This window comes from Melitaea cinxia, chromosome 17 (assembly GCF_905220565.1).
Source record: "Melitaea cinxia chromosome 17, ilMelCinx1.1, whole genome shotgun sequence".
Taxonomy (NCBI): Eukaryota; Metazoa; Arthropoda; class Insecta; order Lepidoptera; family Nymphalidae; genus Melitaea; species Melitaea cinxia.
In genome coordinates, this window is record NC_059410.1 from 14,697,476 (window position 1) to 14,769,564 (window position 72,089).

The 72,089-nt window shown below is 33.6% G+C and overlaps 1 protein-coding gene across 1 annotated transcript; it reads left to right on the top strand.

Moving 5' to 3' along the window:
- The first annotated feature begins 16,852 nt into the window (after positions 1 to 16,852).
- On the top strand, positions 16,853 to 55,015 carry LOC123661884 (zwei Ig domain protein zig-8-like). Its single transcript, XM_045596820.1, has 7 exons — positions 16,853 to 16,904; positions 32,126 to 32,310; positions 35,536 to 35,652; positions 39,723 to 39,816; positions 43,335 to 43,462; positions 49,908 to 50,076; positions 54,780 to 55,015. Exons 1-7 carry the CDS (start codon positions 16,853 to 16,855, stop codon positions 54,878 to 54,880), a joined length of 846 nt encoding a protein of 281 aa, XP_045452776.1. The 3' UTR covers positions 54,881 to 55,015.
- The last annotated feature ends 17,074 nt before the right edge of the window (positions 55,016 to 72,089 follow it).

The window sequence follows — 72,089 nt, forward strand, 5'->3', positions numbered from 1 at the left end:
TTACCACATTAACAAAAACTACTGAAAATCACAAGCTTTACTGTCATCCTCATCACAGACATCCATTTTTACTCGAGAGCCGTGTTCTTTGAGTGCGATTTGTAAGATAGACGTTACGCGATTCGGCTGCTCTTGATTTTGAGCAAGATATTTCCTTAGCTCCTGGGGGGCGGGATGGGGACGGCAACGCGCTTGCTTACCATCAGGAGAGCCGTACGCTTGTTTGACGATCTAGTTATATATATAAAAAAAACCTTATTTGAAGTTGAGGGGACACTCAATGACCTTAATCTTGCAGAAGATTGCAGCTAAAAAGTAGACTCTCATTATTAATGCAGGATAATGGCTTAGAGTTGGTAACGCATTTCCAGTGCTCTTAGTGCTGCAGGCGTCTGTAGGCTACGGTGTCCGCTTACAATCTGGCGGACCCTATGCTTTTTCATCTCCTTCTTAGTGTAAAAAGGAAGTTCTGTATGGATGAAAAGCGTATCTACCTACTGAAGAGACGACTGATTATGTCATCCCTGTCATAATTGGAAGATATGTCTGTAGGAATAATTATGAGAATACGTTCAAGTTAATTGTTCCCATTATTTATGGAATTTGGCTCGAATGTTCGTCCATGCATTATTAAATTTTATGCATATTGTATACTTGAATTCCTCTAATATGTGGTTATTACGTGTTCCTAGCATTTGGAAGATTTTATCATAAATTATTTTGTGTGTTGTTTATGTAACTTTTTGCTATTTATTATTTTAAAACAAAAGGCGAAACGATTTGAAGTGTTCACTTGTTTTGAATTTTTATTTCGTCAAATAAATATTTGCGTGTTTGTGGCACTTCATCAAAATTTTAGTCATGCGTAGTACATAAATTAATAAATTTATAACCGTATGTTCAATTTAAAATCACAATAAAACTAATCTATTTGCTGATCACATTGAATGCTACAATGGAACCGGGATCGCAGTGGAAAAAAAACTAAACTAAATTCTTAACGCGACGGTCTGGATTTGCTTTCTATATATATTTTTTTTTTCTTTTACTCGTTGGATTGAATATAAGTTCCATTGAGGTCAAGTACTGATTAACTTAATTTCCATTTTCTTCTATTATTGGACGGCTATAAGAAATACCGGTACTTAGTTTAATAAAATTTTAAAATATTCTTAGTGGAATATTTTAAATAATATACTTTCGAAATCACTTAGTAAGTGCTTCAAAGCTACTCATCTCTGGAAAGACTTGTATTTTGTGAGAATATTTATTATTAATGTTCTGGTGGATTAAAGTTTCACAAAATCCACTACTTGAGTATATTTATAGCACTTTCGTCATAGCGACGTTCTTGTGAGTTGTGCTCTGTTGGTTTGTTTTTGTGCTTTCTTATTGATTGTGATTTGCGAGGCACGGATTGAGTACTACCTCAGTTACTGCATTTACGAAAAGGGTAATTATTTATTTAATTGTGCAATAACAAAATATTTTATAATAGATAACCATGCCCTGCTGCGGTTATTAACCCGTCTGACCAGCGTGGTGACTATGGGCAAAACACATGAGTTTACGTCATTTTTTCCGCGAACTTTGAGAGGCCTATGTCCAGCAGTGGACTGCGATGGGCTGAAGTAAACCGTTCCAATGTAGTGGTACTTAAAGTTATCTAAAAGGCCCTCACTCAGGATGGCTATTTGTGCGTGAAATTTTTTTTCTTCGTCTGAGTATATCCTTGTTAGTGTCAATATATACCCACAGAATACTTGTAAAATTGTCTGCCCTGATTTTTGTAACAGACACCTGATAGCAATCATTAGATATGATAAGGAAAATATCCACTAAACCGCCGTGAATATATTAAGTTCCGACACTGCTTCTTTAAACGAGAACAAAGAATCCTATGCTAAGTAGTGTAGCTGGTCCAGTCCAGACCACATAATATTGATTTTCTATAGGCGTGTAGAAATTCAAATGTTCTTTGTTCTTACTTGAACTTATAGTTTTCATATCTTTGTGTCGAATAAATAGTGTTAGTGTGAGTAAATAGTGTTAATTAAGACTCCTTTTTATACAGAAGCAAGAAATATCCGTTAAAGACTAAATGAGATAGTTTTTAAATCCTATAACACTATTTTTATAACGTTTTTCCTAACCGGTCGCTTCCCAGGCTTAGATATAAGCCAGTCTTTAAAATGCATCTTAAATATAGATTTATTTTTTTGCTCCACGACAAAATAATTCCAGAATGTTTATTTTTTAATCAAGAAAATATCTAAAGATCTTTTTTTCCAACTTTATACTGTGTAACTTGTTTAAGACTAATTTAACCTTACTTCAAACTTTGTTAAATTTTATACTCTCTTCGTTCGTCAGTGTGATGACAAACTTTGGAACGAACTTGTTTAATGATTCCCTACTAACTGACACCAACGACTTTCTCTACTTAGAAAAATTTTAAATTATAATAGATTTATTTGATTCAATAATTATGCCCTTGTGTCTTTTTAGGCACGAACATACTAATATTTTATCAACAACAATAGCAATAGCAAAATAATACATTCATACGTATAAATCAAGTATATGTGTGGGCGTAAACATTTCTTCTTTTTCATGCATATTATTGTTTATTTTTTAACCACTCGCCGTACCTAAAAGAAAATTTTTATTTTTATTTTTGTTGCAATTTTAAAATTTGTAACTTAACCTCACAACCAATTAACTTAGTAAGGAAAATTCCCTATTCATAGAACGATTGGAACTAAGAATTTTTGATGAGTTTATCGTAATTATATGCGGAGTTTCTTGCTGATTCTTTTCTGCAGAATCTACATTCCGAATCGGTGGTATCTTCACTTTTAAAAATAATAATCACTTTAAATTTTAATTTGTAAAATGACGATTTGAAAGTACTTTTGAAGCCTATTCGAATAAAGTTATATTGATTTTGATATGATTTTGATCAAAAAAAAAACTATACTATGGTTCACTTTAGCCTATCGCAGTCCACTGCTGGACATAAGTCTTCCAAGTGCGCGCCAAACATTTGCTGGCTTTCAACTACACAGTCCGAAGACGCTGCAGCCCGTCTTCGGTTCTATAGAGCCAGTCCTGCAGTCACCAACCCACCTGCTCCCCTGCTGTGGTGACTATGGGCAAAAACCCTTATGAGTACTTATGGTTATCACACAAAAATTTAAGTCATAAAATAACATAAGTACTTGTTAGGCGAACTTTACATAAAAACTTGATTCGAAATATAATTAACGCAAAAAAAACATACATCAATGCTAAAGTGATTATCCTAACAAATTCAATACAAATTAATGACCCGCATAAAAGAATATTGAAAAATAATACCTCAAGTTAAACTTCCTCCATTAAAACTTTAACCTCGAGAATTATTACAATTTAATAAAGCAGTTAATGTTAATTCTACATTTCTACAGGTTAGAACTTTGAACAAAAATCTAATAAGAGCAATACGTTGAGAATGAGAATATTTTTATTGAATCCTCATAAAGGTCAGCTCAAGAGTCCATTATGATGTGTTAACCGTTCAGAATGTCCTAGTATTACTGAAAAGTTCTTAACAGCGTCTATTGAAAGACGCTAAAGGATAAACTAGTTTAAAACTCCATCTGTGCCCGTTATTGGAGCGCGAGTAATTCTATGATGCAATGCAGGATATTTGATCTAATCTCTTTCGATTATATCGGAAATATTCTGCATTTAGGTTATATAATCTAATATATAAAATTCTCGTGTCGCGGTGTTTATAGTTAAACTCCTCCGAAACGGCTTAACCGATTCTCATGAAATTTTGTGTGCATATCGGGTAAGTCTGAGAATCGAACAACATCTATTTTTCATCCCCCTAAGTTATAAGGGGGGGGGGGGGGGGAGAGGGTTAATAACATATATGGCAAAGCAACGTTTGCGGGCTCAGCTAGTCTTATTCTAAAAATGAGTTTTTCTTGCACACACATACTGTGTTTTTCTTTTTCTTTTCATTTAGTCTTTGAATATTTTTCTTTTATCAAAGAATTAAATTACAAGAGTAATGACGCCATAATAGTATGAGATTAAGTTGATGTTTCTATTTGATTATAACATATACTTACTAACTTTGATAATAGTATAGACTAATATTAATTATAAAGCTGAAGAGTTTGTTTGTTTGTTTATTTGAACTCGCTAATCTCAGCAACTAGCGGTCCGATTTGTAAAATTCTTTCAGCGTTATATAGCACATTTATCGAAGAAGGCTTATAGGCTATATATCATAACGCTAAGACCAATAAGAGTGGAGTACCAATGAAGAATGTTTCAAAATCGTTTTTTTTTTCTCCTTTTGAGAGCTTCCGCTGCGTGCCGTGCGTAAGCAGTAAAAGTTTTGCAAACATTATGTATAGCATTGTCCATCCACGCGGCCGAACTCGCAGGCAGAAGCTAGTATTTATTATATTTCGGAATAGTATTTATAGCGCAAGGTTTTCGCATAATGTGTGTCAATTAGACTACACTTTACGTAAACGTATTTTTATGTAACTGTACAATCTCTCTGACATTATTTATCCTTGTTGGTCTCCTTACCGTGCAAATACACTTTAATCTACCGGTCCTATTATTATCACACCTGATAGCGATCGTTACTCATAGTATAATATATCATATGGAGCAACATGGGTATTTAGCTCCAAATCCTTCTCCTACATAAAGAAAGAGGGCCTATGCTCAGCAGTGGGATGTTACAGGCTGAATCAATCGATCGTTTTTTATTTTTCAATTTTAAAGTTTTTATATATATCACTTGAATTTTAATATCGTAAAATTGGGAAAAGTGTCAATATGTAAAGTTTACTACTTGTTCGTTTGTTTTCAAAACTCGCTGTAAGCATACAATGAAACCTCCTTTGTCATGTTGTGATATCAGTAATCGAAAGCGTTCGAGTATTGGTTTGTACCGCGTAGGATTATGTGGCCAAATATTGGTCGAGCGTGTTTGAAGTTTGTTTATTGTGGTTTTTGTTCTATACTTATATATAAAATTCTCGTGTAACAATGTTAGTTACAATACTCTAACTAAGGCAGGGCACAGCAGGAATTTTCTGCTCAGAATATGGAGCAGCCCGACTGGGGTAGTACCTCGACCTTACAGAAGATCACAGCAAAATAATACTGTTTTCAAGCAGCATTGTGTTCCTGTTGGTGAGTAAGATGACCAAAGCTCCAGGGAAATATGTCCCAATCCCCACTGGTGATAGGGTCGGCAACGCGCTTGCGATGCTTCTGGTGTTGCAGGTGTCTATAAGCTGCGGTAATCGCTTACCATCAGGTGAGCCGTTCGCTTGTTTGCCGACCTAGTGACATAAAAAAAAAAAAATACTCCTCCGAAACGGTTGGACTGATTCTTATGAAATTTTGTGTGCATATCGGGTAGGTCTGAGAATCGGCCAATATCTATTTTTCATACCACTAAGTTAGAAGGAGGTTAATAACATATATGGCAAAACAACGTTTCCGGGGTTAGCTAGTACCATCTATATTAATACGCTAATGTTAAGATGTTTGCCACCCTGTTTAGAAAAAACTTCACAATTACTCTACATACATTATACATCATTTTATAGATAATTGCTTGCTTTATCGGCATCAACAAAAAAAAAAATTATACATTAATTAATTATCAAAATTATATATATGACGGCTTTAATATTGAAACAACGTCAACAAGATTGACGGTCAGTATGTTTTTTTTTAATTGTTTAGTGCGATTTATTCGCACGGGTCTCCGAGATACCCACAATTACAGACATCCCAAGCGGAAAGAAATATTTGAACAAATACTAATATCCATCCCGAGCGGGAGTCGAACCTGCAAACCGTCGGTGTTTGGGCGTCTACACGCACCAACATACCATAGTGGTTATTTTAAAAATCGTATTTTGAAATTTTACGATATTTACAAGAAATCGAAAATTTTCGACGACGCGTTGGCGCAGCGATCACATCCTTGGTTATTGCACTAGCGGTCGCGGGTTCGCTCCCCGCACATAACAACGATTTGTATTAGCCATACAGATGTTTCTCGTGGTCTAGGCGTTTGTACTTGTGTATTGTGTTTCTGGACCCCCGACACATGAAATAATCATACCGGGGCCGTTAAGTGTGAATCTTTTATTTATTTATTTAATTTTATAATAAATTAAAAAGATAGTATATACACGTGTGTAAACCCTAAAAAGTTGTTAGTTGTAAATTAATGCCGCTGTGATGTGTTAAATTACTACCACGCACACAAGAGAAATAGCTATGTAATTCAAGCTCAAAGCGCTTTGCTCCTTTAAAGCAGATCTCTTTTCAACGTTTCAATTAGCAAGTTAATCTAGAAAGCTGTTTAATCAATATGGAGATTAGTGTTTATAGTTGAAATTGTTTATGTAACAAGAATTTCTTCGTTAAGGTATCTACACAAAAAAAAATGTGAAATTAAATGGAGTGTCTATTTGTAATTTTAAAATATCCGCTTTTACTAAATGCATATAAATGTATACACGGTACATATACCAAAATAATATGTTTTACAATTTTCGTCTGTCTTTTGTTCCGGCTAATCTCTGAAATGGTTGAACCGATTTTGGTGGGACTTTTACTGGTAGATAGCTGATGTAATAAGGAGTAACTTAAGCTACTTTTATTTCAGAAATTTATTTATTTTTTAACCCTGCAAACTGAACAATAACTTTTTTCTTAAATTCACACCTAGTAATTTCTAGTATTTCTAGCCTACAAATTAATTTATTGTAAAGGAAAGTATTTGCAAATATCAACAATACCAACAAGAATTATAACCCATTTAAGTACAGTGACCCCTCACTTGGCAAATGCGACTTCAGCGAAGGTTCTCGTCCCACATCCTTTTTAATTATCCCAAAGTTTCGTCCCAAACTTCTGCATACCCGCACGAAATTCTTCCATTTATGTGCCATATTCTATAATTGTAGATTATTTTAGATGTTTGAGCTCAGCCCACTGTGTTCGTGTTTATGTAAGGGCATTGATTGAAAGATGCAGTTGTCTATATAAAATAAAAAGTACTTTATATATTTCAATTATTAACTATAGTTTTCTTTAATGTCGACGGCCGTGCTTTTTAAATTGCCTGCAAAATTTTATCAGGGTAAGGTCGTTTTTAAGGAGTAATGGCTGTCGCGTATACATTTTTATAATTGTCTGATTGAAATTCATACAGATCTAAAAGCTACAAGCTAAACAGTTCGTTTGTTTAAACTCTTCTTGTGTTAGATAGCCCACTTACGAAGGAAGGCTATATGGTATTTTTTCCGCGGGATAGCACAGCTAGTGCATTATTTAAGATAAGAACCACAGATTACTCATGTCTCTGTCTTATGCCACTAGTCTAGTCATTAAGTAGAAAGAGATAAAACATCAACGCGTTAGCTTTGATAAACTAGTCTAAGTATAAAATATATGGAACTTGAATTTAGCTTACATCAATCAAATGAATCTACATCTTTTAGAAGACAACACTGCTCTAACTACATCAACCATAAATCACTGGAGATGACAAGTTATTTGCGAAAACCATTTATATGTACCCAGAAGGAGTAATTCGTATTTGTAATCATGTCTAAAAGTACGTTTTGTTTGTGAGATAATATTCTCAAAATATACAGAAAATATCCTGAAATTATTTTGTTGATATTATCTTCTTTATGAATAAACGTGGAGGGAATTTAATTTAGCAGTGTCGTGATTTTTGTTAATACTATTGCAATCTACGATAAATATGTTTTCATTCACCCTATTGCAGTCCACTTCTGGACATAGGCCTCCACAAGTTCGAGCCAAAAATGGCGTGAACTTATGAGTGTTGCCCATAGTCACATCGCTGGGCAGGCGGGTTGTGACCGAAAGACTGGCTTTATCGCACCGAAGACGCTGCTGTCCGTCTTCGGCCTGTATATTTCAAAGCCAGCAGTTGGATGGTTATCCCGCCATCGGTCGGCTTTATAAGTTCCAAGGTTGTAGTAGAACTATGTTAACGTATGAATAATTATTATTTTACCATTTTTTTAAAATATTGTACGAATATAGTTATTCAATTTATTACCAGCGCGGTCTCGCTTTCTTGTAGACTGGAAACAACCAAGCATAGGTTTGTCTGGAAGGGATCGCTCTTTCAGCAATAAGACCGCCTTTCCATTATTATTCCATTTTATGTTATTATTTTGTTGTTTCTTTTATTGTTGTACAATAAAAAGTATTATTATTATTCTCAATATCACTTCACTCGTTTAATATCCCAGACGGGTGGGTATCCAATCCACAACTCTCAGGACAGAAAGTAGAGTCACAGCACGATGCGCTATCGGATCTGCCGAAAGTTATCATTATTTTATACTCCTAGCTACTTCAGATGAGACCAGAGAATATACCTGTAGCTAGTATATACATAAAGTATGGGTCGAACATTAAAGCTAAAGGTACTTACGCTTCTATTAAGAAGATATCGCGGTCCTACCGTTTTTATGTTACATAAGTTAAATTATCTGTGACGGCACCCGCATGATCGCCTTTGTATGTTATAAAACGGTTTAACCTTGTACGAAATACAAGAATTTTCTTCTTAAACGAATAGCAAGAAAATATGGATACATCGCTCTATTTTACCCTTTTTGATGCCAACTTTTTTAAGCGGCTCACATGATGGTAAGGGATTAACATAGCTTCCAGACGTCAGGAAACCCAAAAGTATCGCAAGGAAAAATATTCATCAATTGATTTATTGAGGTAGGGTATAGTTGGGAATATCCTGCCCAAAATCGAGAGCAGCCCGACTAGACAAGTACATCAACACACGATCGATTTTTTGGTATCGCAGGGGAACCCATTTACGTGTGATATCCAGATGCCCGGGTAGGCATTCCTAGACCATATGTCGGCTTCAGCACTTGGGGGTGCAATACCGACCAAAACCCCTGCGGGAGCATTCAGCCTCATAATTTGGGGGGTCCCAGATCTGCAGGTAACAGGATCCTTCCAGCGACAGGCTGGCCTCGGCGAAAAGACCAGACTTCTCCTCCATGAGGACTGTCCGGCTCACATCGACACACCCTACCCTTACAGAAGATAATAATACTGCTTTCAAGCATTGTTTTATTCCTCTGGTAAGTTGACCTCAACTCCTGGGGAGTATTCGGGGTAGGGTTGGTAAAGCGCTTGCGATTTTTGTAGTGTCACAATAAATTATGTATAAGTTAGATAATCGCTTACCACCAGGTAAGCCGCATGGTTGTTTGTTGACTTAGTTGTGATTAAAAAATTGTGTACCTTTTGCTTATAATTTCAACAAATCACATAGTGATGGCAGCCTGATTATCAGGGGCCAAGAAGGTGGTCCTCATCGGAGACATTAACCAGCTGCCGTACATCGACAGGGTAAACCTGTTCATGATGCGGTACAGCAGACCAACCCTGATAACAGGCATATCGTGGGAGTTGTCTTGCACGCACGGAAACCCAAAGGATATCGCCTTCGCCATCAGCGAGGTCTAAAATGACTATAGCTCAAGCCAAATAATCCGTTCCCTGCGCGTGGAAAGCTTCACGGACGCGTGAATCTCTGCAAGATAGAATTGGACCCTGTGCCTGGTCATCACGCAGAAAGAGAAGAAGTTGCTGGTGGACCAAGGATACGGGAAAGGGGAGGGGTCGCGTGTCTTGACCATCCATGAGGTGCAGGGCCAGACGAGTGAGAGTGTCATCGTCATCCAGACGAGGAATGGGAGGCTGCGAATACATGACAACGTTTCGCACGCGATAGTCGCGGTGACTAGACACACCAAGGCCTGTGTCTACTACACCGACGACAGAGATGACGCGATCTGTCATTTCGTCAGGAGGCGGAGGCTACAGAAAAAGACATTCTCGAGCACATCTCAAGATGGCGACTCATAATAGAGACACCGCCGTCGTTGAGAGTGTTCTCGCGATGTCAAAGTAAAATGCGAATAGGTTGCTTTGCTTTTGGGCAGTAAGTGGTGATATAATATTAAAATATATATTTTTAAGAAAACATTTACGCATATAAATAATGTAAGATTAAGTTAGATATAAGTATATTATTATTAGGAAAATGTGTTGTTCGTTAGATAATGGAAGATATCATTATATAAAATAACTTTACCAAAAAAGAAAAAAAAAACAAGAAAAAGAAAATTAACTATAACAAAAAAAAATCATAAATAAATTTATACATCTAGAATAAATAATTGAATAGTTAAAAAAAAAAAACATTTGTATCATACGTTAGAATAAGAACCGGTCGGTGGACTCACATCTCTGTTGGAGACATTAAGTTAGTCCAACTTACACAATGATGTTGCTGAGTAACGCCTACCTTGATTTAAAAAAAAATTGCATGTTTTAGAAATAAAATATACTATAATATTACTTATGTATAAAACATAATAATATTACTTATATATAAAAAAAAAATAATTAGATAAATAACATTAAACTAAAAAACCGTAAGTATATATATATATAATAATTAAAAAATATTATTATAAGTTGTCCCTTTAGGCAAGGTTCCGAAGATAGTGGCAGCGTTCCCCCTTTGAATAGCTAGACTAATTCTTTGTCCGAAGTAGCAGCCAGCTCTTCGGTCTCCTGTGACATCGAATAACCTTTTCGCTATTTCCTTAAAAAGTGTTTAGCACTAGGACCCCACGGACCAAGGGTCTCGACACCGAATGGGAAAATATCATATTCGGAGCCTAGACCCCTGTATTTGTCTGCTTTGGTTATTTCAGCCGCTTCACAAGCCGCACCAGATCTCTTGTTGGTTCCATATAGATGGGAAGGGGCCAGCGTGTCTGAACAGGTTGCATCCCACACCAGCACCCGGCCCATCTTCCATGGAATCAAACTCATACCGTCCGGTCTCTTGCCATCGTCTCTTGCAATACCAGTCGGCTCAAGTAGACTTGGCACGTTTACGGTGGCAAGGGACCGGCGTATGATATCGTTAAGTGCGGCATGTCTCGAGAAGCGGACTGCACTTTTTAGGCATGACAGACCGTGATGTCCTAGCTTGTCGACATCACTGCCACAGGGACATTTATGAGGAGCGCAGACCGGAACCCCAAGCTGTAGACAGATTGCGATTCAGAGCATGTCAGGCTCAATAAATGTTCCTGTATTTGTCGAAGGGTATGCGTGAAGCCAGTAGCCGGCCTCATGCGTACCCACGGCCAAAAGCCTAGCACGCGCCGAGCCTGTACTACAGCTTAAAAGATTGTCATAACTCAATTTGCAGTTTATGTCGTCCCAGCTCCTCTGTGAATTTGGAGAAACTGGAAAATTTTGACCTGGGCATGCAATTAAGAAAGCGTTTCTAGCTTCTTCCAAACTAGCAATCTCAAAGTTTGAAGGGGATGCCCTTAAAATTTTACTTATGAGATTTGCTGAACTATGGACAAAAGATAGGAAGGCTGGTAAAGCGACACTGGAAATTTTGCGAATCCCTAAACCACCATAACGGATAGGTAGGGATGCTTGGGTCCAAGATTGCTCGTTCAGTTGCATATTAAGAATCGATTCTAAGCTAATTTTGATTAAGTCGTCTACTTGTGTTAAAATATCTGGGTGATTCTAAAAGGAGCAGCAACGGAGCGCATACGTAAATTTAGGGACGAAAAGACAATATTTTAAGATGCAAAGTGCATAATGTGGACTAATTTCAAGGAGACGGTCAACTGAATTTTGAAATTTAGTGATTGAATTATTAATATATTCAGAGATACATTCATCAAAAGTTGGAGAGATTAAAAGGTAAAGGGAATTACTGTTAACTTTTTTAATATTTGGAGCCAAAATATTAAATTTTCGTTTTACGTCATTTAAATTTAAGTCGCAGTTATTTATGAAAAGTTCGCATTTGCTAAAATTAAGTTCCAAACCAATGGCTTCAAATTTATTTTTGATTAAAAAAAGGTCCGATAACACAGTATCCACATCACCTCCTAGGGTCCCGTCGTCCAAATACCAGACGTTGAATTTAGAATTTAGATTTTTAATTATCGGATTTATAGCTAAACTAAAAATTGCAGGCCCAAGGGGATCACCCTGTTGACAACCTACTTCCGAGGATAGTTCATTAGAACGATATAATAAGTTTGTTGGGTCAGCGTAACTGAGAAGAAGATAATTGTATAATTGCGTTATATGCCTTTTTTATTTGTGTCAGCAGGGTATCCCTATTTACCGAATTGAAAGCATTTTTGACGTCAATTTTGAGCAACACGTCAGGCTGGCCGTAAGTTAGGAAAGAGCGTAAGGCATGGACGGCTGCCTCACAGCCTCCTTTTACACCGAAGCCTAACTGTACGGGTTCAAATTCCGAATTTAATTTTGGTAAAATATGTCTAATAGCAATTTTGGAGGCAATTTTGGCCAGACGTCGAAGTGTTGATCCAACAACAATTGGTCTCACCCGTCCTTTATGGTGAGGGCGATGAGGTTCGCGCCGAAAAGAATGGGAAAAATTTCTGGATTGACATTACCGGAATAGATAAAATTGATTAATTTAGTGATCGAATTTACAAGTTGCTCACCTGCATCACCCACAGAATGCGATGTTAAGTCTTTCAAATGTTGGGGTGAGATTCCATCTAAACCTGCAGCCGAACCTGGTTTAAAAGATAAAATGGCACCCGTAACATCTTTGTTTTGAATTTGAAGGCATTCTTGCCCTGCTGTTGGTGGGTCTAGAAAAAATGGGTTTACTGGAGCTGGAGGGTGTTTTGTCCGTAAGGCCTGAAGGGTGTCAGGGGTATCTGGTGATAGCACGTCGGTGTAGAACAAGATGCGAGCGGCACCTTTGAGATCTCCGTCACAGATTTCGTTCATCATGCTTGATTGGAGGTGCGGGAGAAGGCGAGGAGCTTAAAAAAAATATATAAAAATATATAGATATATGCCAACAAAACTCCATTGCACCGGTATTGAAGTTAATAAACGCGTGATAACATCACAAAGGTATACTGACACAGAAATTCGTAGCTATTTCACAGTTGTAAATTCCCTTATCCTGACTAACTATATATTGAGTTTGAAACAAAATATCTAGTCAGAATTAACTCCCAATTAGAGAGGGATTATATTTCAGAAGCTGCTTGATATAATCCGAGATTATGGGTAATGAAGAAGAAAAATTATTTCGGCTGATATCTCGATTTCGTGTATGCTCACAAATGAAAAAATAACCGACTTCAAACACCGTGGGTAGCTGAAAAAAAAACCGTATCATTAGAGTTAAATGAAAAAGTAGTTATATCTGTATCAATACTCTTCCGAAACGGCTGGATCGAATGTCTGAATCTGAGAATTGGCGAACATCTACTTTTCATACCTCTAAGTCTTTTTTTTTCGAAGTAGGCGTTATTCAACAACACAAGTTAAGGGGGCTAATAACATAAATAACAAAACAACGTTTGCGGGGTCAGCTATAATAAATTTGTTTATCCGTCAGTTAAACCAGTCATGTCGTCAAACAATCCATATATAGGATTTCAAGTATTCCCTTAGTAATGGACCTTTATAGACTTACGGAAAAACGTGGGAAAAGTCCCAAGGTAACTTTATATCGGTTTCGGACATCTCCAACAGATCCAACCATTTAAACAATGTATATCTAACGACATAGTATTTTATTGCCAATTGTAATAAATAATACTAAGGTAACGTAGCAAATAGTTTTTATGGCATTATTTTATACGAGTTGTGCAATAAAGTTTCACGCGCCTTAAATAATAAAAAAATAATTCAACCCAGAAATAATTTCGCTTTTAAAGAAACGAACTCTTCAGCTGCATAATATTAGTATATTATAATATACATCAAACTATAGACTATATTTAGGGACAGCTTTTCATACCTACGCTATGTTGTATGTATTATGTCAGTGTAATTTTTTTGCGTTCTTGGTCGAATACGCTTGCGTGCTAAGACATGAGGGTTGATCTATGTGTGTGTAACGAGAAATTTGCGTGTATATTATAATAGGTACACCTACGCTTGAGAGCGTGCTTTTGCCTGTAAACGTATATATAGCTACACACACTTGAAAAAATTTTCCTCGAAACGGAAAGCATTGTATACGTTGTTCATGATGTTGTTATAACGATCCTTATTATTTCCAAATAACGTACTCCCTATATTAGACCTAGAACAAAGCGAATGAGGAAAATGTTTATACTGAAAATTTCTGCTAATATTTACAGGAGCTTGTATGTTTACTTTAAGATGATTACAACAACATCGTAACCAAATTTTTGTACGTAAGCTCGAAACGAAAATCAAACTTTGTTATTTTAAGGGAATTAAACCGGAATATTCCTTGGCAACTCTGTTCTCATAAGAGACATTTTCTTTGTTTTTATGACAAGATATTGTTTTTGTATATATAAGTATTGACATGGTTCAGCTTATTATGTTTTTTTATTTTTTATTTCAAAGAATACTTAGCATTTTTTTATACACACTGGTGTTTGTGAATTCCTTAATAACTTCCCCACAACATACTAAACATATATATATGACATACACACTCAACGGCCTTCCTTCATCCTACTGGAAAAACCTATTGGGAAACACACATAATACTCAAGTCTCAAGCACAAAAACCTATACCTATAATAATTATTAATCTATTCTTACAATGACGACAATCACAAGAAAAATAAACAATTGCACTAAGAATTCTCAAATAAAAATAATAATTAATAAAAATGTACAATTAAAAGTTTTAAGTCAGTTCCCAGTATTGACCCATCTGAAGGCCACTTTACCCTATCGGTCCTCAAGAGATTAGCTAACTTACTGTCGGTAATTTCCACTATTGATATTATGTCAAAAGAAACTTTGATGAAGTTATTTGTATTTGTAACTATTAACTGAATATTTTATAATTTAATATTTACTACGACATTTACAAGTACATATCTTTAGCTGTAAAATAACGAGAATTGCTGATAGTAGCACGGATTATATAAAAGTTTCCAAGGGTTAGCATCATTTCAGCTCAGGTTTCATCTTTCATTGATGTGTGCGCAGGAACTCCATGACCTGATTCCCCCTCCCCCTTCCATCATCGTACAACCAGACGCTCTGCGTTACGTCACCCTTATATGGTTGACATTCCCCCTATACGCACTAAGCGATTCGCTAGTACATTCTTGATCCGTACGGCCAAAGAATGGAACTCTCTACCAGCGTTTGTGTTTCCTGAAAGCTATGACCTGGGGATCTTTAAGTCGCGAGTGAATAGGTTACTTCTAGGTAAGCGTGCTCCATCTTAGACCGCATTTTCACTTATCATCAGGTGAAATAGCGGTCAAACGCCAGCCTATCTATGTATAAAAAAAAAAAAAAAAGAACAGTTACAAGTAACAGTGAAAAGTTTTCGTCCTCAGTATTTTCATCTCACTTCAGCCTATCGCGGTCCACTGCTGGACATAGGCCTTCACAAGTTGGCGCCGAAAATGGCGTAAACTCATGTGTGTTGCCTATAGTCACCACGCTGGACCGGCGGGTTGGTGACCGCGGGGCTGGCTTTGTTGCACCTAAGACGCTGCTGCCCGTCTTTGGCCTGTGTATTTCAAAGCAGTTGGATGGTTATCCGACCATCGATCGGCTTTAAGTTCCATGATGGTGTGTTATCCTTTAGTCGCCTCTTACGACACCCACGGGAAGAGAGGGGGTGGCTATGTTCTATACTGCCGTAAACACAGCGTAGTTTTAGGTTTCATCTGTTTACACTAATTGAAACACTTTAAGCTGAATCTGGACGACATGTCGTTAATTACTTGCAGATGGTTCAGTTGTGGGTACATAAGGCCTTTAAGAATCGCACGTAAGAATTTACACACGTAGAAAATAAAATAATTCGCCGAAATATATGTACGCTCATTTAAACAATGACCAATTTGAATAATTAATTTTTGTGTTCCATATTATCAGAAAAGGCTTTTATATAAAATTAAGTTGAAAAGTTATTGATATATTCATGAAAATAAAATGCTACGAAGTTATCTATATCAAATAAATCGCACACAAAACTTGAACAATGAAATATCTTACCAACCACAACTCCACACAAAATCACAGTCAAATAATACTGCTTCCAAGTAGTGTATTGTTCCTGTCATGAATATGGTATACAGAGCTACTAGTAAAGCGTTGTGTTGACAGCAGGCGTAGAGTTAACAACGCGCTTGTAATGCTTCTAGTTTCATTAGGCCTCGGTAACCGCATGGCATCGGGAAACCATACGCATCGTTGCCAACCTAATAATATAAAAAATAATATAAAAATTTCATAGACCTAAGGATCGATAGATTTTTATTAATATTAATTTGGAATAGACACAAATTTAAAATAAAACTTTGTATTTAGCCACTAATATTTGTACAATACCGATTCCTAGAATACCTTATTCTTTCCACAAAGGTTGTCTAGAAACCCCCCCCCTCTCTCTTTTTCTTAGAGATAAGACCTTTTGTAACTTTGTTTTAATGTAAAACACGTTAAAAAACCTATAATAAAATACCTTTAAAAAATACGCGTATCATTTTGCACCGATATAAAACAAAACATTATACACGATAAAATGCTAATATAGCAATTACTTTTGCGAATCAAATTAGACTTTAAAACTTAATAAATAAAGTTCACATTTGTCCACAGATGTCCAGGAGGCTTATAAGGGTGTAGCGGAGTGTTAAAGTGGGATTATGAACGGACACGTGATCTAGCTATGACGATGGCTTTTCTGTTGGGCGCGCTCGGTGCGCTAGCCCTTGTCAGCCGCACGGGTGAGTAAACAGAACCCTTTGGGGCCGTATTAACGCTTTCGCACTTTTATACCATTTTATACAAACTTTATATAGTAATGAAGCCCTTGAACGGGTCTTAATCAACCTTATTAATTTGTAGATTGTGATATTTTTTTACTATTTTTATTTTATTTTTAATTCAGTCATTTGGTTTAATGGTTTTTTATTATGACATGTCAATTTAAAACGTGTAAAGTTAGCTTACGTTAAAATGTTAAATAACCAACACCATATGATTAGAGTAAATGTAATGTACTGTAAAAATGTTAGTTAAAAAATTTCGTCTTTGATTATAATTCGTTAAAATTTGTATTGAGTAAATATAAAATAAATTTTCCAACAGTTTACAATCTATCAATTACATAAAAACTATTACTACATAAAATTGTAACTAGGTTGGCAAACACACGTACGGCTCACCTGATGGTAAGCGATTACCGTAGCTTATAGACGTCTGCAACACCAGAAGCATCGCAAGCGCGTTGCCGACCCTATCCCCAACTTCCCCCAGGAGCTCTGGTCACGTCAAAACGAAGATCGAGGCACTAACCCAGTCGGGCTGCTCCATACTCTGAGCAGGAAATTTCCTGCTGTGCCCTGCCTCCGTTAGACTGCATATTAATATATCATTGGACAATAACTTCTTACAATTGAAATAATTATTGATATTCGTTTAACAATTTGACTTTAATCCTGTCTACTGAAGATAAAATTGAATAAAAATTGTGTCACCCAAAACTGAAAAAATTTATTATTAAATGTATATTTATTTACAGTTCATATAAATTAAAAATACATTTAAAAGCTAGTAATCAATACACTAATTGTTCAAGTAACTGTCCAAGTTTTAATAAATAAAAAGTAACACCAATAAAGCCGAAATAATCTCCGTCACAAAGGATTTTATTCAAGAAAGCGAGACGAAATATGGGGGAGATTTTCAAAACGACTTAATGAAACGAATCCGAGTCCGAAATGATAGCTTTAAAAGAACTCAAATCCCTCGGATTACAAATGATACCACTTTAATCAACTCGAGATACCATTAACTAATATTAACGGAACAATCATTTTGTATTGGGTCGAAATAAATTCTAAATCCGTGATGAAATCAAGTTTTTCGATCTCTACAATAGACTAATGGTAATGTACTTAAGATAATCTTTATAAAGAAACGCCATTAATAATAATAATTGTGTTTGCAGGCAAACGAAAAAAACCGACTTCAATTATATCGACAAGTAATACAACGAAGGTAGACGAAAAATTAGTCAAGTAAATACACATTATCAAAGATTACTCCAAAAGTTATAATCAGATCTCGATGAAATTTAAATGTGACCACATGATAAACCTCGGCCTTCGACTAAATTAAAATTTATCAAAATCGATACACCCCACAGTGCAGTGAAATGTATGGCGCGATGGACAAAAATCATAACACAGTTTTAATGCTGTAATAAACTATATTTCGTACATAATTTTGTTAATGTTGTCTAGTATAATAATTTTTAGCTTCTTTAATCTAATAACAATATTAAATATAAAATTATATTTATCTTAATTAAGGTAAAAAAAACACAATATTCATTCTAACTTAATTCATCTACCAAAATAGCCAAACTAAATTATTTTAAATTAAATAATTATTTAAAATAATTTAAATTAAATTATTTTAAATTAATTAAAACTTTCTGGCAGGCGAATCTCCCGTTGTAGCCAACCTCCGTGGCGTTGATAAAGTCTTTGGCGGCTACGACTAACTTCTTTCCACTTATTACTCATATTTAAACAAAATAACCGACGAAAAGAGAACAAATTCTCTCAAATACAGCTGATTCTCGACCACTTTTTTCCGTTTCAAACGGTACTTCTACCAGATTACCCGGAGTTTTTGATAGATTTCCTTCTCGCTGAAAAAGATATTATAAAAAAAAGTCGCAAACGGAAGCACTTAAACTGTACTGAAAATTAAAGTATACCAATGTAGTAATAATAAAATGTTACAAGTATGCAATGTTATGCAATGTTTTTTTTAAAACTTCCTTCAAAGTTTTAAAATGCACCGAGTTATACTTATTTTCAATAGCAACTTTGGATAGATTCATACATAGTTAAAGACAACGTATAGACTCAAAAACTATAATAATTTAAAGTACATATCTTGGCCTTTAATCTCCATAGCTGTTAGTTTATAAAAACGTTACACTTTCTTTTCACAATGCACTTTGCACAACAGACGATTTACGACTGATAAGGTAGTTAGCGGTATTCATTCAAAGTGAGACATTCAAAGTGTCATTATAAGCGAATAAAAACTATCCAGCTAATAAAAATTGGTGCTCGTTGTGTAGGAACTCATTATTTTTAAAACGGCAATACCGATTTGTAGGAAACCGAAATTTGTTTTTTTCTTTTTTGTCCTAGACTCACCGCACTGTGCACCCGGTAAAAAGTTATGCGGATTTTCGAGTTTCCCTCGATTTCTGTGGGAGCCCATCATCAAATCCTGGTTTCCTTATCATGGTACCAAACCAGAGATATCTCCTTTTCAACAAAAAAAGAATTATCAAAATTGGTTCATAAACGACAAAGTTATCCTCAAACATACATAAATATATATATATATATATTTATATATATACACATAACCTCCTCCTTTTTTGAAGTTGGTTAAAAAAATGAGTTTGCTTTAGAGCACACGAATGAAGTAAAACTTCTATAGCAATACCTGCACAATAGGCCTGCACTGTCTTAGATATATGAAACGTGACTGGGTATGAGAGAAAAAAAAAAGATAATGTGTGCCCCTCTCTGTTGCTCCGTTCGCCTCGCCCGATCACTCTTTTCATAACGCTCTCGTCACGCATTCACCAGCTTACCCCCTAAGTCAAGCGTTCGTAAAGAAGTTTTACTTCGATAATAATATTATTTACTGTACATTAAAAGATACAAACAAAAGTAGTACAATTAGAAGAAGGTGTACAAAGGCGGTCTTATCGCTAAAAGAGCGACAACCTTTGGATATAGGACAAGGTATAGAAACGCAATTACACTTATTATTGAGTTTGGGATTGTTGATATAAATCCAAGTATATTAAATTATATTGATAATTCAAAATAGAAATCTATAGAAATAAATAAAATTGGAGTGTCTGTGTGTAATGCAGTCCGGCCGACCGATTTTGACGGGAATTTCACCGGCAGATAGCTGATGTAATAACGAGTAACTTAGGCTACTTTTATTTTACAGATTTATTTATTTTATAACTCTGCAAACTAAACAATAAGTTTTTTGTTAAATTCCACGCGGACGAAGTCGCTGGCATAGCTAGTTGATTAATAAACCAATAATCAAAATCTGCTTTTTATCTGTGTAAATATGTTGATAAGGGTAAAATGACTGAACTGAACTTGGTAAATTTTACTCCCAGAGTAATTATCGTTATCGCGTCAAACCCCCAAACTATAATAAAAAGATAAATAAATAAATAAATACTTCACACTCATAGGAAACTTGTAGGATTTACAAGACAGCAAGCGCAAATCCTCAGAACACGATAAACATCGATATGGCCAATACAAATGTCTGTCGTGCTGTGATCACTGCGCTAACGCGTCGTTATTTATTTTAAAAATTAATCAAATGAAAAAAAAAAATGTAATTATTATGATAAATGTAATGTTAGTATCCACTACAACGAACAAGTTGACTTAAAAAGTGGTACACTGACTAAAATTTAATATAGCTTTTGTCACAGTAAACTGTGCTATGATATGGTCGATCACCTTTATCTATATAAATAAAAATGAATGTTGCTAAGCGCATAACTCGAGAATGGCTCGACCAATTTGGCTATTTTTTTTTTTTTTTGTAAGGCCGACGGAATGTTTTAATAATTAAAAAAATAATAAAAATAATACTGTTAACTTTTGAAACCGGGCAGCTATAGTGTAAAATAAAAAGAAATTAATTAAGTTATTGTACTAATTTCTTTTGTAAAGAAATAAAAGGCTATACAACTTCTCGATAAATTTTGAAATTACTAAAAATTTTCAATGTATGACTAAAATTACTAGTAAAAGGTTTTTTCTTTCAAGGTATTCCACGCCCATTATCTATAAATTCCTACTAAGACATGGTGCCTATTTGTATTACGAAACATACGATTTGAGAGTACAATCTATTGAATATTCCAAGTATCTTAGTACAATCTAGTAACAAACCAGTTCTTCTATTGCCAGATGTTCTGATACTTTGACAAATGGTTTTCTATTGTCAATGGTCTTGATTTATATACTTATTACCAATGTAATTATATGAAGATTTTATGCCAAATAAACTACGATTTCAGGATATATATGCTCAAATACAGGAAATATACCATATTGATTTTTTTTTTTTATTTAGACGTTTGATACACATATAATGCACTTAAAGGTCTCGGTTGTAATCTAACAACAGTTATACCCAGGCGCAGACTGGAGAGGCACTCCAAGGGTTGTGGGTTCGATTCCCGACCTGAGTCTAGGTATAACATGTATTAATTCGACATACACCTATTAATTATTTATACGTGCATTTATCACAAAAAATATATTTTTATCTCTAACAGTTGGATATTACTCAAAAAATAAGCATTAAACTGCCTATTAGAGGAATAGACGACCTAGTCTGATTTAAAATAATAAAAAAAATGTAGTACCAGATGACGATCGTTAGACAATTTAGAAAAAAATCTTTAAATCTAAACATTTTTGGATAGATTTAACAGGTGGCTGACGTCAAGTGATTATAACTTTTACCTAAAAATCGGAAACCTGTTTAAAGAGTATTAGACTAATAAATAAATCTTGCTAAAACCTGAAGAAATTTTAAGACATTTTTAAGTTAATGGCAATGGCAAATGGTGTCAAACTTATTACCCAGTGACCTCTATTTGCAGTGAGTCTGCCTTTGTCTCCAGGAATAATTAATTCATTTTTTGCTTCAGTTCTGTGTATGACGATTATATTTAGTTAAATATGAATTATCTATATGTACGTTGTAAGAAACGAACGATACAATTATATCAGTCGATACCAGCAGTCTACCTTAGGAATAGACGACTGTGTGTAAATGGTAAACATATTTTAAAATAATTTTATTCGTCAGTGTTCTAAGGTAAGAACTGGGTGAAACGCTATAATGGATTCGTAAATATTACAATAAGGATTTCAGAAATAAAAACACAATTACAATACCGCATTATGCTGCTTTTCTTTAAAACCCAAAAAATCGAAAATATTCCCTCAAAATTCAATTAATCACTCGCTATACAATAAAATCCTGTTTCCTCAAGACCATTTCCTTAACCTCTGAGCGTAAGATGAATTTTAACAAAAATACTCGAAAACTCAGCGCTGCTTGTCCTGATTTGAATTCTCGAGGTTCGTGATTAATTACAATTAATTATCGTAAAGTTTGAGTCATTTTCATTTTTTTTTTTCGTTTAAAAATATATATTAAAAAAAACACAATTCTTTTATTCATTTTATGTGTTATCCCATTATAAAAATGATTATTTGAGCAGGAAACTTTTATTCAATATAAAAAAGGCGAGTAATTTTTTATATTTTTCTGGATAATTATGTTCCAGAAAGATTCTGTGTTTTATTTTTGAACATAAACCAATATTGAAATGAAAATTTAACAGATTAAACAATATTTTGGTTGAGCCGTGTATTCGTGAGGTTCTAATTGATCCTCGAGCGATCCACTCGTGAATTTTAATACAATCAAAGTTCGATTATGACGTTTTCGTTTTACTTAGATGGAGAAGATTGTTTTTAAAATTTATTTAACGGTAGTATTTTTACATTTTTAACGACCTCAAGAAAGGGGGAGGTTTCTCAATTTGACCGTATAATTATATATATATATATATATATATATGTGTTCGGGGATAACTTCATTGTTTATGAACCGATTTTGCTGATTCTTTTTTTGTTAGAAAGGAGATATGCCAAAGATAGTACCATGATAAGGATCTGATGATGGCATCCCAGAGAAATCGAGGTAAACATTCGAAAATCGTAGTGGCGAATAGTGCATTTGGTATTTTATTTTTACTTACGTTATATTACTTGTCGATGTAATTGACGTCGGTTTTTTTCGTTTGCGAACAAATACAATTATTATCTTTTACACTATTGGAATAAGCAAAGCGATTTATTTAATCGTCCAAATTCATTGGTTTATATTTTGGTAACGTGAATTACTTATTTTAGTATTTCTTTGAAACAGTACATGCTATTTCGTACAACCGTTATGGTGAAGTAGAGTGAATGTCACATATAGATTTTCAGATTTTCTATATAATGAAATTTGTTTGTGATCGGGCTGTAGTTAAAAAGGCCGTGTCACGGGAAGTACGTTAGTCTGTCGAAGTTGATTATTATCATTATTGTTAAATATGTTCAAAGATACTAGATTATTCGGAAACAATAGAAAAACAGCTGATCGGGTTTACATCTCGTTTAATGCATACCTTTGACAGAAAACAACAATCTACCCACAGAAAATATATAACAATTATCTACAAAAATAAATAAAATTGGAGTGTATGTTTTTAATATTAATATAGCCGCTTTTTACTAAATGCATATGGGTGTTATACACGATACATATACCAAAATAGCATTTTTTACAACTTTCGTTTCTCTGCTTGTCTTTCTGTTTGTTCCGGCTAATCTCTGAAACGACTGGACCTATTTTAACGGGACTTTCATTGGAAAATAGCTTATATAGTAAGGAGTAACTTAGTCTACTTTTATTTTAGGAATTTATTTATTTTATAAATGAATACGAACTGAACAATAGCTTTTTTGCTAAATTTCATGCGAACGAAGGCGAAGACCGCTAGTTGAATTATATAAACGTTACTCATGTTAGGAAAGTTATCACAACGAATGTAGTTTTCTTATACATAAAAAGGAATTTCTAATAATACCATTATCGTAAGGGTTGTTAATTCGTAAAAAAATCCGTAGTCACGTACGTATTCATATTTTAATTTTGCATAAAAACGTCAAAAGTTATTAATATAGTAATTTTTAAAAAAACTCTAATCAAAAGTAAAATTGGACTAGTGGAGTGAATTACAAAAATTAAATAAATATAAAACTATTGAAGGGTGCAGCCGGAGAATCCAAAAAACAATAAAAAAAAAAACTTATAATTAATTTATTATATGTATTACAAAAATAAAGAAACTATAACTAAATTACAGTAATGACAATTGGTCGATGTTTGTACCAAGAGTGATGCTTCCACAATTCAGGCTTCGAATGAAAAGTTCCATTGACATCAACGATTGACATAAATGCTGGCTTGATAGGTCCTAGGTGCCGTGTGCGATGTAAAGATGAAAATGTAAGTATGCTGATGCTGTGGTAGGCTATGTGTGACAATATAATGTTAATTGTTTATCAACAAATTTGTGATATCTTCTACTTAACTTCCACAACTTTTTGTCTTAGAACTAAATCTTTCGTACCAATTCCATTAGTTTAGAATGTTCAATTTAGAGAAAATTGTTGTAACAATAGGAATAGTTTAACTCGCATTCAGCCTGTAAACAATCCATTGCTGGGCATTGCATTGAGGGTTGGCAGACTTTAACTATGACCCGATTATTATTATTGTTGATAATTTTAATGGTATACTTTTTAAGTAGGCCAAGTAGGTCATAAGTGTACATATACGGTAACTAAAAATAAGTGTACATATATTATAGATAGCAAGTAAGTGTATATATAAACACGGATCATAATAATAAAAAATCGACAATAATAATTAAGGTAAGGCGCAATATAATTAAATAAATAAATCTTTATGCAAACGGTGGATTCACGTCTGCATTAGGGATACTAAGATAGAATAATTAGTTTTCTTAATGTAAGCTGCAGTAGTGTACCAAGTAACGATCACTAATAAAAATAAAAATTGGAATAACAAAAGCACGGGCATTATAAGCATGTGGATATATCTTTATATATATATAAAAAAATGGTTTACTTTTAAAACAATCATAACGTTTATAAATTGCCATAAAGAGTAAGAGATCATTAGTTAAATTTTCATTTTGTTTTTGGCGTAATATAATTTAAAAAAATTTAGATTAATTATTTATTTATTTATTTATTTATTTATTTTATAGGCAATCCGACAGCGTTATGTTACAATAGTATGTTACAATATAATGTACAAATATGGCCAAAATAGGATCACACTGATATTTAAAGATATATTATATATCTTCTATTTATAAAAATAAAACGAGTATACTTTAGACCACACAACTGAAGTTAAACTTCTTTAGCTTCATCTATCTTATATCTTCAACTCTCAACTTTCGTTCGCCTCACCCAATCACACTTTTCGTAACGCTCTCGTCACGCACTCACCAGCTCACCCCAAGTCAAGCGTGCGTGAAGAAGTTTAATTCAATAAAAGTAGATTAAAGTACGTTATTAAGTAGACGACGCATTGGCTCAACGGTCACAGCACTGGCTTGTGGCTGTTGCGCTGGCGGTTGCGGGTTCGATCCCCGCACATGACAAATATTTGTATTGACCATACAGATGTTTGCCGTGGTCTGGGTGTTTGCGCAGTCCTTGTGGGTCTCCCCACCGTGCCTCGGAGAGCACGTTAAACCATCGGTCCCGGTTCTTATCATGTACACCTGATTGTGATCGATACTCATAGAAGGGAATATATCCTCCAACCTGCATTGGAGCAGCGTGGTCGATTAAGCTCTGATGCTTCTCATACATCGGGAAAGATGCCTACGCCGCCCATCAGTGGGATATTACAGGCTGAAGTGGATTAAGATGACCAATTGTATGCCTATCGTACTGCGTTACCAATACCGAACTGCATCAACACGAAAGCATCCCATTCTTTCTTAAAGGCATTTTATCCTCCAAAGGAGAACGAATGGAGCTAAAACCCTGCCTAAAGATTTGCGAATAACTATCCCATCAAATGTAATGACAATTATCGGATAGTGATTACAAAGAACCAAAAATTCTACGTTTACAAATATTCGTTCTAAGCGGGTACCGAAACTTTGAATTAAACTGTGGCGGCATCTATCGCACAACATACTAACTACGTAATTTCATTAATAATTGTAAATTTGTAATTAAGTTTTGACTAGCCAAAGCTCCGAGGATTCTGGGTTCGATTCCCACCCCGAGTCTGGGTGTAATATAAATATATATTTATATATTTATATATGTATTATTTATAAGTATATTTATCGAAAAAAAAATGTAGCTATATACCAGTTGGCTGTTACCTATAACACAAGCATTAAGTTGCTTACTTTAGGAACAGACGACCGTGTGTGTATTGTGTAGATATTTATTTGTTTATAATTAGAGAAATCGCACCCCTAAAAAACCATCAGTATATATTAAATCACAATTCGTCCCACTCGGATATCAAAAATACGTAACAAAAACAAAACAAAAAAAAGGATACAGGAAATAGAATGCCAAAAAATGATTAATTAACTAATAAATGTAATCAACAATAATCTGTCAAGTTCCCACGATTGGACAATAGCCTTTTCTACTGTTAATGAAAAGGATTCGTGCAATAATACACACTGTCATACTCCTGGCGATGACGAATGATTTATGACCGAAAGGTACAATTATTGTTTCGGTAACTCGATACGGGCTAAAACATGCTGCGGTATTTTTGGTAAATTAATTAGTTTCGGTTGAAAAATCTTACCTCAGTGCAATAATGGTTCAAGTTAAAGTTCTTATTCATGAAATAAGTATTTGGTAGAAACTTTTAATTTCAAATGAAAAAGAAAGTGAAGTACAGAAGTGCAACTGAAAAGTAGCTAAAGTTTTCAGAATATAAAATACTGTGTTCACGCCAACCAAGTAGTGGAGCACCGTGGTGGATTAAGCTCCAATCCTTCTCCTACATGAGAGAGGCCAATGCCCAGCAGTGGGATGTTACAAGCTGAATGTGAAAAATGTATTCTGTCTCATTGTCTCCTGTACATTTGTGTTTGTTTTTGATCGTTACGCATTTTCGTTTCATCGAGTTTCTAATCACAAGGATTCTGAAAAACTTTCACTTCAAAAAGGGTCAAAAATGTATAATAGATGTTAATTTAAGCGTGCCAACCAACAACAAATATATACTTGGCGTACGCATATCGATAGCATAAACGATTTATTAAAAAAATAACTTTACAGTCTATGACGCTTACAAGATGAAATTCCAAAAAAATATAAAAATATTCTACAAAAGGACAGACCACCAAAAACATTCAAGGGTTAAATTTGTCATGAGTGGGATACAGTCTGCGATATACCCCACGAAAGTTCGTCAATGATATTAAAATAATTATTTTATTATAGTACATCATCATTATCATCATCATCATTTCAGCCTTCACAGTCCACTGCTGGACATAGGCCTCCACAAGTTTACGCCAAAACAAGATGAAAACAACATTGTACATTGTACAACATTGTACAACAACAAACAAGATTTGTTGTAAGAGGCGACTAAGGGATAACAAGGTTCCACAACCACCATGGAACTTAAGAAGCCGGCCGATGGCGGGATAACCATCCAACTGCTGGCTTTGAAATACACAGGGCGAAGACACGCAGCAGCGTCTTCGGTGCGACAAAGCCAGTACTGCGATCACCAACCCGCCTGCCCAGCGTGGTGACTATGGGCAAAACACATGAGTTTACGTTATAGTATAGATTGCTTGATATTTTCGAGTCCTATATGGCTATACGAACATTAAGAGGAGGCCTTATTGTGAATCTTAATGTCACAATCAAAATACCTTTATTCAAATAGGCTTAAAGGACTATTCGAATCATCATTTTACAAATTAAAATTTTAATGTGATTATTATTGTTAAAAGTAAAGCAACCATCGATTCGGAATGTAGATTCTGTAGAGAAAAATCGGCAAGAAACTCCGCAGTTACTCCTTTAAATAAAAATATATATAATCTGTGTTTTGGTACAAAATTAGTAATATCATGCAAGAAATACAGCGTCACTAAGTCCACACATATTTATCATTTACGTAATATGTTCAGTCGTAGCTATATTTTAAGATGTATTGTCCCATGAATCAACTGGCACAATGGCTGTCCTTGCACTGAATGGACCCATAATGTTGAGCCCGACCAAAGTCACTTACCAAAGTACCGTGTTTTCATCTTGTTTACTATTATAGTTATGGTTGTCTGTTTTATTGCTTTTCAGCTTATAAGCATTTTCATCTATTGATACCAAAACAATCTAAGTACTAAAATATATGATTTTTTGATAACGCGCATTTACTTAACTATTTTGCCTCCACTTTCGTTATATTACTGGTCAATGTAATTGAGGTCGGAATTTTTTTTCATCTGCGAGCAAACTTAATTATCTTTATTACAAAGTTATGCTTGTACTATGCCAGTGTGTATTGTTACTGTTATTTAATTTATAGTTACAGTGTAAAGAACGCAGAAAGAAAAAGAATGCAGGCATTAGACAATGTCGTTCAAGTAAGAACGCATGGAATTTTATTATTACACCGATTTCTTGTTCGAAGAGCCTTTTTTGCGAAGCACAGTTACATTTTACTGCTAGTTTCAAGCATACGGTTTCACTTACGACATTTTATTACTCTAAGACTTGCATAGGTTTGAATCTGTCGATCAGAATTTAGTTACCACTTTAAATGTCATTAATTTTATTTCTAACTAGATATGGTGCATTGCAATTGAAGATTTATAGTATCCTACGCGCGTTGCTACGCTTTTTTTTATTATTTCTTTGGTCGTACCAACTCAGGAACTCAGGTGGAACCTTTGTGGGCTCATGCACAACACTTTGCTGAACATCATGACATGATCAAATGTATAGCTACGATTCTATAAAGGACATACAGACAAAAATTGAATATATATATATATATATATATATATATATATATATATATATTTAGATTTATGTATGGAAAACGCTATGTTATAGTTATTCAAATTGTTTAAAAAGAGATCTTTTTTCGAATATATGAAAATAGGTACCTAAGGAATTAATTTATCTGATTGATTCAGCTGGTAATATAAGCTGATAGGTAAATACCTCATTTTCAATATAAAAAAAGAGTAGCTTAAATCACCAGGGGTTCCACTGCGAATTGGTGAATTATTTCCATACCACGAGTAACGATCGATATCAGGAACCTTGTACCTTATCAGGAGCCTTGAAACAAAGGAAGTTGAGGGAAATAAAACCATCCAACCCAAAAGTGAAATGCAAAACAGCGTAAATAAGTTAAGGTCTACTTAGTGACAATCTAGTAATTTTAAAAGAATATGAAGTGTATCACATCACACATCAGCCTATCGAAGTCCACTACTGGATATAGGCCTTCACAAGTTCGAGCCAGTGAACTCATGTGTTTTGCCCATAGTCACCACGCTGGGCAAGGCGGGTTGGTAACCACAGCGCTGGCTTTGTCGCACCGAAGACGCTGCTGCCCGTCCTCGGCCTGTGTATTTTAAAGCTAGCAGTTGGATGGTTATCCCGCCATCGGTCGGCTTTATAAGTTCCAAGGTGGTAGTGGAACTGTGTTATCTCTTAGTCGCCTCTTACGACACCCACAGGAAGAGAGGGAATGGCTGTGTTCTTTACTGCCGTAGCCACACAGCAGATGAAGTGTATGCGTGTAAATAATTGTACATGAGCAAGGACTGCAGCGACAACTTGTTCATGTCGCTTGAATGAAAAATACTTAAATAAATTTGCGTAAAACACACTTTTGTTAGCCTACATTATACCCATTTATTTCTACTAGTGGTCGCCTAGTGGTCAAAATTCGACCACAATTAGTTTAAATTATAAGTTTGAACATTAAACAAAAGTTTATTTATGCGTGTGTGTGTGTTAAATACATGGTAGTGTGTGTAATGTTTTTTTTTTTTTTTTATTTATTATATTTATCCTATATTTTTTATGAATATTAAAAAAAATATTAGCATTCTGCACTCTTTCTCTATATAAAGTATAAGTGTGCAAAATTTCATACTAGTTCCGTCCACGCATTTTTTGTAAAAAGTTTTTGCTTCACGTATAGAAGATAGATATTTACATAAACAGATATTTGATTACAAAGTAATAAATGCTTTCTATTCATAATATTAGTAGAGACAAAGGGTAAAGTCCTTAAATGAATTAACCTCTGTTTAACCCTTTTAGAGATTGACTTTCAAAGTGCCCTATTCATCCCAAGGGTTTACATCATGGCCATGTAAAATTATATTATAAAACATATCAAAGAAAATCAAAAGTAATGATAAAGATTGTAATCTATACTAATATTATGAAGCTGAAGAGTTTGTTTGTTTGAACGCGCTAATCTAGGGAACTACTGATCTGATTAGAAAAATTCTTTCATTGTTATATAGCCCATTTACCAAGGCAGGCTATAGGCCTTATATCATCACGCTAAGCTCGATAGAAGCAGGCCACCAATCAATAATGTTTCAAAATCGGATTTTTTTCCTTTTAAGAGCTTCCGCTGCGTGCGCTGCAGTTTGGCAAAATCATGTATGACAAAATTCTTCCTATCCCATGCGGATAAACTCGCGGGCAGAAGCTAGTTAATGATAATTTGCTCAAGTTTTTCGCATTTGTTACACTATGTTACTTAAAGCTTACGTTCCTTCCAAAACAGCTTGTTTTTTTTTAAATATCTAAGTATGGTTGTAAGTTATTTTAATGAACCACTTATATACGCTTTACTTAATATACGCTTCGGAATAGGCCTCTTTTCCCATGTAGGAGAAAGATCAGAGCTTAATCCACCACGCTGCTCTAATGCGGGTTGGCGGATATATTGCCTACTATGAGTAAAGATCGCTATCAGGTGTACATGATAACAACCGGGACCAACGGCTTAAGGTGCTTCCCGAAGCTCGGTGTTGAGACTCATAAGGACTTCATAAATACCCAGACTATGGCAATTATCTTTATGGACAATACAAATGTTTGTCATGTGCGGGGATCGAACCCGCAATCGTCAGCGCAACAGCCACAAACCAGTGCTGTGACCGTTGCGCCAACTTCATCAAGTCTTATCATCTTAATAAATCGTATCAATACAATAACAACAGAAACATTTCCGATATATTTTCAAATCCAACTGATTAAAAGCTTTCCGTATTCATATTTTAATTAATATTTAAAACAAATAATAATTCTTAAATTATTTGAATGGAAAAAGAATTTTTAATTATCTTTTTCTTTTTATTTGAACGCTAGTCAAAACGGAATTGATACATAATAGTCTTAATTTATTCATTGAAACATTTCTGGTTTTCAAGTCGTCGAGTGGAAGAGACAAATGCATGGAAAATCTCGTTGTTAAAACCGTAGAATTTCTGTAAAGATAGCACAAGTTTATTTAGTTAAATTGCTTATTTTATACCGTTTGTGTGTTGGAATTCTTAAATAAATTTGTCTTGTTGCTTGAAGAGCTCGTCTTGACGTAAGTAATGGCTCATTACGGTTCCTGTGCATCTAAGCTCTTCACCTGCTAATACCTTAATCCACACGTTAGGTTCACTGCAGATGAACAGTATATGTCTCATACTGCTAACGTGTATGAATAATCACAATGTCTATGTCATATTCAGGAGTGAGTGTATTAACACTTGGGTTTAAAGTTGACACTTTGTAACTATTTGACACGTAATTGATTTTTTTTTAAATATATTTTATGTTAACTGATTTAGTAAAACTAAAGAGTATTTTGATTAATTTTTATGTCCTATTAACAGGAATTAAAGGTCAAATTTAATCGCTACTAATAATAGAAATATGGCAATCTGAAAAATTATATTAAAAAAAAATCTTGCTACTAATAAAAGTTTACTAGTAATCAGCTAGAGTATGATTACACATGCAGACTTATATCTCTGTGTTTGATGTTGACTAACCACTTTAATAACAATACATTGTAATGTAGAATAATACGTAGAATAACTTATTATTAGTTCGATTGAAATTATAATTTTAATGTAATTCTCGTTCCAATTCGTAAATGGGTACTTAGTTGTGTACTTAGTAAATTTTTTTGTAAAAAAATGTTTTTTTTTTCTCATCAGGTGGCACAGACAACACGAATGGCCTAAGTTCAGATGGAGTCCAAGAATTGGAGTACACAGACGTCGATCTTGGTCTCACACAAAGAGGACCACACTTCGACGTGGCATACTCAAGAAATGTCACAGCCCTGGTTGGGAAGACAGCACAGCTGAACTGCAGGGTCCATGATCTTGGTAACAGAACGGTCAGTATGTTATTATTTACTTACCTATAGTTATTGACATTAACTGAGAAGTAAGGAACCCATCAGTCAGTAATATATTAACACGTAAAGCAAAAACTTTGTACCCCTTTTTACGAACATTTCGCGGATGGAGGAGTATGAAATTTCGCACACTTATAGTTTATATAGAGAAAAAGTGCAGAATGCTCATATATTTTTTAAATAATGCATAAAAAGTATAGTTCGCGTCATGTAAAAAGAACGCTGGCCTTGAAGCTGCGCAGAAGCGATTTATCGGTCTATTTGGTGGTACGGGGTAGGGGGACGGGAGTGTTTATCACTTGTCGCATGCTTGCCGGTGTGCTATTGGTTGACTGCGGTTGACAGTTCGACGTCGACTCAAATTATTATCGCGCACAAAAGTTTTAAATTACAAAATTCTCCATTTACTATTTATTTCACTAAAAAACAATTATCAATTTATCATTTTAAACACATAAAAACTATTAAGATACGAATATCGAGAGTACAGATAATTATTATTTTTGAATACGACATTTCAATAACTAAAAAATTTGTTATTGCTTTTGTTTAAAAAAAAATTGTGATTTTGTAAAGTGATAATTATTATACTTATTTAGTCCGAATTATTCGCACTTGTATTTCTAGTATTTTTTAATGTACCTACCAATAACCATTATACGAAGCCGCGAGTGAAAGCCTAATTAAAAAATAAAACAGTAGTACTTGTGCGCGAGTATACCCATGCGCAAACGCACCCCCTCCAGTTTCTTTCAGCGTTCTTTTTACATGACGCGAACTATACATTAAATCAATAAAAAAAAAACATTACACACACGCATATTATACTCTTTTGTTGATTGTCAAAGTTTGAAAAAGGTTCTTTATTTTCATTATTTTTTGGTTTTCTTTAATTTAAATTTTTAATTATGGTTTAATTTCGACCTCTGGGTGACCACTAGTTTAAATTAATTTTAAAAATTAATCCCATGAAACGATATCTTTTAAGGATTATAAGCGTAATTAAGTTTAAAAATTAATGCAATAAACAATTACTTTAATTATTCAATCCGGTCTTATTATCAGACATAATACGAATTATATTTATACAAATAATCATAAAGTAGAATATTTACAAAATAACTGACGTCTTGTACTCTTGAAAAATATAAATACAATGAAAATACGATGGACGAATCTTTACAAGTACAAAATCCCAGTAACTGACGCCCTTTGAAGACCTATTGAGTTCATTCTGCCATTTGAATAAAACATTTCTGTTTCAATTAAAGCACTCTGAAGATGGGCTTTGTTAACATTTGAATTATACATAAATGAACAATCATATACTCGTAATCTTTACATAAGCAGAAATCGTCATTAAATATTTTGCTATTTTACTATCATAATTTTAAGTGACTCGACCTTAGATCACAGTTAAATAATACTGCTTTCAAGCAGTATTGTGTTCCTTTTGGTGAGTAACGTGACCAGAGCTCCTAAGGCGAATTTCGGATAGGGTGGGTTATTCGCTTGGGATGCTTCTGGTATTGCAGACGTCTTTAAGCTACGGTAATCGCTTATCATCAAGTAAACCTCACACTTGTTTGCCAACCTAGTTAGTATAAAAAAATACCCGAAGTTGCGGTCAAAAATTTATGTAATAAATTTAGACAACTGAAATCAGGTTTTTGGCGTTGCGAGTTTAATACTTATTTCCTTGCGTATGATCTTTTTGTTTCGATCTTGTAAGTCGAACTCAAAATATTATTAATATTATTATTTTACACTTTATTGTACACCAAACAAGAAATAAAATAAACAATCAACATTAACAATGATTAGTAGAAAAATGTACAGAAGGCGGCCTTATTGCTTAAAAGCAATATCTTCCAGGCAACCTAAGGACAAAGGAGATGATATATTGATAAAATACTGCCTGATTCATGATTAAATACAGTATTCTATGCAAGATTTAATACACGTCGACTATGTCATGAATTTGGAAAGGTTGGTTCATTCATACAGGATATTTATGAATTAAGAAGGTCCAATGTTGTTATTTTTTGGGTTTTTTCTTCTGAATAGCTTTCTTCCAAAACTACAATGATTCAAATCAACCATTTTAAGTTTTATTACAAGTATTTAAAGTTTTGTTTTAATTATTGATCAGAAGCGTTTAAGACTTTATGTAGTTAAAGCCCGAAGGGTTAGATTATAATTTTATCTATAGTAATATTACAAAGCTGAAGAGTTTGTTGGTTGGAACGCGTTAATCTTAGGAACTACTGGTTCGATTTGAAAAATTCTTTCAACGTTAGATAGCCTATTTATCGAGAAAGACTATAGGCTATATATCATAACGCTAAGACTAATAGCGGCGGAGCACCAATGAAGAATCAACAACGGTTTTTTTTCCTCTTGAGAGATTCCCCAGTTAGCCCAAAGAAATGTTCCACGCGGGCCAAGTCGCGGGCAGAAGCTAGTGTGAGATAAAGCAGCTCATATACTCCTGAAGATAAATAAGTGCCGTAAGACTTAAGGCTTTAGCTAGCCTATACGAGTAAGGAAGTTTAAAAACGTTTTACCACTTTTGTATTTTATAGACCATTTCTCTTGAGCATATTTTCTTAAGTATATTATAGCTATGAAAGTTCTTACGATCTGCCATGCGTTGCCTTCATAAATATTTTTATTTTGATCTTGAATAAGAGTGCGCCATTTGAATTGTAGTATTAAATACGATAATACAACAATCGTTAGTGCCATTTGAATCATTAATCATTTGATTCTAATGTTGATTGAAAATTTGATTAAATATTTAGTAACTATTGATCAGGAAAGTTAATATTTCAACATTCCATTTCACATAGAGCTAGTCTGATGTTATTTTAATATGTAAAATACTTCGAAAAAAGAAGGAGGTTCTCAATTCGACTGTACTTTTTTGTAACAACCTCATAACTTATTACCGAATGATCAAAAGCTGGTGCTTGTCGTGTGGTCTCATTAAGATTTGACTGGGTTTGATGGGTACTTTTTGTTTTATATCTAATAATGCGTAATCAACTAACTGATATATAACGATTGCTATCAGATACTTATGATATCACCCGGGACCGTCATCTAAACGTGCTCTCCGAGGCACGGTGGGGAGACCCAGAAATGCAAACATCGAGACGTTAAATTATAGAATGTAATCAAGTTTTTGTAAATTGTATGCAGGTGTCATGGATCAGGCATCGAGATATACATCTCTTGACCTCTGGAAGGATGACGTATACTTCGGACCAGAGGTTCATTAGTGTCCACAATCCTCACACCGAAGACTGGATACTCAAGGTGAGATTAAAATTACTAACTTTAATTTGAAGATCATTTCTATAGGCTATGGAGATTTTTGTTTTGGGTGTGTTGTGTGTATGTGTGTGCGTGTGTGCGTGGGTATGTGTGTGTTTCTTTATGTGTGTGCGTGTGTGTGTCAGCAATGCCAACAGGAAATTTCCATCTAATAGTTCGTTTGTTATATTTTTGTATAACTTTAAACAGCGAATAACTTAATATTATATTTGACCATATAATTATGTGTATTACCTAAGTTATTTTGTTGCAAATTGTAAGTTTTTTTTTTGGAAAAAAGTTTTGTGGCTATAAAATTTAGATATAAATAATAAATAAACAACTTACACTCAACGGTCACTAAGATGTAAATTTTTAGTCACTTCAGAAATAAATTGTATAAATTAAAATTAATAAATCTCTAAAGAAAAACAGACATTGACAGTCCAAGATTATATGAAAGAATAAGAAAGTGTCAATTCGATATCTGCACTTTTGCAGTATCATTTATCGTAGTTTTATTCAGTAACATTATATTAAAAAAAAACCTTCAATTAAGTGACAAGTTTCACAGTTCTCAGCAGATTTGTATTCCATGGCAGAAGTAGATCCACATGAAAATGACACGGAAGACTTGTAATGCTATTATTCAGAAGAATTCACCTGAGCCTATCTAAATGAAAATATTTTCAGTTTAAATTTCGAGTTTGAGACAATTCGAATCGCATGAGAACTGCACAACATGAAAGCTACGATCAGATACGCACTGCAAAGTTTCAACTAAAATAAGCTAATACGCGGTCCAACTTATTCGAAAATCGCAGTTCAGTCGTTTTCCAACATTAGGTTAAAGATTATATAATAGAACTTGAAACTAATACCACGGACCTTTACAACTATGCCGAACTATTTCAAACTTTACAAAATGGCGTCGTCCTCTGTTGAATCTCATTCTCTGTTTGTTCGCTGATATTATATGTTAGAGCTTGGCCCAAACTTCGTCATCCTCATTTCCAATTGAGCTCAGTACAACATTTTAAGAAGGGGTTAAAAGAATTAACAGTCTTATGCCCTCTTACTATGCAAAGTTAAATGATAAGTACTTGATTTGTATTTAAATTTTTGTGGCATAAATCATGTTTTGAAATAAACTGCTATTTTAGGATTCAAGTGTTACGACTATATACATCGAAAAGGCATGATTTAGAATCTTCAGCCTATGTCAGTCCACTGCTGGACATAGGCCTCCCCAAGTTCGCGCCAAACATCCCGGTTTTCCGCAATCCTCATCCAGCCTACGCCGGCAATCTTACGTAGATCGTCGGTCCAACGGGCTGGAGGACGTCCCACACTGCGTTTGCCAAGACGCGGTCTTCACTCTAGGACCCTACTCCAACGACCATTGGTCCTGCGACACAGATGACCAGCCCACTGCCACTTCAACTTGCTAATTCTGTGGGCTATGTCGGTTACTTTCGTTCTCTCGCGGATAGTCTCATGATTCAGAATAAGCGACCAATATTAAAAAACCTTTATACCGGTTTAGACACTTATATTACTAGTATACTCATTCAAGATTTAGAAATTTAACGTTTTGTATGTCAAGACACCACTTGCTCTGATCATGATATAAGAGAATTGTACGAATTATCTTTACAAAACAATAACAATTATTACAAATAAATGTATGTATGTATCTATCTCTTTGTTTAGATTTTTTTTTTGTATATTCTTTGTAATAAGTTTAGCTATGCCAAATGTAATGAGTAGGTGTGACAATATCAATGAACTTATTGCATTGATCTCCAAATTAATTCTCATTTTAATATAATTTATAAGTACAACAGTATTCATATAAAGTAACTTTCAATAGTAAAATTTGTTATAATAACAATATCTCATTAAAAAACATTGAAATACTTAAAGTTGGAGACAAATTTCTTTTCTATATTAAGTTACGCTTAATTAAAACAAGTTTCAAAGCAGACATTTCAAAATTTATTTCATTGTCGAAATAAATTAATTCAGTAAACTTAGAAACCATTATAATTTTACTTGCTTTTTTAAGTAAGAATGGTTCGATTTTTTTTAGAATGATTCCTAATAAGAGCGATGTGCCTTCGCAAAAAAATTAATGAAAAAAGGGAAATAACTTTTATTGTATTCTCAATCACTGAAGTAAAAATTATATAACATTACATTTATAACACCGCTCTGGTGTATTAGTGCATGCCATCTAAAACACCGACGGTTTGGGAGATCGATTCCCGCTCGGGATCCGTCCGGGATTTGTATTTGTGTAAATATTTCTGTCCGGTTTAGATGTCCGTCTTTGTAGGTCTCCTTACCGTGCCTCGGAAAGCACGCTAAGCTGTTAGTCGCGCTTATTATCATAGATATTTGATAGCGATCGTTGCTCATAGTAGGGAACATATCTAGCCAACACAGTGGAGCAGCGTGGTGGATTGAACTTCAATCCTTTTTCTAAATTGAGAAAAAGGCCTATGCCTAGTAATAGGATGTTACAGACTGAATTATGATCGTGATACTTTAAATAATATACCAAATTCTAAGACAACAATTTTTGTTCGAAGTTTTCAAAAACAACAAAGCAATTATAATTTTTTCAATTACTTCAATTTGATAGTTTTTTCAATGATAAAACAGCTACATTCGTTTGAATTGTAGAAATAATATTAAGTTATATAACGTCTGAAAATTTAAAATTGAAAGAATAATCAGTCAGTCAGTCAGCCCAGCCTATTGCAGTTCACTAGTTTGGCAGGCTTCGTCGAGTCTTCACTTCGAAGATTCCGCAATGCTTGAAGACAAAAGTCTTCGAGCGATGCGTCCTGCCTATGTTAACATACGGAGCCGAGATTTGGACACTGACGAAGGCACTGGTCCACAAGTTTAAAGTCGCTCAACGTGCAATGGAACGGGCTATGCTTGGGGTTTTTTTCAAAGATAGGATTAGAAATAAGACTATCCGCGAGAGAACGAAAGTAACCGACATAGCCTACAGAATTAGCAAGTTGAAAAATAATTTAGTGAAAAAAATTAGTTAACAGCTTGTATTTCTTTGGAAATTCATTGTTACTGTTTTTAATTTTATCGCTTCAAAGTACTCAAGTCTGTTTAAAAACATGCTAGCCCTTGTCCAACCGGATATTAATGGCTGGTCGCAAATTTCACTGCTTCACCAGCAGGTGGAGTCTTTTGGCTAACACCCAGCTTCAGTATTTTACACATCGCGTGCAGACTAAATAATTTACTGACTAAGTTCCAAGCCAATTTCTAGTTGACCGCCATAAACAACGTCTAAAGATTATATGCAAATTCGGAAATCTTATCAAAAAGCAAGAAAGCGCGACCTAAACTGCATTGCGCTCAAAGTGCACCCAATTAGGCTTTGTGTAACCTATGCCAAAACTCGTGTTCTATCTCATTTGATTGACTACGATACTATCTGCGTGGATTGTTTAATAAAACTATATGCTTTGTATATCATTTCTCGACTTGAGTGGGTTTGATGCAGTATAGGTTTGACTAGCCTGTTGGGGTTGCGGGTTCGATTCTCGCCTGAGAGTGTATTTATATATGTATTTTATATATATAACAAAGTACCTATAACAGCCCACTGTTACTTATAATAGCATGCATTAAGTGGCTTAACATAGGAACAGACGACCGTGTGTGTATGTTATAAGCACACGTGGATTTTATCTGAGTTGCGTTTGCTGGAATTGGAACGTTCATTCATCTTTTTTTAAATATTTTTTTATCTTTATAGCATTAAAATATAGTCAATTTGTTGTAGCCACTATTATTTTCAGACAGTCATATATTTTAGTGCCAATAAATGTCTTTTTTAATTAGTTTTAGCAAAACTTATAAAGCCCCCAACAAATTTCACGTAGACATAACCTTCCTTATCTAAATAAACCAACACTATAAAGAAATGTCCTGAATTAAGTAACTAAGCTCTCTAGATAAAGTTTCGAATTATAAACAATTAGATTTAAATTGTTAGCCCATTTTCAACGAAACAATATGTAAATTTGTATCAACAGATAAGGTTTCCGCAGCGGCGCGACTCCGGCATCTACGAGTGCCAAGTCGGCACCACTCCGCCGATAGGTCACAGAATGTACCTCTCCGTTGTTGGTAAAAGAATTTGTTTTATTTTAAATATATTACGTTATATCGCTTTTTGTATTTAAAACGGCTTATCAACTTCCTCGTGGCCTATTTAATGAGTAATTTATCTTTATAGCTTTGGTATCTTTTATGTTACCAGATACTTTAATTTAGCGTTTGATTTTGGAAACAGATGCCAACAACTGTTTGTTTGTGAAACAAAGTGTTGTTTAATTACTTGTCTATATTAAATAGTAGGAGACTTTATGTTTAATTGGACGTATTAATTCTCTAAGCTCATTTTTAAATTACGAAAGCAATTCTTTTATTAAAACATCATTCAAAACCACATAAAATTATCAACGTCTGTACTCATATACACACATACTACATACAACTTACTATTAATGTAATTAAATTCAATATTGCATTAATTTTGAAACACGTATTTCTTAAAAATGACAATATTAATAAATAATTATTATTATGAAACAAAAAGATTTCACATCTATATAGCAAAGTAGCAACACACGCACGCTAAGTTTCGCAAAATCGTAAAATAAATAATGACAAAAATAATAAAACAAAAGAATAAAAAAGAAAATTATATCCCAATTTGACGGCCCGTAGCTGAAGATTGGAAGGACCCGCTTGAAGATTTCAATGTTAGTTTTGAAGTGATGTGATGTTTTGAGTCTATTCATATCTAACGAACCCCAACTCAGTAGCAAGTTCAAAGCGTAATTTTGAAGTTCTAGTTCTATATTAGACCTAATTTATTTGCAAGGCTAAGCGGTCCTTTATTGAATATTATTTTTATAACCTTTACCTTTAAGAGAACTTACAAGATTTTTTCAATTCATAATTAATTTTAAGATAGTTAATCATATCGATATTTTTTGAAACTTATTGTATACAAGATATGCCCCCTGTTCTTGCCTCGATACCTTTCAATCTCGTAGTAATACAGTATCAGAACGTTATTCTAGATGTTTACGTTATTTGAACGTAAATATCATTGTGATCGGTGTACTGATGTAGTAGGTAATGTTACTCCAAAATAGAACCAAATATCATGTTACAAATGTTATTAAGATGTTTATAATATTCACAAGAGCTTAAGATTCAATTGAATTCAATAAGAAAACTATTAAAATATATTTCTAAATATCAAATAAAACTTTACAGAACTTAACAATCAATGTAATTCCTATCATATTCTGCGATTATAAGTATTCAATTGAACATTCTCTTTCCAAATTACGTTCAGTACTTTCTCACTAATTAAGTTACCGTCTTTCTGCCGTGATATTAAATTTAACACACGACTGCGTATTAGAGGCTTTAATGTATTTTACGTTAAATGTAGCGTAAAATCAAAAGTAATAATTAATGATTTAAGACTTATTACGTAGTTATTGGTTCATATTTAAATTAAAAAACTCATCGAGTAAAATGGACCAAAAGTTTTGTGAAAAAATTACAAATTTAAATTAACATTATATTTAGAAACATTTAAGTTGTCTAGATGATTATAATGATACCACTTTTTTATTATTTTTGCTTTTATACCAATCAAAGCTTATACTTCGATTTTTTAAAGATATATAATTGTGTTTGCTCGCAAGCGAAAAAACCGACTTCAATTACATCGATAAGTAATACAACGTAGCTAGACGAAAAATAGTCAAGTGAATAGGTACACGTTATCAAAGAGTACTCAAAAAGACGCCGCGTTGGCGCAACGGTTACAGCCATGGATTGTACCTGTGGCGCTGGCGGTTGCGGGTTCGATCTGCGGTAGAGGCGGTAGCGATCGTTACTCATAGTAGGAATATATCCGCCAACCCGCTTTTGAGCAGCGTGGTGGATTAAGCTCTGATCCTTCTCCTACATGGGGAAAGAGGCCTATGCCCAGTAGTGGGATATTACAGGCTGAAGCGAAACTCAAAAAGTAGTCATCTCCATCGAATTTTAATGAGAATACAAGCCAAGTATCAGCTTTCGATTAAATTCGAGAATAATCAAAGTCGGTACGTCCAGTGAAAAGTTATGAGTTATTATAATACAAGGTAGGTTAACGAAAAAATAGTTAAGTAAATACGCGTGACTAGATATAGCTCGAAAAGTTACTGTCAGATCTTGATTTAATTTAAATAGGACCATATTACAAACACCATCTTTTGACTAAAATAATTGTTGTGTAATTGTGTTTGCTCGCAAACGAAAAAAAAACCGACTTCAATTACATCGACAAGTAATACAACTAAATAGTCAAAAAAAAAAAAATAGTCAAGCAACTACGCGTTATCAAAGATTACTCAAAAAGTAGTTATCAGATCTCGATAAAATTTATATGTGACCACATGATAAACATCAGCTTTCGATTAAATTAAAAATTATCAAAATCGGTACACCCAGTAAAAAGTTATTACGGATTTTCGAGAGTTTCCCTCGATTTCACTGGGATCCCATCATCAGATCCTGGTTTCCTTATCACGATACCAAACTAGGAATATCCCCTTTCCAACAAAAAAAGAATTATCAAAATCGGTACATCCAGTAGAAAGTTATGCGGTATAATACAACGTAGGTCGACGAAAAAAGCGTCAAGTAAAAACGCATTATTAGATATAACTCGAAAAGTAGTTGTTAGATCTCAAATAAATTTAAATGGGACCAATTGGCACACACCACCTTTCGATTAAAACAAAATTTGTCGAAATCGGTCTACCCGGTCAAAAGTTCTGATGTAACATACATAAAAAAAATACAGTCGAATTGAGAACCTCCTCCTTTTTTGGAAGTCGGTTAAAAAGAATGATCAAAATCGGTTCTCTCAGTAAAAAGTTCTGAGGTAACATATATAAATAATTGTGTTTGCTCGTAAACGAAAAAAAAAACCGACTTCAATTATATCGACAAGTAATACAACGTCAGTAGACGAAAATAAAGTCAAGTAAGTACGCGTTATCAAAGATTACTCAAAAGGTTATTAGTACGATAGTAGTATAAATACGCGTTATCAAAGATTACTCAAAAAGCTATTGTCAGATCTCGATGAAATTTAAATGTGACCACATGATAAATCGGTCCGCCCAGTCAAAAGTTCTGAAGTAACATACATAAAAAATACAGTCGAATTGAGATACTCCTCCTTTTTTAGAAGTCGGTTAAAAAATAGAGAGTGCTTAAGATCGCAAGGCAGAAGTAAAAACTTCATTGGCAATCACAAGCAATAACGTATAAGTCCCGAGTTCACCCGATCGAGCCTTTCAACGTTCAGCAGCGAAGAGCAGCTGTCCGTATCTTTCTCGCTCGGGTACAATCGGCGTTCCCGATTTAACGGATCGAGCCTTTCACCTCAGAGCGTGACGGATCAGCCTAACTTACTACCTACGAAAAAATGTGTGTCATGCGTCAAAAGAAGTTTTAACTTTAAAAATACAGTCGAATTGACAACCTTTTTCCTTTAAAAAAAAGTGTTTGATAAAGTACACTTGAAAAAAATAAAGTAGGATATTAATTTATTTTATGTTACACAGAACCACTAACGACAATTCTGGGAGGACCTGAGCTGTTTATCAACATGGGCAGCACCATCAACTTGACATGTGTCGTCCAACACTCGCCAGAACCACCACCAGCGATACGCTGGACCCACAATGACGAGGTAATACCAATACCACTACCATTTTAACTCAAAAGATTTTTTAATTTATTATTCTAAGGTGAGGTGAATAATACAGTAGCTCATGCACACTTCTAACAGTAGAAATTACAAACGCGTTGACAATAACTACCCCTACCTTTTCCTGGAGTTTTGGCTTAAATTTCTAAGTCTATTCTTATGTCTCATTAAAAATAAAAATATTTTCGTTTATAGATCACTAATTTTATTTGATACCATACAACAATACAATTCAAAAGTTGACTTTATACGATAATAAAGGATATATTATCGTATAACGCCAATAATTGTGTGCCTAGCAAACGAAAAAACCTGACTTCAATTACATTGACAAGTAATATAACGTAAGTAGACGAAACAAATTAACAAACGCACACACTATTTTCGAAGGTTTCACACGATTTCTCTGGGACACCATCAGCAGATCCTGGTTTACTTATCATGGTACCCTTGGAATATCTCCTTTTCAACAAAAAAAGAATCAGCAGAATCGGTTCATAAACGACGAAGATATCCATGAACATACAAATATATATATACGGTCGAATTAAGAAACCTCCTCCTTTTTTGAAGTCGGTTCATTACGTAGTATAGTGCAAAAATAGATTAAAATTGGCTGATACAGCGTACTTCATACTGCCATATTTTTTTATGAAGATATGATTTTTAATTAATTTTTACCTTGTTTTGATAATAATAAACACATAAAAAAATCTATAATACGTCATATTACTTGTCGGTGTAATTGAAGCCGGGTTTTTTCGTTTTAGATAAATACACTTTCAGGTGTATTTCCATCACGAACGATTGTACAGTAGAGTCTCGATAGTATGCTGTGGTATTACACCCTTAAAACTTGTTAATCTAGTGAACATTTATTTGAGTGTCAAGTACCACTTTGTTTCAACTAGGTATATTACAAAATTTAATATTATTATTACCGAACTACTTACCAAGAACTGTAATGTTATAATATAATAACGAAAATAACATAAAAGATATTGCAAAGATCATGGAAAAACTTTGCCAACAATAAAAATAAACGAAAAAGTCAACACTTACAAAGTTCTTTCATAAATTAGGGAGGATTATATCCGTGGCTAATATCAGCTTCGGAGATGAGATGATGATCCGCAGAATTTATTCGACCTTCCTTTGTGTGACGTATTAAGTAATTAATACAAGATTGATGTTGTGTGCTTTGTGAATCGATATCAATTATTTGAGAAAGTGTGATATTTTTTGTTTGTTTATAGAGTATTTTTATTTTAAACTAATTTATGTAAATTTTAAACAGAATATAATTAATATTTTTTTTATTGGTTGAGGCCATGTAATTTATTTTATTTACTTTTAATTAAATAAATAAACGCTTCACATTCAACGGCTTCCAGTCGGATTATCTCCTGTGTCGGAGGTCCGGGAACAACTACAATACACAAGCACAAATGCCCAGACCACGACAAAAATTTGTACGGCCAATACAAATGTTTGCCATGAGTGGAGATCGAACCCGCAAACGCCAGCGCAACAGCCACAAACCAGTGCTCTGACCGTTGCGTCAACGTGTTGTCAAATTTTTTTATATTAGATTGTCAAATTGGACCTCAGCAGCGTCTTCGTCGTCGTCGTTTTCGGTGCGAAAGCTGGCCCTGCGGTCACCAACCCGCCTGCCCAGCGTGGTGACTATTAGCAACACACATGAGTTCACGCCATTTTTGGCGCGAACTTGTGGAGGCCTATGTCCAGCAGTGAACTGCAATAGGCTGAAACGATGATGATGATGATGATGAAATCGAACCACGGGCTTAGTACTGAAAAGAATTTTCAACCAACCAAACTTAAGAAAACGTTTGTTGCTGTGCAAAATCAAAAGCTGAATATGTTCATCATAATAAATATTTAAAAAATATTAAAACAAATTTACAATATTTTGTCGTTTAAACAATAACAACAAAATATTTTAATGTTTATTATGTAATATTTTGATTACAAATTGCAATTGCAATGCCCGTAATATTATGTTATAAATTCAAGCACATATGCAGTGACTTAGAAAGTAAAAAACTGGTTATAATGATTAAATCTGCTTAAAATTAAATTACGTATGTACACGTAAAATTTACTTCTAAGCTACTAATAAAAGTTAGATAAACTAGTTGATCTAACCGTAACACCCAAACATTCAAACTATATTTTCATAAATTCCTGGTTTGCTAACTTCAAAGCACATAAAACAATATACGGCGTCGTCTGAATAGAATTCTAGAAAATTTTCTCCAACTTTGCAACTTTAACGGTATGAGATTTATCAAATATTTCGCGTTCTCCTAAATCCGCTTACATCACATACAAGCCACCGCACATACATGTGTTTGCATCGAATTACGCAATCAGAAATGCAGAACATTTGGCGAACACCCTCTAGGAAAGTTCCTCTGGATTTATTCACAAGAAACTCACGGCTTATTTGAATCCTTGCCAAAATGAGTTGCAAGCAACCTAGCAATTGCGCTGCCAGAAAATAAAATAAAGCCCGTATCCATTGTTAGATCGGATCCAGTTCGAGCTTGCTTCGACGTGTATTGACATATCCCTGGGGTATGCCTTTCTTCTAAAGATCTCATTCGAGGAAACTGCTTGTGACAACTGCTGATATTGCCTCAAATTTGGAACAATTTCAAAATCTATTATACAACTGACGGATAATTGACGTCAAATAATGGTATAATTTTATCGTAGAAGCTTACCAAGTAATTTGGACAAGAATGTTGAAAGTTTTAATTGGAGACGTATAACTTAAATATCGGCTGACTTAGATAGATAAGATGATGTCATTATCAGTAATAATGCCTAAAGTATTTATTAAAGTAATTAATAACAATCTTATTAGTGATGCCATATAATCAAATACACCACTTATAAAACAAGTTACAAGTTTCTTGGAAGTAACAATGTTAGTTTTAATGATTTGTTTGGTAGCTTCATAGTTGATCGTCCAATATTCTTTTTAACTTTATTTCATACACGATTTAGCTGTATCATCCCACTGCTAGGTATAGTTTAATCCAATAAGCTGCTCCACTATGGAATGGCTGCTATATATCCTTCTATGAGTAACAATCACTATCGGGTCTTTAATACCTACCGGGACTGACTGCTTAACATGCTGTCTGGGGCACGGTGGGGAGACCCACAAAAAAAGGTAACCAACCAGACCAGAAAGAAATATTCGGAAATCAAACACAATCGCCGATGTGTGAGCGTCCAACTAGTGCACGCACCATTATGCCAGAGCGATGTCATAAATATGTCATGATATAAAAATGAGTGATTTTCGCGTAAAAATTAGAAAACAATATAATATGTCATGATATTTTGTACAATATGTTTAGTATTTTCAAATAGAATTAAAAGAGTTGACGTTCACTTTTATTTATTGTTTCAATTGTATTTCGTTTCTGCCAATTCTTCCAGTAGCCAACTTTTAAAATTCATCTCATACAATTTAACTAGCCCGTTGGCGCAGTTTGTAGTGGCCATGCTTTCTGCTCTGGGGGTTATGGGTCCGATTCCCGTCTCGAATATGAGTGTGAAATATGTATTTATTTATATATAAGTAATATTAATATGTATGCATTATATCGAAAAACAAAATGCAGTTTTATCAGTCTACTGTCACCTACAAAACAAGCATTAAGTTGCTCACCCTAGGAACAGACGACCGTGTGTTATGTTATAAATATTTCTTTACTGTGTAGTGATAAATTCGCTCAGATATAAATATAACAACTTTATATTATGTACTAAGTTTTCCGATTCCGTTATAGACTTTTACTATGAATTGACTTTTTTGTGAAGTTTCTCTTTGATTTTTCGTGTGTTAATCAAAAACGCAATCGACGAATTTTAAATTACCGTATTCGCTAAATTCAGTTTTATTGAATAAAATATAAAATTTTATCCATTTCAGTAATTCACTATCAGTACAAAAAGAAACTCATTTTATTATTTAAAAATTCCCAACTCCGTCAAATATTTTTTTATTTTACACTTTGTTTAGAAAGAGCAAAGTTTTTAAATAGACCCTAATAGTCTTAAGCACAGCTGGTTTCATTATAATAGGACGCTCTTTATTTTCCATTTTTTATTCAAATTCACGAACATTGAAAATTTTTTAGGTAATAGATTATGAAAAACACATTATTCATCTGAGTAAAGCTCGATTCGAATGTAAATTGATGAGAAAATGAAAGGACCATTTGCATCTTTTCTCGGGATCTCGGTATCAAAAAATACTCAACACACACTTTATTTATTCCTATCTCGGAAAACTAGCTTACACCTGCACCTTTTTTCGAGTTGCTTTTATATTTTCACACGGAAATTTTCCGTTGTTGACTACTAAGTAATTTAGAATTTGTAAACAGTTCACTCCAGTAATACTTTAAGCTGCATTTCGAAATACAAAATTAAGGCTACCAACAATTTCAAAAACACCTACATTAATACTGCCTACGCTTTATAAATAACCTAGTCGCAAAACTACAATTATCTTGATTGTCGTAGTTACAGTCACAGTACAGTTTATACAGCTCATTCGTTGATGTATTGTAACTTTTAATAATTTATATCAGTAAATACCATGCATTTGTCTCTAGCAAAATTTTAATTTTTAAATATTGAAAGTTATTCGATCCGTTGTAACCATTTTGTTATTCGATTTTCAGTCAATGCATTCTATTTTTGAATATTATTTTTATATTTTTATGAATGTTTTGAAAACTATTTTAAAATAAGTCATGTAATTATTCTTTTGTCAGCATGATGAATCATATCGTAAAATTTTACGATGGTGTCTATTCTATAAATAATAAATATTATTCACGCCTCTAATTAAAATTATTTGATTAGAGGCGTCTAATTATTCTAATTAAATTAATTAAAAAAATAATTGATATAAATAAATGAATAAATTTTCATACGTCATCTTCAACATTCTTAATGTATAAGACCACCTTTAAAATTATAATGTAAGTATTAACTGTTCGTGGACAACAATAAATAAATAAATAGCTCTTTATGTGTTGAAGCAATAACCTCAGGTACTTTAACGTTTGCAAATTCGATCCGCGATTAAAATATAATTTTGTATTTATACGTTGTTGATTATTGAATATATTAGTGTTTAATGAGTGGTAGGCATTTGTAATCTATAATATAAAAATGAGTCGCTGAATGTGTTGCTAAGCGCAAAACTCGAGAACGGTTGGACCGATTTCGCTAATTCTATTTTTAAAATATTCCTTGAAGTACGAGGATGGTTCTTACGGAGAGAAAAATTCTAAAAAAAAAAAAAAAAAATTATATTTCCTGAAAAAGTCTAAAAACAACACTTTTCTATACTCCCATACAAAAGATTTGTGATAATACTTAAAAGTCAATTTGAACTTTAATACCATACGATAAAGTTTGTGTTAGGCGATACGAAGTTCGCCGGGTCAGCTAGTTATTAAGAGATTTAAACACCTCTTTACAACATCTAATAATCAAGCATTGTAACACTTATTTTAATCGATCAAACATAACGCAAACAGCTAAGAGACAAACAAAATAAACCGTCCAATTTTATTGTACCATAAAACATGGCAAAATATAAACTGAACCGTCAACAAAAATTATACCCTTCGTAGAGGTTGTGAGAAAATATTGATACTATGAAAGTCAAATAAACTGGAGTACACAATTTGTTAACACTTATCTTCCATTAATGTCGTATCGATCTGACACCGTCAGGGACGGTTCAATAACACTCATAAGTACATACAGACTCATACATCAACGTAACAAGACCTAGATGTGTCACTCGTTTTTTACTTGTGCTAACTTTTTATGTATTGATAAATATAGCCGTCCCTAGTAGGTAGGTACATGTCGTCAACTAGACGTATGGATAGTAAGTCGGATTGTAGATGTACTCATTTTTAAAACGGTTGTTAGTTGCAGCTTTCATCACTATATTAACTAACGAAAACATTTAAATTACAATGCCAATCCTACTTATGCCTAAACACAATTCAATTAAATATAGTATCTGAACCTTGAGATTGGATGACGAAGGCGGCCAATCGAAGAATATGGAAACAGTTGGAGAAGGCCTATATCCAGAGAGGAGCCATGCCCTAAACACACCTTTTTGTCTTTTTGTTATTTTTTACTTGAACCCAATGTAATGTGCATGGAAATAAAAAAGGCTTTATTATTATTATTATTATATTATTATCTGAACCTTGAAATGATTTATTTTTATTATTTAGACTATTATTTAGAATGGTGTGTATTTATTAAAATAATTGTCACCAAAAACTACACAAACCAATACATATTTAAATTTAGTGCAAATTAAATAATAAAATAACATTTACAGGAAATCAACTACGATTCTCCCCGTGGCGGTGTATCAGTCATCACTGAAAAGGGTGAGATGACCACGTCCCATCTTCTCGTGCAAAAGGCGAAGATGCCCGACTCCGGCCGGTACACCTGTGCACCGGCCAACGCTAACCCTCGATCTGTTCTTGTTCATGTTTTAAGTGGTAAGTTTTGTCATTTTGTAGGTATTTCAAAGCTTTATATTTGTATGATATTTTATTTTTAATATAAGTTTTAACATCCATAGGCTCTTAAAAGCCCATGTCTTTTTTATTCACATTTTAATTTTCAAAGCGTTGAGACGTATTAATTTCAACATTGCATGCTTCAAATTACAAACTAAAGCTTATTTTTCAAAACTGACCATATATTCCTATATACATATACCATACATACCCATATATACACATGTAGGTTAATAATTAAGATAAATTGTATGATAAATATTTGTATTTTGAGGTTCCGAGGTCGTTTTTTTTTTTCTGTACGTAGGAATTCAAGACACTAATGGTACATGTAAATATCTTTAGGGTAAGCGAAGAAAACTCAGAAGATCACAGCAAAATAATACTGTTTTCAAGCAGTATTGTGTTCCTGTTGGTGAGTAAGGTGACCAGAGCTCCTGGGGGGATTGGGGATTGGGTCGGCAACGCGCTTGCGATACTTCTGGTGTTGCAGACGTCTATAAGCTACGGTAATCGCTTACCATCAGGTGAGCCGTATGCTTGTTTGCCGAAGTAGTGACATAAAAAAAAGAAAAAAAAAGAAAACTCCCAAATTCACCGCCATTACTTGGTTCGACGATGGGTATAAATCAATAAAACATTAAGCAAAAATAATTGTGTTTGCTCGCAAACGAAAAAAAAAAAAAACCGACTTCAATTACATCGACAAGTAATACAACGTAGATCGACGAAAAAATAGTCAAGCAACTACGCGTTACCAAAGATTACTCAAAAAGTAGTTATCAGATCTCGATAAAATTTATATGTGACCACATAATAAACATCAGCTTTCGATTAAATTAAAAATTATCAAAATTGGTACAACCAGTAAAAAGTTATTGCGGATTTTCGAGAGTTTCCCTCGATTTCTCTGGGATCCCATCATCAGATCCTGGTTTTCTTATCATGGTACCAAACTAGGAATATCCCCTTTCCAACAAAAAAAGAATTATCAATATCGGTACATTCAGTAGAAAGTTATTCGGTATAATACAACGTAGGTCGACGAAAAAAGCGTCAAGTAAAAACGCATTATTAGATATAACTCGAAAAGTGGTTGTTAGATCTAAAATAAATTTAAATGGGACCAATTGGCACACACCACCTTTCGATTAAAACAAAATTTGTCTAAATCGGTCTACCCGGTCAAAAGTTCTGATGTAACATACATAAAAAAAAACAAAAAAATTCAGTCGAATTGAGAACCTCCTCCTTTTTTGGAAGTCGGTTAATTAAAGATACATACTTATCGACCAGTAAGACACATTGTTCACAAAATGTTTCACTACATTTTATAAATGAAGGAGTTATTTAAAAACTAAATCAATATTAGCCCGTTTATGTTGAATAATGGAAAATTTCAATTTTCAAATAATGACTATATGTAACCTACGTATATTATATAATAAATTTATATAAATTGTTTCTTTGAACCTCGAAGTGATTATTATCGACATGAAACAAAACCAATAAATAAAAAACGAACTAGATTTGAAAAGTAAAACGTAATCCGCGAACGAGCTTTGCCAAGAGGCTTTTGATATTACATGTCCTAAATGACAAGATAACAATGGAATATAATTGAAAACATACAATTGCCATAACCCTCTTTTACGATTCGTGGGCAAGTTCTTATCACTGGATCATGTCCAAAAATAACAGGGAGATATCCAAAAATGTTGCCAAATTTGTTTCTTGAACAGCGTACTCGTAAAGATCATTTATGATTTGTATTATATCACAAAGGAATCACAGATATATTTTATTCTTTGTTACTTTCGAAATATTTATCAAACTTTTATTATTAGAAATACTTAACTAAAAATAGTAACGTTTGATATCTAAGATTTTTTATTTTTGTGTTACCCACATTAGGAATTCTAAACATTTTTGAATATCATATCAAAAATTGACCGCTCCAGCGGGGTTCGAACCCGCGTCTCCGACTTGCCGTGTCGGCGCTCTAGCCAATTAAGCTATGGAACGATGCACCCGCTCGAGCGAAATTTTCGATATGATAATTTTTAATTTTCGGTTTAAGCGAACCGTGGCGCCGTCTATAGTGAGCTCTTTACAGAAACCCGTAACTATTCAAAGTTTCATATTACAATGAAAATCTTTGACAGGAGACGACACCGTGCTGTTTTTAATATCTAAGATTTTTTATTTTTGTGTTACCCACATTAGGAATTCTAAACATTTTTGAATATCATATCAAAAATTGACCGCTCCAGCGGGGTTCGAACCCGCGTCTCCGACTTGCCGTGTCGGCGCTCTAGCCAATTAAGCTATGGAACGATGCACCCGCTCGAGCGAAATTTTCGATATGATAATTTTTAATTTTCGGTTTAAGCGAACCGTGGCGCCGTCTATAGTGAGCTCTTTACAGAAACCCGTAACTATTCAAAGTTTCATATTACAATGAAAATCTTTGACAGGAGACGACACCGTGCTGTTTTTAATATCTAAGATTTTTTATTTTTGTGTTACCCACATTAGGAATTCTAAACATTTTTGAATATCATATCAAAAATTGACCGCTCCAGCGGGGTTCGAACCCGCGTCTCCGACTTGCCGTGTCGGCGCTCTAGCCAATTAAGCTATGGAACGATGCACCCGCTCGAGCGAAATTTTCGATATGATAATTTTTAATTTTCGGTTTAAGCGAACCGTGGCGCCGTCTATAGTGAGCTCTTTACAGAAACCCGTAACTATTCAAAGTTTCATATTACAATGAAAATCTTTGACAGGAGACGACACCGTGCTGTTTTTAATATCTAAGATTTTTTATTTTTGTGTTACCCACATTAGGAATTCTAAACATTTTTGAATATCATATCAAAAATTGACCGCTCCAGCGGGGTTCGAACCCGCGTCTCCGACTTGCCGTGTCGGCGCTCTAGCCAATTAAGCTATGGAACGATGCACCCGCTCGAGCGAAATTTTCGATATGATAATTTTTAATTTTCGGTTTAAGCGAACCGTGGCGCCGTCTATAGTGAGCTCTTTACAGAAACCCGTAACTATTCAAAGTTTCATATTACAATGAAAATCTTTGACAGGAGACGACACCGTGCTGTTTTTAATATCTAAGATTTTTTATTTTTGTGTTACCCACATTAGGAATTCTAAACATTTTTGAATATCATATCAAAAATTGACCGCTCCAGCGGGGTTCGAACCCGCGTCTCCGACTTGCCGTGTCGGCGCTCTAGCCAATTAAGCTATGGAACGATGCACCCGCTCGAGCGAAATTTTCGATATGATAATTTTTAATTTTCGGTTTAAGCGAACCGTGGCGCCGTCTATAGTGAGCTCTTTACAGAAACCCGTAACTATTCAAAGTTTCATATTACAATGAAAATCTTTGACAGGAGACGACACCGTGCTGTTTTTAATATCTAAGATTTTTTATTTTTGTGTTACCCACATTAGGAATTCTAAACATTTTTGAATATCATATCAAAAATTGAGTGTGGGTAACACAAAAATAAAAAATCTTAGATATTAAAAACAGCACGGTGTCGTCTCCTGTCAAAGATTTTCATTGTAATATGAAACTTTGAATAGTTACGGGTTTCTGTAAAGAGCTCACTATAGACGGCGCCACGGTTCGCTTAAACCGAAAATTAAAAATTATCATATCGAAAATTTCGCTCGAGCGGGTGCATCGTTCCATAGCTTAATTGGCTAGAGCGCCGACACGGCAAGTCGGAGACGCGGGTTCGAACCCCGCTGGAGCGGTCAATTTTTGATATGATATTCAAAAATGTTTAGAATTCCTAATGTGGGTAACACAAAAATAAAAAATCTTAGATATTAAAAACAGCACGGTGTCGTCTCCTGTCAAAGATTTTCATTGTAATATGAAACTTTGAATAGTTACGGGTTTCTGTAAAGAGCTCACTATAGACGGCGCCACGGTTCGCTTAAACCGAAAATTAAAAATTATCATATCGAAAATTTCGCTCGAGCGGGTGCATCGTTCCATAGCTTAATTGGCTAGAGCGCCGACACGGCAAGTCGGAGACGCGGGTTCGAACCCCGCTGGAGCGGTCAATTTTTGATATGATATTCAAAAATGTTTAGTAACGTTTGATTCAAAGTAAAACCATAACCAGATAAAGTTTTGGTTATAGAAACCTCGTATTTATGTACCCTTTTTAGAAATATAATTATTATACCCAATATCATAATAACTTGACTAAAGATGATATTATCACCCTTATAATTAATTATTTGAGTTTGTCCTTCACAAGAGCAAAAGATCTTTGGCCAGAATTATGACACTTTGGGATAAAATTTAATTATTATTAGCGTTGAAACAAACACGATTCATTTTATCGTATTAATATATATTCTGTATCATCACATCAACTTATCACAGTCCACTACTGGACATAGGCCTGCACAAGTTCGAGCCAAAAATGGCGTGAACTCATGTGTTTTGCCCATAGTCACTGCTGCCCGTCTTCGGCCTGTGTATTTCAAAGCCAGCAGTTGGATGGTTATCCCGCCATCGGTCGGCTTTATAAGTTCCAAGGTGTGATAGTGGAACTGTATTATCCCTTACGACACCCACATATATTCTGTAACTACCATCTTAATAACAAATTTGTTAATTATTATTTGATTTTCAACAGGAGAACACCCAGCTGCAATGCAGCACGGAGGTCAGCTACGTCTCCAGTACCCACTCTCCGCAGCCTTTCTCAGCGTAATCGTCACTCTTATGGGCTGCTAGTAATTCGAGAGAATCAGTATTATGCAATAATATGCCACTAAAAGATTCAAGAATAGAAATCAAATTGTTTTTTTTTTTAACTTTTATTTAAAATTAAATATTTAAAGTTGTAATTTAACGAGAGTAAAGAATGTACATAAAAAAGAAAAATTATTGTCACATTATTGCATAACACAGTCCATTTTTTTTAATATACGGTAGTAGTATACTTTGTGAACCAATTTGGAAAATAAGTATATATGTATTTAATACAGATTTCGTTAGTAAGTTATGTAATTAAAATTAGATATATAATGTCATATAATAGAAGTGATATATACATCTTAAAATGTTTCATTAAATTATTTTATTTTTAAGTTTGTTTGCAATGTATAATAGATTTTGCTTGTCACACAGATTGTATTTCGAATAAGCTATCTATCTATTAGAATATTAGTGAATCCGCTTATATCTAGTTAAAAACTAGACATACATAAACACAATAGCAGAAAATAACATACAATTTAATGCAGTATAATTTTGCGAGGCATAAATAAACAGACAGTTTTATAATTTTAATATTTAGTTGCAAGCTTTACCTAACCGTTCCATAACTTTGCACAAAATATTAAATTTTAAAAAATTTAAATAAATAAAATAATTTATTATATTTCAAATTAAATAAATTAATTCGTTATTGATGCATGACTCAGTCTAGTTAAATTTGAAACATAGAATATTTAAATTACATAATTTCTTTTACTTAAAAAAAGCGTTTTGAAACATAAATTTTTATAAATAATTTAAAAGTAATTTGAATATTGCCGTGGTTTGGAATTGAAGATACTTCGAACATTAATTGAACAGTGTTTTGGTATTATAATTGAAAAAGAAATTTATGAATATTCATATATGAAAACTATTTGGTATAAAATTGTAAATAAAAATTAAATATACCTATTAAAGTCCATCGGTAAAATCGGTACAAAGGATCCTTTTTTAAATGTCAAAGTTGTTGTCAGTGTGACAATATTATAGTTTAATATTGAAATCGTTTTAATTAAATCTATGAAATATTTGCACGTTGTTCTTTGAAATTTAATATTTGCGAACAGATATGACGCTCGTAGGTATTTTTTTTTTGAATATTAAAAATGTATTTATTGAAAATTAATTGATATTATTTTACTATCAATTTAAAGGATAAAGCATTTTGTTGGCATTTTAAATTTGGAAACTTTCCATTACACATAAAACGTAAATGTATTTGAAGTTCATCGTCATTCCTAACAATCCTTAACAATTCGCATATATTTTAACTAGTTGCCCGGACATACTTCGTTCTGTCAAAAGTTAACAGTAAAAATTATTTTATTATTTATTTATTTTTTTAGTATTAAAATTTTCCGTGGGCCATAAGGAACATAAAAAAAATTAGCCGAATTCATCGAGCCATTCTTGAGTTATGCGCTTAGCAACATTCATTTTTATTTATATATAGATTAAATAAATTAACATGCAATCTACGCTCCATACTAATAGACTGAATTATGTTTTTTTTTTTTTTTTTATTATTAACAAAAACCATTTAACAAATTTGTAATACAACTAAGTCTAACAAACTATATAAACAGAAATGTATCATTACAAATTCAACATCAATGGTTACAATTAGATATAATAATATAAAATATTTGTGAAACCTGCAAGTGCGACTGAGGACCCATTAAATAAAATTAAATAAGTTATAATGTACCACGTTATATAAGTTTACTATAATTATATATACATATACTATTTAAATAATAATAAATATATAATAAAATGAGTCAAGTTATTATGTCTACATATATGTAAGTTTACTATAATTATATATACATATACATACATATATATTTATATACACAATTTGAATTTACAAAGTAGGGTATTGATAGTATTACACATAAATTTAAGTAAAATAGGAAAATTATTATAGAAGAATGCCTCATCTTACAGTGTTACATTCTTATTAAATGTTCATTACTACTTTATGACCCATGCTAAATGATCAGTGTCAACTTTCTAAAAGGATATTAATTACTTTTTTTTTATAACGACTAGTACTGTTCGCAAATATATCTGCGGAGTATAGAATTCTATTATAAGTTTCAAGCATGCGATATAATGGGGATCGAATTCCAGCATTAGTTCTATGTCTTGGAACTACAAATAAGGGCTTAGCGCGTGATGGACGCATATGGACTCGTAACGGAACAAAATAATCCATTTTATTTACCAAATCTACACAATCATATTTATTATTGCAAATGTCAAAAAGCAACATAGCCTCAAGCTGAACCCGCCGGGACTCAAGACTAAGCATCTTATATTTACTCAGCAATTCTGAATACGATAACCGTTTACGATGACATCTGAACTGAATTCGACGCAGAAACTTTTTTTGTACTTTTTCAATTGATATTTTATATTTTTCGTAAAGCGGGTTCCATATAGCCACTGCATACTCTAATTGCGGCCTAATAACTGACTTGTACAAGTAAACAAAGGTGGAAGATTTTTTAAACTCGAGAGTAGATCTCATCACAAAGTTATACAATTTGTATGCCTTAGAAATAATGTTATCCACATGTATGTTGAGGTGCAGTTTGCTGTCCAAGGTTACGCCTAAGTCCCTGATGAAGCTGACTTTCTCAAGATCAACATCACACAGTGAATAGGAATAGTTTCTAACATTTCTACGTTTGGTGAATGTTATACTCTTACATTTATCAACGCAAAGATGGAGTTTATTATTAATGCAGTACGTGCTAAACCTATCCAAATCGCTCTGTAGCAATATATGATCCTGAAAGCTGTCTATATTACGATATATCTTAAGATCATCTGCGTAAAGTAGGAATTTAGTATTTTTAAAGCATTTATCAATATCGTTTACAAATATTACAAAAAGAAAGGGGCCCAAAATTGATCCTTGTGGTACACCTGAACTAATATCCGTAACTTGTGATTCACAACCCCCAATAACCACTTTCTGAGTTCTATTACTGATATATGACTTAAACCACCTCCACAGGTTGCCCCTTATTCCATTGTAAGCAATTTTTTCTAATAATATTTTGTGATCGACGCGATCAAAAGCTTTGCTGAAATCTGTATATATGCAATCAACTTGTTTGGAAGTGTCAAGAGCTTGAAATAGGTCAGTAGTGTAAGATAAAAGATTAGTCACTGTAGATCTTCGCTTAACAAAACCATGCTGCTGTTGCAAGATAGAATTCTGCAAACGAGGATAAATAAGGTTATGAACCAATCTTTCAAAAACTTTCGAGAGGACAGATAAAATAGAAACAGGTCGATAGTTTTCTACGTTTCTTTTAGAACCGCTTTTATGCACAGGAACAATACGAGCAGCCTTCCAAATTCGAGGAAAAATACCCTTATTTAAACAGCTATTATAGATATAATACAGAGGCTCATCAATGACTGTTGCAGTTTCTTTAAAGAAAATGGCTTGGTAAATGGTTGGTATATTTTACTTTATCAGAAACAAAAATTGAATGCTGTCAATGACCTTAAAAGTTACCGAACATCATCCAAACCAACATCTCGATATTCATAATACCGAAAAAAAAATTTAACGGTAAGAGACCTTTGAATAACAAATATTCCCGAACTACAAATAATATACGAGTAATAAAAAGTCGAAACGAGAACCCTTGTTTCGAGACATTAAAGTATACAACGCTCCGATAGCGACTCGCATCCGACCTCACCGATAGATGAGAATACATAAAACATCGACTACTTAGAAATCTGGCCTGCGGGCCTTGACACGGAAAAAGGAGTTCCTCGTCGTCTTTTTAGCGAGTACTCCACGATTGTCATTTCCAGTCCTGATTCGTACTTAATTTTTCGCTCATTTAAAATATCCGAGAATCGAGCTATACTGCATTATACTTTTTTTATTAGCATTGTTATCTCCACTTGAACATTTAATTGGATTATGATATACATTGTCAGTTTGAGATTTAGGGTTATTATTTATTTTAAAGCGAAGTGGATTTTTAATTAGAACGAAGTTTGAGTTATGAAGATAGGTCGAGAATATAAAACAACACGAACGATGTCAGAGTCCCGTAGAGTATGCTAATGCATAAATTTTAATATGCACATGATAATGGTCTTAAATGTAATAATGGAGGGTATTACAACAATTAAATATCTGAATAATGTATGTACAATTACGGAATGAGTCCTATTAAGGCAAGTTCAAGTGGATAACTCCGCCATATTAATTTTTAATTCATTTTGAAGTACAACTTCTTTACGCACGCTTTACTTGGGAAGTAAGCTGAATGCGTGACGAGAGCGTTACGAAAAGTGTGATCGGGCGAGACGTATGAAAGTTGAGATGGAGATATAAGTTAGTGAAGATAGAAAGAAAGAGAGAGGGATACGTTTCGTTAGTTCTACTTCAGTCGTGTGGTCTAAAGCACACTCGTTTTTTTAATACATTAGACTGCCATGTATCACTATAACCCATACCGCAAAAAATACTAAGTTTAAATCCTAAGTCATTTATAATGTCATAGACAATTTGGTTAATTAATTACTATCGTTTAACAATTGGTTTCAATTATGTATCTCTCATTAACATATTACAAATAAAAAACAGTGTACAAAGGCGGTATTATCGCTAGAGTAGCGATCTCGTCCAGACAACCTTTGGGCATATAGGACACAGCGTAGTGAAAGCGGTAGGGTAGTGATTTTACTCAGTAAGGGTAGGATTTTGAACTGTACTCTGTAAAATAACATCAAAATTATGTCACAACGTATTACGTATTGAAACTTGAACTTAAATTAGTCCAAATTAATATCAAATGTTTCATAACTATCACTTATATGGTATACAAGTATTGAACTATAAGTAGCTTTGACGGGATTCCAAATATTACGTGAAACTTCACCATTCATAGTATATAATGAAGTAGCCACCGTCCACTGCCGACCAGGAGTTCTCTGAAATAGTCAAAGATATTCAGAGTAAGCTTTATGTATTGGTAATAAGGTTCAATATTAATTCTGATACCAGTGCAATAAGAAACATTCGACAGGACACGTATTGTCTGCAGCTTTGTGCTTTTGTCATATGTGGCTTTATCTGATTTGGTCTTTGAAATATTTAAGTAATGGTTCTTACTTTAAAATGACTTTTGTCTAATGTAGTAACCTTGTATTTTAGAGACATGTTGATTTGTGCAAGAAAATATAAAACTATTTGCCATCGTAAACTAAACTTATTACTTCAATTTGATTCATAAACAAGTTTCAAGGTTTTATTTGGTAATACAACTTCCAATTTTATCAGGAAATTTTCCACTCAAAGTTAATTGAATAAAGGTACGTAATTAATTTACCTATTACGGCTACATTATTATTATTCACTAGCTGCCCGGACAGACTTCGTTCTGTTAAAAGTTGATATTAAAAATTTATTTATATTTAAAAAAAATTTTAAAATTAAAACATTCCGTGGGCCTTTATGGAACATACAAAAAAATAGATGAAATGGTCGAGCGATTCTCGAGTTATGCGCTTAGCAAAATTCATTTTTATTTATATAGATTTGAAAGATACACACAGACTGGATAGTACATTTAAATGGTGAGTTGGCCATCGACAAGAATGTCGACGACGACGATGACGCCAAAATTGACGCAACTGGCTCATCTTTGTTAGTGTAACTCAACAGAAATTATTTAAGAAATGAAGGATATATATGCACTATATGCAACATCTTATAAACATTTGGTGTATTATTATATGCTTTATTGTGCTAAAAAAAGAATATACAGAAAATTACATTTATAATTGGTGGCAAAGGTGGACTTATCCCAAGAAGAGATCTCTTCCAGTCAACCAACGCTCATGAGAGAGAGTGTCATATAGAGGGAGACATTGCAAGAAATAACAGCGTAAAGAAAATAGCTAAATAACTGTAATATATTACAAACTTACAAGTATAAATACATGCACTTATATAGACACATATACATACAAACATAGATATATAGATACATACGTACACATGTATGTGTATATGTAATTACAGATATTATTTATACCAGTTGTACTTTGAGCTAAAATTTAATTTCAAGCACCAGTTGTTATGAAATATAAATAAACATTACTTTTATTTTTTCTATCAAGCGTTAATAACCGAAATATGGTGTTTTGTTTTTCAACGCGTAGGTAGTTCATAGGAACTTTCCATGTTTGACGACGCGTTGACAGAATTTGTATCGACCATATAGATGTTAGTCGTGGTCGGGGCGTTGTGTTTGTGTATTGTGTGTGTTTTTGGACCACCAACACAGGAGAAAATCTTACTGGGGGATCCGTTGAATGTGGAACGTTTATTATTTTTTATTAATGTGTTAACAGGATTTTCAAACTCATACCACGCTAACCTAGTGCTAACCTATGAGGAGCGATAGGTTAGCGTGGTATGGGCGCGTAATGAGGAGGGATGAACGCTATACTGGTAAAAGAATGTTAGGGATGAATGTCGAAGGTCGAAGGGCGATCAGCAGACCAAATAACGAATAATAGAGAGGAATGGAAGAGGAAAACATTTTGTGCCGACCCTACATAAGTGGGATAGGGGCAGGAAGATGATGATGTGTTAGCAGGATTTCGTACTATTTTATTGCATTATGTTTATATATGAGTAAAGTTATAATATAACTGTATAAAATGCCATGTTTTTAGCATCACACAAAATAAATGCTTTGCAAAATTAGTGCAATTTTTACATATTTAATGATACATTACTTATCGCTAGTTAATGATTTTTATTTAAAAACAAAAATTTAGCTAAATAGAATTAAAATTATATTGTAAATAATAATCTTATAATAGACGAACATTATTTTAAAAATGAATCGACAGATTGATATTTAAAAAAATTAAGATATCAAATTTAGTTATAAAACAATTACCAAAATGTTTTATCTAAATCTGTCAAATCTACGCGAAACTAAAATAATAAACTAGAAAAATATTATTATGAGACAGAAATTCTTAATTCGCGAAAAACCTTACGTGACTCCCTTTTTTAAGGCTTAGCCGATTATTTAGTCTGAATCCATTCGGGATTAAGATATTTTGGTGGAGTCACGAAAATTGACACTTCCTTTTAGGCAAATTGTAAGTAAATGGTGAATTCGGGTTAAGTTGCCACCTATTTTCGTTGAGGGTTTTTTGTGAGGTTCTGATATATATTTTAGTGAATCTCGAGTTGTATTTCTATGGCTGTTACGTCAGACACCAAGTGTTAGCGCTTTGAAATATTCAATAAAATATTTGGGTCACCAAAAATATGATTTGATTGTATCTACGAATAGATTGTCATTTTCCTATAATTAGTTTTAATATAGTTTCATTCATGTTGTATTAATTCATATGTTTATATATTGTAGATCATTATTATATAATTAATATTTATGTATTAATAATGTTGTGGTTTTTGAATAGCAAATTCATTTACATGATTATTTGCATTACTTACATACATTTGTTGTATTGTATGCTATTAAACTATAAATGTTTTAAAATTAGATAAAATCTATCAATTTGTCGATTCTTTTGTTTAAAGCATTTATAAAGTAATAACCGATAGCTATAGAGTATGTAAAGGAAATAATTTCCTACAATATAAAATAATAGTTTTTAATTTGTAATTAAATAGAATTATCGAAAATAATATTGTAATTATGCGGACGATTTGTTTTTAAATTAAATTCCGATTGATCGATGAGGTTGTGTAAATACGTAGCTTAAGATGTTATTTAAGATAATAAAATTATTGATCGTAATTGTTGATTATTTTAATTTTCCTTTGTAGATCATCGCGAACTAAATTCGATTATTCTTAAATATATTTAATACACATACTCAGTTGGCTTCCAAATTTGACAAATTAATTCTTGTAGTTTCGATAATAGCAAACTTATATACCTATTTTTTGGTCTAAATATCACACCCTGATACGTATTTGTGATCAAGCCGACCCCGAAGCAGTAAGTCAGTCAATAGTGCCCAAAAATGCAAGTCGATTTTTTCCCCATAGTGTTTGATATTTATTTAATTATAATTGAATTCATTAATTATAAATGATTTATTGTTTTATTGGATAAGATTTTATTGAAGCTGGATTTTCTCTTGACATATCATTTAAGTAATTAATAAATGTACCCATAACCATCTCATCATCAAAGTGTACATCGCAATAAGAAATATATGTTTTTTTTTTTCATTAACTAATGATATCAGGTAAACCAGACGTGAGTTTTTGCTGGCTAAAAGTTATATGGTTCGTGTAATCTCATAGTTTATTATTCAAACTAAGCTATATTAGTTCAGCACTCGGGGCCAGTTGGCTTGTTTTAATGACGTTATCCAGTAAGCATGTTGCAGAAATTATAACGTATTATGGAGCTAATTTATACACTGTGTATAATTTTAGTCAGGTTCACAGTAAGTTTTTAGTTTCAAGTTTTCATTGCTAATGTTCTCTATATTATCTTATATATAAAATTCTCGTGTCACAATGTTAGTTAGCACACTCCTCCGAAACGGCTGGACAGAATTTTATGAAATTTTGTTTGCATATCGGGCAGGTCTAAGAATCGGCCAACATCTATTTTTCATACCCCTAAGTTTAATGGGGGGATTAAGGGGGTTAATAATATATATGGCAAAACGTTTGCGAGGTCAGCTAGTCAATCTATACAAGTGAAGCAAAAACTTTGTATACCATTTTACGAAAATTGTGCGGACCGAGGAGTATGAAATTTCGCACAGTTATAGCTTATATAGAGGAGTGCTGAATACTAATATATTTTTTTAAATTAAGCATAAAGAATAGATTAAATCAATAAAATAAAATAAAAATTACACACATTCGTATATACTCTTTTGTTTAATGTTCACACTTATAATTTAAATTAACTATGGTCAAATTCCGACTACCGGCCGACTACTAGTTCAAATGAAACGTCACCAATTCATATGTGCAATTTTATTTATCTTGCGGATAAACGACAATCGCTATGACTGTTCTTAAAACCTGTTTGATTGAAAACGTATTTAATTGTAAATAATTTTATTATTATTAATCCCATTAATATATATTCTATCAATTGTGATTACAAAAATTAAGCGTGTGATGTGATCGTAACTCAAAAATTTATCGTATTTAAAATTTTAAACCTTGATATAACCTTAGAAAAACCGACATAAATAAAAATCAACACAAATTAAGATCACCACAAAACCGAATTACAATTACAAGACCGTTCTTTCGTGAACCAATTTCCTGCGTATGGATTTTTTTTTAACTGAGCTTTGTATTAGCGAAAATCATTTGTTGTTAAGGAGATTTTTTTTTCAAGTCACGTAATGATATTGTAGGTACACGATTTCCCACTCACCTAAGGCGATGAATGAATGATTTGCAGAAAATTTGCCTCAAACGGTAAATCGTGATTGGTTTTATATAATACGATTAAGGACGCCATAATTTGAAAGGGTCCCTTTGTAAATTTGTTATAATGCCACAGAACGGGTTTCACATGAGTACTGAGATTTGCGGTCCTTGGGATTAGCCTTGTACGTTTCATATATTTTTCGTTTATTTACAGTTGGTCTGAAGAATTTGTTGATTTGTATAATATCCCCTTTTGTACAGGAATCTTTTATATAATGTTATGGAAGGGTTTGTATAAAAATGTATATTATGTTGGAAGCAGAAAGGAATTTAGTCGCTATATTGTAACGAAAGTATACTTTATATATTATAAAAATTATTTTGAAACATTTCTGTAAAGTTAAATAACTGATAAAAGAAAAATGCACAGAAAATAGAGATGTGATCGCAACTGCCAATTCTAGTAAAGATAAGGTTCAATTTACTTTGCCACGGTAAGGAATGAAAGTGAAATTTGAACGAAACTGAAGAAAGTATATATATCTTTGCATCATACTTATATACGTTACAACTGACATCTGTGTAGGTACTTCTGCTGCTGTAGCTGGTATTATTACACTCATTACAAAATAATTGTTCTATTCCAACAGTAACAAAAAATTGCAACAAACACAACTGAGGTATTTATATAAATTAGTGGTTGCCCAGAGGTCGAAATTCGACCATAATTAAAAATTTAACTAAAGATAACAAAAAAATAATGAAAATAAAGAACCTCTTTTAAATTTTACAATTTCACTACAGACTGACAATCAACAAAAGAGTGTGTGTCAAATACATGGTAGTGGTGTGTTATGTTTTTGTTATTGATATAATACCTATATTTTTATGCATTATTTTAAAAAAATATTAGCGTTATGCACTCTTCTATATAAACTATAAGTGTAGGAAATTTCATACTTCTCCATCCACAGAATTTTCGTAAAAAGGGGTGCAAAGTTTTTGCTTCACGTATTAATATATAGATCATATATATATATATATATATATATATATATATATATATATATATATATATATATATATATATATATATCACACAATCAACTTTAACCGTGCTGGTGACTAATCGTACTTTACCTGTAATTATAATTTTGAGTAATATTGTAATTTTACATGTATAAATAATACAAAACTTAAGATTTAATCGTTAATAAATATTTAAAAAATAAACATATTTGCGTGGAACGGTGCCAAGAATTCTGTTGGAATTTCTCCGTTGAACCGTAATACCAATTCTCTGAAAAAAAAAACGTCTCAGTGTGTGTAAAATTATGTAAAATATTATTTAAAAAAAAAAAAGAATTAAAAATGACTTATCGTACAATATATATTACAACGGCATGTAAAATATTCTTTTGAATTACTTAAATAAAATAAAACATTAAGGTATATACAAAAAGACAAAAAATATCAAAACGTTTATCCAAGAACCACATAAATTAATTACAATTAAGGCATTTTGTGAGGAGCGTAAACAATTACAACGTTATAATTTAGAAGATTTTGTTGCTAAGGTGACGAGGGTAGGGTCAGAAACCGCTAATCGTTCCCATTTAAGAGCAAATACCTTTAGGAATGGCTCCGTGGCTGGAATGAATGTCTCTGGCGGTGAGTTCGGTTACAAATTCAATTAAAATACGCTTGTAACACCCTCCTGCTAAATTTGAAGGTCAAATTTGCCTAAAGAGTGAATGACAAATAAATTTTCATGTTGCAAGAATGTAAGTGGTGTTATAAAAGATTTTTTTTTCGATTCTGGCTACCAACTAACAACAGTTTTCGTCCACCGTTGTAGACATTGGTTCTAGGTACAAACTGTATGAGCATACTTAACAACAGCTTAATATACTTTGATAAAGATATAGAGCGACAGTAACACTGGTTAAGAACCTTATTTTATATTTCGTATGATTTGATTCAACAGTTTGATTGTTTAGTTTATTAATATTTGCATATAATATTTATGGAGAAAGATATCCACATGAGAGCACGTTAAGCCGTCGGTCCCGGTTGTTATCATGTACACCTGATAGCGATCGTTACTCATAGTAGGGAATATATCCGCCAACCCGCATTGGAGCAGCGTGGTAGATTAAGCTCTGATCCTTCTCCCATATGGGAAAAGAGGCCTATGCCCAGTAGTGGGATATTACAGGCTGAAGCGTAAAATCCACATAACAAATATTATTTTGGTTTAAAAAGGTTAGTGCAATCTTTCGCTAAAATTACTGACCTGAGTTAGATGACACTCGGTTTGTATTCGAAGTCTCCGATTAGCACAAACGCTACCCAAAATTGCCACAAGATTGAGTCTCACATAAATTAAACCTCGGGTTAAAGCTATAAAAGTGACCATAAAAGTCAATCATTCTGACAAGTATCGCAATTCCAGGCATGTTAAGACGTAAGTAGTTTTGCCAGGTCAAGAAATTCAAATTTCGGTACGGATGTTGCAGTATTTTGGTTTACAAATTAGGACAGCGATAAAGGATTTTAGTAAGTCAGAATTTATTTTGCAAGACACATAATGAAGAGAACCTTATTTGGACCTGATGAATTAAATAGTATCCAAGGAAATAATGGAATAAAATTATAGCTTAATTGGATAATAATATATTTAGATAATTAATATATGATCTGCTACACTACTATTACACCTATAAGGCCATTCAACCGTACCGTCCAACCACTACTCAAACTTTTGTGTACAACCAGGTTTTCAAACAAGCGTACGGCTCATCTCATGGTAAGCGCTTACCATAGCTCATAGACACCTGCAGTACCAGAAGCTACCCTTACTGCCCCAAGAGCTCTGGTCACCTTACTGACCACAGGAACATAATACAACTTGAGAGTAGTTTTTTTTTTTAACTATAAACTGTAAGATGTTGTAAGATGCTGTGTGGTTATGGCATCAAAGAATATAGCCACCCCTTCTCTTCTCGTGGGTGTCGTAAGAGGCGACGGCGACTAAGGGATAACAAAGTTTCACTACTACCTTGGAACTTAAAAAGCCGATCGTCTGGTGGTGGATAACCATCCAACTGCTAGCTTTGAAATACACAGGCCAAACACGAGGTCGAGGTATTTCCCCATTTAGGCTCCAGATTTTGAGCAGGATATTGCCCAATATGTCTGATAATCAGGCTAACACTTCCTAATAAATGCTTGAACATGACCTGCTTACATGAATTAGTAGATAATTTATCTATCACCAGTTGCGTCTGATAATGATATCCGACTTTTATAATAGTAGCCAACACTACATCTTATTTCAGATTCTATGCATATTGGAAAAGTCTACAGGAGCCAGTATCCAGGCTAGTTGCGTAATATTTTTTGTCTTTAAGGTACATTAGTTTTTAAGCTTTCGCGGTCAGTATGAACACATGAAATAAGTCACTGAGACTGGTCACGACAAATACTCGGGGCCATGGCATTTGTAAAATTACTAAAATATCCAGACTTTCGAAATGAAAATCGTGGCAATTCCCGTAAAAGTAAAAACATTTTCAAGGGAAACCAACCCGTGACCATCAGCATAAATTGAAGTTTGACAACAGTACGCTAGAACAAGTGAAAACTAAGCAATTCAAACCAAGTTCAAACAATATCGTAAAGTTATAGATAGTGACATTCAGAGACACACAAAAAATGAGTACATAACACCAGACCCTTTTTTATCATCATCATCATCATCATCTTCCTGCCCTTATCCCACTTATGTAGGGTCGGCACAACATGATACTCTAATTCCCAAGCTCATGTTGTAATGTGATTTGGCTTGTATATTTTACGACCGGCCGCCTGCCTGACATCAACCCTCCTTGGGAAATTTGAGGTAAGAAGAAGGATAGGTGAGAAGGATTTATGTGAGAGAAGGATCTGGGGTTACGGATACCAGTGCCACGGATCACGGGGAGGGGTGTGTGACACTAGCAGCTAGAGTAGTCCGGGGTCGCGTACCCGTAGCGGTTCCAACCAGTTATCGGATAGATATCTAGTGGCCCCACCCTCTGGACACCTTTTTTATGATATTCCATAACATCCACGGGCTCTTAGTTACCCATACCATTATTACTAAATAAAACATTTGTTTTATTTGGCGTGCGTTTTTTTTTTACAATAATTTTACTTCAGACCAGCATTTCTAAGAATGTCTATAATCGCTAACATCCTTAGAAATCAAGACTTACGCGTCCATCGAAAATTCGTCAACCGAATAAATGTCTCACACAATTGTATCCAAATATATAATTTCACCTTTATTTATCTGAATATATTTATCTGAATATACCGGATGTCCAACACACAACTAGCAATTCGCCCATGACTATTAAAAACGTCGGATGTGAAAAACAGCAACTTTACAGGAGAGCGATTCAAAGTGTAAATTGCGTGTATCTTTTTACTCATTTTAAGCAGGGTCATGAAATTTTAGAGTAATGCTGTACAGGCTATTTATATTTTGGATAATATTATTACTAGCCGGTATTTAATGTGTAAATATGAGAAAAGTCACTTGTTACATTTTTAACGGGTTAAGACTAATACTGATTTGTCAGAAGTACCACAACCGACATTGTTGCTTGTACGAAATTGATGATTGCTTGTCGGAAGTTCCATTTACGTCATTGTTCATTGTTAGTATTTATAACAAATGTATGTCGTATGTTACACTAGCCTAACCTCACGGTATCAGTGTGCCTCCGACTTAACTTCATACGAAGATAATTAAACAATATATTTGAATATAAGAAACCCAGGTGTGCCCACAGCCTTATTTTCTCTGTACGGCACACGTGCAAGATTTCAACATCATTTCGGACGAAGATGGCAAGCAACGGAAAGCGACCACCGCAGAGACCACCGCAGCGACGGCCACACCGTGGAAACCTTTCTTCAACTTCGTTTTATTAAATCATTCTTTTACTTAACATCAGTAGGGAATCACCTCTCTTTAGTTATAAGTTTAATTGTAATTTAAATTAATAAATTATTATAAGTAAATTGCTTTTTTTTGGCATCTGCGGCTGCAACAATCGTAACTGGCGCAGTCGGTAGGATAGTACTCGCGGGCCGGTTCGCGAGATTCGGGATCAAAAATCATCACGACGCGTGCCACCCGTGTGGTTTTCGAACTACGATCGAGTACTATACGAAGAATCTACAGAAGTTGCAGCCAAAGAGAATCAAGAAATCGATTCGGCTAAGAAAAATGCAAAGGTAGGTACCTTGAATCTTTCAAGTTCCTTACCCAAACCTATCCTATAAGCCTTTTATTATAATTAAATAATCCATAAAAATTATATCGCATAATTTTTATGTCTGAATTTTAGTCGTATTATACATATTTTATATAATAATATATCTGTGTGTCAATTTTAATTCACTTATTATATTTAGGTAAGCCGTAAAAATTATATCGCATAATTTTTATGTGTGAATTTTAGGAATATTATACATATTTTATAATTATAATTTATATAACTGTGTTAATTTATAATTTCCAAAATTTTTCATCCGCGAGAAATTAGGAATAGTAGGTTAAGTAATATTAGGTTAAATTCAACTAGAAGTAATTTATTTGACGAGAACAGGCATTTTTCAGAAAATATGACTCAATACGAGTTAGACGCGATTTATAAATCACTGAGGATGTTACCCGAATTCGATGGGAACCCTCACATTCTGACTCGTTTTATAAATCTTTGCGATCAGATAGTCTTAACACATATAGGCACTGAACCGGAACATCAGTTAGGGAATTTGGCATTAATTAACGGTATTCTAAATAAAATTACGGGTCCAGCAGCTAGATTAATAAATGCCAGCGGCATACCAGAGAATTGGCAGGGCATAAAAAATGCGCTTATTAATAATTTCGCTGATCATCGTGATGAGACAGCGCTCTATAGTGACCTTTCGATGCAGACCCAAGGTTCCAGCACACCACAGGAATTTTATGAGAGGTGTCAAAACCTTTTTAGCACGATTATGACCTATATATCGTTACACGAAACTATCCCTACAACTATTATAGCTAAGCGAACATTATATCAAAAGCTAACACTGCAAGCTTATTTGCGAGGCCTTAAAGACCCCCTAGGTTATAGAATTAGATGCATGCGACCAGAATCAATGGAGAAGGCATTAGAATATGTACAGGAGGAATTGAATACGTTATATATGCAACAGAGAAATGATAGTGGTCATTCAAATAAAAAAGAAATTAATAATGTAAATCAGAATAATCATAATATACCGCTTAACAATTTTGTACCTAAATCATTCAATTTCCCGATAAAACCATCTAATTTAAATATGCCTGGTCCATCACGACCATATGGTAACCATAATTTTCAAGGTTTTAAACCAAATGTTCCACCCCAAACGCAGCAGCAACGCGGACTCACACGTACCCAAAAAATTATGCGCGCTATGCCTCCGAATTATAGCCCCCAGAGTAATATGTTTAGATTAAATAGACCTTACCAGCAGCAGCATTCTAATCATTTTAATAACCAGCCACGTCCAATGAGCGGCGTCAGCCATTTTAGTCAAAGAGTCTTACCACCGACAAACTATTCAAAAGTACGGGAAGTAAATTACAATGAGTTTGACTATGACGATAACGACATATATGACTATGACTATAATGACTATTCAAATTACGATCCAAACTATTTTATACATGAACAAACCGACTACTTACCCTATGATAATTATGAGCCTTGTCCAGAGTCAGTGTCAGTGGAGGAAAGTGAAAATCTACAAAGTGCTGATAACGTAAATTTTCAGAAGGACCGGAAATCAGAAAAGCCAAGATAGAGGTTAATTTTCATATCCAAAGACAGCTAGGTTATATTCAAATATCTAACCCACCACTCAAATTTTTAATAGATACGGGCGCTAATCAGTCTTTTATTAGCCCCGAGGCTGTACAAAAATATTTTAGCCACATACCGTTAAACTATGATCCTTTTGAAGTTACAAATGTGCACACTACTAGTAAAAACGACTACTCTATTACTCTGCCTTGCTTTCAGGAATTTTGCGAAAAAGATGATATAACTTTATTCGTATACAAATTTCATAACTACTTTGACGGACTATTAGGTTTTGACTTATTAGACACTTACGGATCGAATATTGACCTCAGAAATAAAATGTTAATTACTCGCAATGCTAAAATACCTATTCACATGTATGACTCACGTAACGCGAATTTGTATGAAGAAATTATTCCGGCTAACTCATCAAAATTAGTTAGATTACCTATTAATAGTTTAAATGGCGATGTTTTAATAGAAAATCAGGTAATTTGTAATTGTCATATATCCGAATGTTTAACAAAAGTAATTAATTATCGTGGATGGGTCGAAATAACCAATCCCACCTGTAACGATATCATATTTTCTATGGATAGACCGGTAGAAGCAGAATTATTTAATATTGAAAGCGCCGATATTGAAATTTTACCCAAACGCACGAAAGAAGTAATTTCTCGTTTAAGAACCCTGCATTTAAATCCAGAAGAACGTGCTAACTTAATTAATTTATGCGCTAACTATGCAGATATATTTTACCTCGAAGGTGAACCATTAACATTCACCAACAAGATAAAACACAAAATTCGAACTACAGACGAAATCCCGGTACACACAAAAA

What these genes read in the sequence shown, in the direction of transcription:
- LOC123661884 (XM_045596820.1), top strand. Translation starts at nt 16,853, where the DNA reads ATGGCTTTTCTGTTGGGCGCGCTCGGTGCGCTAGCCCTTGTCAGCCGC. An exon ending in AGCCCTTGTCAGCCGCACGG is followed by an intron (nt 16,905 to 32,125) that starts GTGAGTAAACAG and finishes TTTTCTCATCAG; the next exon opens with GTGGCACAGACAACACGAAT. An exon ending in AATGTACCTCTCCGTTGTTG is followed by an intron (nt 39,817 to 43,334) that starts GTAAAAGAATTT and finishes TATGTTACACAG; the next exon opens with AACCACTAACGACAATTCTG.